The sequence below is a fragment of the Trachurus trachurus genome, assembly GCF_905171665.1.
Source record: "Trachurus trachurus genome assembly, chromosome: 24".
NCBI lineage: Eukaryota > Metazoa > Chordata > Actinopteri > Carangiformes > Carangidae > Trachurus > Trachurus trachurus.
The window spans coordinates 20,456,479-20,507,607 of NC_139910.1; the positions used below are offsets into that span (position 1 = coordinate 20,456,479).

The 51,129-nt window shown below is 41.5% G+C and overlaps 1 protein-coding gene across 2 annotated transcripts; it reads right to left on the reverse strand.

The window, feature by feature from the left end:
- Positions 1–19,375: 19,375 nt before the first annotated feature.
- On the reverse strand, positions 19,376–37,592 carry meis2b (Meis homeobox 2b; the record flags this gene model as incomplete). Of its 2 annotated transcripts, none has more annotated exons than XM_084001262.1 (11): positions 37,366–37,592; positions 36,430–36,571; positions 36,290–36,340; positions 36,091–36,141; positions 35,858–36,004; positions 32,692–32,806; positions 24,600–24,739; positions 21,485–21,561; positions 20,506–20,564; positions 20,320–20,409; positions 19,376–19,434 (listed from the first exon to the last, which is right to left on the reverse strand). In XM_084001262.1, exons 1-11 carry the CDS (start codon positions 37,566–37,568, stop codon positions 19,376–19,378), a joined length of 1,134 nt encoding a protein of 377 aa, XP_083857388.1. In that variant the 5' UTR covers positions 37,569–37,592. The 2 variants fall into 2 exon arrangements, with proteins under 2 accessions (XP_083857388.1, XP_083857387.1); XM_084001261.1 differs by having other exon boundaries at positions 20,320–20,448.
- Between the last annotated feature and the right edge of the window lie 13,537 nt (positions 37,593–51,129).

Sequence of the window (51,129 nt, forward strand, 5' to 3'; positions counted from 1 at the left end):
ACAGGTGGTAGGCTACTGCTCAGAGGGAATGGTTCTGGAAAACTATCCCTGCAGGATTTCATTACATTTATTTTCACTACATGTCTAATTTGATTCTGACGTTTGTCATCACCACTTGTGGTGCTTATTTCTGTGATATGTGTGTATGTGTCCAGTATAGAGTCCAGTGTACAGTAAAGTATCATGTTGTCAAACCTGTGTGTGGTTCGGGTTATGTCCTGAGCATCAATCTGTCATTTTATGTTCTGTCTACTGTTGTGTTGTCCGGTCTGTGTGTGTTTTCTCTGTTTGTGTCTAGTCTGGTGTGTGAGCAGAGTGAAGGTGGCAGGTCATGTGGGTCAGATAAAGTGAGTAATTTTCTCAATGACCAATCTGAGTGAAGCCGGTCTTTGTATTTGTTGATTGTTGTATGTGTTTGACCATTTAACAGTGAATGTTGTATTTGTCCCCTGAAGTTTGGACCAGAGGGGATTCATTCATTCTAACCAAACATCACCTGCATGTTTTGTTTGTTGATTTAGCTGCAGTTATCATATATGATGTAAATGTCTCTGATGTATTGACCTACTTACAATGTTCCTACTCATCTTGTTGAACCAATTAAATAAGATTGGACCAGTGTTTTGAGCAGTGAATTTGTGACAGTATTACACTCCTCCATGATATCAGCTCTGTTCAGCTTTTGACCACCAGATGGCACCCAGGCAGCAAAAACACATAGCAGCAGCTCCATATCAAGTGTAGCTGATGACAGATTTACTGATGGGAAACCAAGGTCTGTCAGATCCATCGTTTATCACAAGGCACAAGAATGAGTAGAAAAAGTAATTCCTTCTTGTGTAGACAAAGTTGTATGCTAGATTTCAGAGAGCACAACCAAATGTATGCATGGAAAATGCATACAACTTCAAATAATGCATGTAATTATAACTAGAAAAAGTATTTCCAAGAATGAAAATGGTGTGAATGCTGAAAGCAGCTGAATGCCATTGCCGAAGCAATGCTGAATGAGCTGAAAAAAATATTGAAACAATGATGAATTAGCTGAAGAAACTGCTGAAGAAATCTTGAAAAGGGCTGACGCTAAAGCTGAAACATATAACTTAAAAGGCTGAGAGATGAATGCCTTTCTAAGGGTGAAAAGCAGTAGAAAAGTTAAAAAGGTAGAAGAAAAGGCAGAAATCCTGCATGTTTAAATTTAACAGTTGAAGAGTTGATATCTGCAGCAAACCTGACAGGAAGGAAAACTGATAAACCAGCACTAACATGGCTGAAGCAATGGTTGAGAATAGATTAAAAGCATGTAAGAAAAGGGCTGATTTTGTATGAAATGGCTGGAAATTACTTGAATTATTGAAGATTAGTTATGAAGAAATGTAAAAGTTGTAAACTACTCAAATCTCTTGAAAACTGAGAGCTGAAAAACATTATTGAACCATTACTAATATATGTAGATGAAGCAATATCTGAAGGGTAAAAGTAGAACATGCAAGCAGGAGGCTGAATGACATGACATGGTGGGAAAATTCCTGAATTGTTTTGGATAAGTGTAAAAAATGTAAATGTGTTAAAAGTCTGAAAGCAGTAGACATATTGGAAATGCAGAGGAATTGAAGATTTAATTGTGAGCTAGAAACATGGGACAAAAAATCAGCTCCTACTTTTGATTGGTAGTCAATGAAGCCGGGCATACACTGTACGATTTTAGCCCGATTTTGAAAACATTTTTTTAGCCATTATTAGATAGTATGTGAGTGGGCTATAACAAAATTTCTCATAAATAATTATGACTCTTGATAAACAAGGATACATCCTGAGACTACTGAGTGGAGGAGCTGGGATTACCCAAGTGATATTTTCATGTTGGGGACAGAAAGGTGATACTTTCCATGAGACAGTATTCTAGCCATGGAAATATAATATACAATGCACAGTCCTCTGCCTGGCACTGACATGTACATTTTGAGTAGAATTGACAAGCTCATCCTATGATGAATGGGAGTAATGAAAGCAGTAAAGATTCTAGCTGTAAGTGAATGGAGACCCTGGCCAGAAGAGAGCGCTGAGCAGTCTGACAGAAGTCTGAGAACAGACTACTTCTGGATGATTTAATCAGGCAGCTCAGCCCCTTAGCTAAGTGCAAAGACGTGCCCATCCCTGTGTGTTACACCAATTTTCTGCACACACATGATGAGGGATGAAGGAATTTGTCATCATTTGCATCGTTCCATAAAGATGGAGCTGCAGCCAGTTATGGCTCTGGGGCTTGTCATTTCCCAGGGGCATTTTGTAGAGGGAGATTGCGTGAATTTATTTTTTTATTATTGTAAACAAAATCTCAAGTCAAGTCAGTTTTATTTACATAGTGCCAATTCACTACATGAGTTCACTAGAAATGGCACTATAAATTCACTCAGTTCATAGACCCAACAGATCCGACAAAGAGCAAGTGCACATGGCAACAGTGGTGAGGAAAAACTTCTTTTAAGAGGCAGAAACCTTGAGCAGAACCAGACTCATGTTGGGTGATTATCTGCCTTGACTGGTTGAGTTGGAGAGGAAGAGAGAGACTATAATCTGTTGGATGTCTGGATGTGAGGTACATTCTACTGGGGAAGAACTGGCAGCTATATTAGCAGCCTGCTACCCGCCTCATAAGATAATCAGCCAGTCACTGTACACCTTCAAAATATGATAAATATTTTTGGAGGACAAATTTTGGTCTTTAAATATAATATTTGTAGATGTTTCAGAAGATGAATACATAATTTGTTGAAACGTTAAACCACAACACTGCTTTTGCGAACGCATTAAAAAAAAAAAAAAAGTAAATTAAAAGACAGCATGCTTCTTGTCACTTTCAACAGATTTTTTTATTATTTATCAAATTTTTCTTTCTGTCTATGCTGATATTAAAAAGTACACTGTTGTCCTTGTCATTCTGAATGAATCTATGAATGAATGAATGAATGAATGAATGAATGAATGAATGAATGCATTTTTTATTTTCGTGTCATGCCACCACTGTGGCCCATCCCATGGGATTACAAGACACATTTAATGACAAATACACAAAAAAAGACTAGACAGTCCTTCCTGTTGGTGTTACCTGCCACACAGGTGTGACATAGCCTAAATAAACAATTTAAGATCACTTTCAGTATTCAACTATATATCGCCCTTCGTCTCATAGCCCAAGCCTTTTCAAGAAATAAAGAAAATGCAAATATATTCAACTGAAAAAAAGATGTTTTAGCTTCTCAGCATCGTCTAACCACACAAATTCGTTATTTGAATACCTACATTTTTTGTCTTAAGGAGTCATAGGAAGGACAGTAGAACACAAAATGAACTTCATTCTCCACCTCTTGGATGTCACATACATTACAAATTCTATCGTCTTCTGCTGTGTATATTACCATCTTGTAGTATGTTAGGCCATATGGCCACAGCAACCATTTTGAATCAGTCAACACACACCCATGTAGTACACACAGACACACACACCTGTCGCAGTAACAGGCTCATCTCCCTGACCTGCAGAGCAGAAAGATCCAGGAAATCCTTCATTCCTGCTGCCATCAAGATGCACAATGCCATTTGTTAGGCTATACACCTTTACTTTGTATTTATATCATTATTGCTCTGTGTGTGTTTTATCTTTTTTGTCATGTGTTATTGTAAGGCAAGGCAATGTTATTTGTATAGCCCGTAACAGTTTGTCTCAAAGGGCTTTACATGGCATCATAACAACATCCTCTGCCCTTAGACACTCACATCCACTGAGGAAAAACTCCAGGGAAACCCCTTTTAACAGGGAAAAATTGTAAGCTGTTGGACGACTTGAATTTCCCTCCAGGGGGGTGAATAAAGTATTTTTCTATTCTATTCTATTCTATTATATACCTAAATATGCGTGAATTAGTCACTGCGTGTTTTACTCTTATTTTACATTGTGAATAAATGTATTTTGTTAGCTACTTCATGTTGAGCACACTGCTCCTTCAACAGTTACTCACTGTTGGTGTTGTGATTTTGGTTGCATTTACTAAGTTAATTGAAAATGAGAGTTCCATTATTAGTAATAATTTGAGGATTGAACCAACATTTTCAATCCTCTCCTGCTTAAGGAGGGACTTAATAAATGCAAGTCAATATCAATACTTGTAATATAAATATTTCCTGCATTTATGATAGTCATTGGAGCTATCACTTGTTGCCAGTGTAGATGGACACACAGCCTTATCACTCTTGTTTGTCAAGACAATCTATACCACAAGAGGGCAGTGGTGTGTCACTGGGTGCAGCCTGAAATAAACCCATCCTCACACACAAAGATGAGCCACCATTTAGAAGACAAGCAATAGCCTAATTAGGCTACTTAACAACTCTTTATAGTAACAATATTAACACTTAAGCTATTATAGTATTTAAGAGATTTCCTCTGTTTCCAACACCAGCTATGAGAAACAATAAAAAGGTATTTTTGAGAGGATCTTCCTTCCTTCTCCTTGTCTAAGTTGCTGCTGTGCTGAGGATTTGCTTACACCCAATCACCTCACTCTTGTCCTTCCAATTAATTCTTACCCATGACCAGTCTCATCTCCTCTGACATGGCAAGACAGGGCCGGCCATGATGGATGTGACATTAATGGGAAATGAAGCCGGGGAGATGCGATGCCCCAGTCCAATAGTGGCATTTGTCACTGCCCCGGTCATGCAGATTGGGCCAGCCTTGCCCGCTGACTAAGATTAATGATGACGGTGGCCCTGTCTTTGTCTCACAGTATGTGGCTTCTCCGGCACAGCACAGTTTCCAAACATGACCTATCTCATATTAACCCTGCACAGATCAACACACAGCAGGCAGCCTGCCATGTAAATATGGGCTCCCATTGCATTGCTTCCTGTCATACCCAGTGTGTGTGAATAGTGATGGGGGTGTCTTGGTTTTAATGAATTCATTGACAAATATCTGATTCAATGCCGTGATTATATATTCTGAGAGTTAAAGCAATGACAGCTTGATTAAAGGTGTGTTATGAAGCAGCTGGTCAATGTTTGGACTGGTGTACAGTTTACTAGGAGGACCATTTCCGGCTTTGTGATAAAGAAATTGAATAACCTTAAGCATCATGCACTGCTGCACAGAAAATGGCTTTTCCCTGACAGATGAGGAAGCTGGGGCAGGCTCAGATGGAAGGGGGATTGGGCTGGTTGTATAAGACTTCGGGGATGCAGCACATTGCCCTGGTCATCCATCATCCACTGACACATCCACTTATATGTGCACCACACATACATACAGAGGCAATCTTCTGTTTGATCAGCTGCCTGGCGATTCCTAGACACGTCTATGCCTGCTCCGTCTCCGTCTCTGTGTCTGTCCCAGTCCAAGTCTCTGTCTGTGTTCTGTCTCTGTCCTTCTCTCTTTCTCTGTCCCTATTCTCTGTCATAGCCTCTCTTTCTCTCTCCTTGCTTCTGTCTGTGCTCTATGTGTGTGTGTCCCTATAGGTTTCTGCTCTGTCTCTGTCTGTGTGATCTGTGAACTTCACAGTCAACAATTGCGTATCCAGGAGTTGTACAGTGATTTTGAACCATTATTTGAAAACAAAATGTATTTGTAGGATTATGTGTAGCAATTTGTAAGTGTGCTCCTCATGTTCTATTGGTGCATACCATTTCCCCAGTTGTCGACCACTGTCATATATTTCTATCTATCTACGGAAGCCGAGAACGACCACGTCCATTTCTTTTTTTATTACCGTTTTACCCACTTATTTTTCATTATCTCAACATAACAAAGTCTGTTTTCTCGTGATAACTAGTTATTATTTTGTTATCTCAACATAACAATGTCCGTTTTTGTCGTGATAACTAGTTATTATTTCTTATCTCGACATAACAAAGTCCGTTTTCTCATCCACTTATTATTTTGTTATCTCGACAAGGACCGTTTTCCCGTGATAAGTCAGTTTTCTCGTGCCAACTGCTTATTATTTCGTTATTTTTGACCACAAACACTGACATTTTCTTCTACCTTAATGCATAGGCATACCTTTGTATGTTAGTTGGGGCCTTAGGTCAGGCTTGTCATAATCATGTATTATTCTCCAGTAGTCTAGGGTCCAGTATCCTGGAGATTTGGTTTTCACAGAACCTCGCTCTAACTGATCTACACTAGAGCAGGTGACAGTCTCTTGACTTAATTAAGGAGGTCAGGTGGTGTAATTTGGGAAATATGTTTGAAATTACGACGCTTTACCAAGTCTGTTGGACTGTCGAGGATGGGGGCTGGGCAACTCGATCAGGGAAAGAGCTAAGGGGACTGTGTTGGGTTGTTATTTAGTATTCTTGACCCCTTTGTGGCAGGTAGATTGTTCCCAAAACAACATTCCTGTGGTTGATTTGGTACATGTCCAATAAGAAGCCCAGGAAAAAGGGGGACAACACTGTCTCCAGTGGAGTTTGGAAGAAGATAAACAATGACGTCTGCCAAGATGGTCTCGGTGAACACGCCTAATGTGGCCGGGGTGGTGGAGCAGGGAGATCCTGAAGTGTCCCAGGGGGATAAGAATGTTGATTAAACATGTGTTCAGCCTTGGATATGGGGCAATTGGATGTGGAGCAAATGTCAAGCGTTTGTATAGTCGGATCAGTGGAGGGAGCCAAGGTGGCGCAGATGAGGCACTGGGCACACATACGCCCACTGTGAGGCCAACTTCTTTGTCTGTGGTGGTTAAAACAGGAGTATGGAGCAGTGAGCAAGAAGTGCGTGGTATATGCCTCCATGCTCCAGTGAAAAAGACTAGACACCCCGTTGAGGTTTCCAAAATTGACACACTCCGTTGCATCCTGTCCATTAGATCACAAACTTGATCTGGGACCCAGGAAAACCTTGGAGTCCAACCCTCACCAGGAATGTGTTTGACCTTGTGCTGAGATTGTAGACACAGCTCTCACTTTGGTTGCACAGGGACCGAATGGCTCATATAAGTGAGCCTGGTATATTCCTGAAGTACCCCTACACCCCAGGGACACAGGCATAAACTGCACTCAGGTCCACAAAACATAACCACATATAGGGTGGCTGGTTAAACTCCAACCCTCTTAGAACTTCTGCGAGGGTAAAGGGCTGATCCACTGTTCCTCATCCAAGACAGAATCTGGATTGTTCCTCCTGAATCTGAGGTTTGATAGTTGGTTGGTTTGACTCTGTCTGAGGTTTGACAGCGTGTGCCCCTGTGGAGCACACACTTGATTGATTTCCATCTGTCATCTTTGAGAGTCACATAATTTTCTTGCATATTGTCCTCAAATTAAGGAGAAAGTCGCTTTATTTCCTCCGGCAACTGTCCAAATTTGATGACACACATTGAACACGTCTGCATTCTCACATGAAGTCTATTTCAGTGCAACCTATTGTATGACTCTGCCTCTACCTGGTGGTCACTACTGACAATACATATGAGAATTTTATACATTTTGTATGCAATGCAGCTGTTTTGACTGGACTCAGTCAGGACTGTTGTTGATAGACAGAGAACCCTCTCCATAATATTCTGGTAGGTCAGAGAAGCAACTACAGCACCAACTATCTGTCCATCGAAAGAGGTTCTATTGTAAAGAAAAAATAATAATAAAATAGAAAACTGGATCTTGGAAGCTGGATCACCAAACTAAAACATATTAGTTCCAATGTGCTCACAGGAACCCAGTCTTTGGTCCAGACTGAGATATTACATGGATGCATTTTCATACACAGATCCATGATTGTCTGTCTATGAATATTCTCATTCATCCAGGTCATTGTTCTCTCTCTTTCTCAAATTGAATCGTAGGCAACTGGACTTGTAGTAGGAAGACGTTTCACTTCTTATCCAAGGGGCTTCATCAGTTATAAGAAAAAGACTAAGCCTAAGTTGACAGTACACATTTGCATTGCATTGCAGTATTTAATATTTATCTCATTGCACTACGACCTCATTGTTTATTTGCACGACCCTAACTGACCATCGTTAATCCACCAGCCAATTTACTTATTTATATTGTACTTGTATGCGTGCTCCGTTATATAAATATGTGTGTACAAACAAGTGACGATAAAGAAATTCCTTGTATGTCTACATACCTACTTGGCAAATAAATGCAATTCTGATTCTTCTGATAATGGAATAGTGATGTTATAATGAACCAAACAAACTGCTAATTTTCAAACAAATTAAACAGAAGCAGACCCCACAGTCTGTTGCTTTTTGTGTCCCCGGAAACACTTAATTTCCTTTTCTTTTCTTTTTTTGCAGTAAGTTCATGTACAGGTATTCGCATGTGTTTTCTTAACTGTACATGTTGTATCTGTATGTGATGTCACCACTGTTCAGACTGTACAGATTCTACTGAAATATTTTTGAACCACACCTAAGAGGTTCAGGTCTCGTGCAGCAGCGCGCATGGAGCCCTCCCTCTCTTTGCTTGAGGTCCACAGGACAGGAGAAGCTCTGCTCCTTTGGCTTTATGTTGCTCACATTTTCATCCTTTGTATTGTATGCCCTAGATGTAAACCATGTGCGTTTTTTAATTTCTCCCAGTCCAATCTAATGAGCATCATCTCTGTCTGGGGATGCTGGCTGCGGCTCTCCAGTCTCCTTTGTGTGGCTGGACAGGTGTCTAACTGAATGATGAATGACCCTGTTTTTCCCCACATAATTGGCTCCTTGCTGTTTGGCCTCAGACTGGCTACATGTCCGCTGGGCAGTCACCTCCATCTGTCAATCACCAACCTGCTGCTGCTTGGCTGGACCTCTGATAGCTATGCTAATGCACACTCCTCATACACCATTGGCTGAACCTGCACTGGTCCAAGCTAATCCATTAAAGCTGTGACAGTAATAATCTCCCCCCAAACACGGGGTTCCCAGTGTGCTAAACGTTATTTGACCGTTCCTGTCACGTTGGTGCTGCCAGGCGAACCAGCATGGTGATGGATGAGCCTGGCCCCAGCTTGCTCATTCATCACCTGCTGACTTGTGTTTGTGTGCTGTTTCAATAATTTAAAGGTTCCTGTGATTTTTGATTGGTTTCAATTAAGTTGTGCCTCCTTTGTGTTAATCCTGAGTTGTGAAGTTCTTCCCTCCTGTATCTGTATATGGAGCAGAAGTAATGTGATGAAATATCAATGTTAGGTAAATATCAATGTACTAGAACCTCAGTTCAAACCCTTTATCATATTCTCTTTGACACTGTCAATTTTCAGTGATATTATATGAGGATTTATTTTATCTCTAGAAAGCTCTATCTCCAAAGTCCAACTCTGAATTGGCTCTATAGGGTGCTGCTTCAATCAGTCAATTAGCACTTTGAATCCACACAAGAGGACCAATTATTGATTATTGAGAGCTAGACAAATTCTGTGTTAGATCTTACTAAGGGGGTTAAGATTAAAGGTTGCTGATCAGAAGAACCAGGACCCACAACAGCGGAACCAGAGACCACATCAGAGGAACCAGGGACCACACCAGAGGAACAACTTTGTTTGCCTAATCTTATAAAACTGAATTGGTGTCCTTATCATCCTTTTCCCACAGAATGAGAACAACATACTTTTACTTAATCAAAGTCAGCATTTCTGGTATAAAATAAATCCACTTGCCAAGTGGTCATTGACCTCTTGGCGAAATGGTTAGCAAAAGGGCAGGCCAGAACAACATCGGTCACATTGGTGCCGTGACCCGAATGCCCTGGGTGGAGTGAGTTTAGGGGGGTGAGTGTAACCGAGGTCCGCGGGTAAAGTCACAGTCATGAGGTACCAGTCAGGAGAAGTGACGGCGTGTGACGGTTAGTGGTACTGAAGTTAAATTCACTCACCCATAAAAATCCACTTGCCAAGTGGTCATTGACATTTTAGGGGTTGGACAATCCACAAACTGATGAAACTCAGCCATGACATGATTAAAGTCTTCCGATATAACAAAAAGAGCTTTGGTGTGCTGATGTGTGTACAATCTCACATGCTGCTCCAGCTAGAAGTTCCAAATCACGGCAGCACAGAGTGCCCTTAACAGTTAGATGAGAAGGAGTTTTGTGTTTTGTTACTTGACACTGTGACAACCCCAAGTGGGTGTGGTTGTTTGTGTGTGTTGCCCCTCTGGCTCTCTCCCTTCCCGTCCCAGAGAGGGCGGGGCCACATCGTTAAAGCCATGTGGAGAACAGTTCTGTCTCTCTCTTCCCATTCCCGGCCTGGCACCCTGCAGCTCACCTGTTGCTCTCCTTATTGTTTTTAGTTTGCATCCAACACTCATATACAGCCATGATGCACCCGCACACACCGTTGACCTCCCTCACTACAGATATAGGTTGTATCTTGTAATTGTTAGTTTGTTAAATAAATATTATTTCCGGCATCTTCCCTCTTGCGTTTTGTTTGTCAGAGATCTGAGCCAGTTCTGACAACACCATGAATCCTCCACAAGATGACATTCTCAAATGTCTTGTTTTGTCCACAAACCAAACAGATACTCAGATTTATATCATAAAGTAATGGCAAATTGTAAATGGTCTGTATTTATATAGCGCTTTACTATACCTGCAACGATACCCAAAGCGCTTTTACATCGTGCATCGCATTCACCCATTCACACACACATTCACACACTGATGGCGGTAGCTGCCATGCAAGGCGATAACCACGACCCATCAGGAGCAAGGTGGGTAAAGGTGTCTTGTCCAAGGACACTACGGTAGCAACCAGTATCAGTATCAAAGAAGCCAGAAATGTTCACATTTAAGAAGCTGGAATCAGAGAAATTTACTTTTTTTTCTCTCTCAAAATAAAAACTACCCAAAACGATTATTTGACTATTAAAATAGTTGACGATTAATTTAATAAAATAATTATATTTCAATTAATCGATCAATTGTTGTGACTCTACTCCCATGCAGTCAAATTATGAAGACATTTTTAGAATTATCACTTCTAAAGCACTACATGGTCAAGCACAGGGCTACACACCTACTTCACCACCAGGCCTCTGAGGTACTCAGGTACCTACCCCCATTTGAACTAGGATGTGCAAACTCTGTTAATACACAATTCCTCCTTTTCAGTATGTTCTCCATCTATGTTTTATGAATCAATTGTTTGCTGCTGGTGCATTTGCCAGCCTTCTCTACAGAGCTAATATGGATAATGGAATTAAAATCTTTGCTTCTACCCCGTAAACAAAACAATTGCCGTTGAATTTCTCCACAGGGCGAGGAGGCCGCGAGGATCTAAATCGTGGGTGAGGGCAGCAGGATCAGGGGTTGAAGATTTGTCCTAACTATAGTGTGAGGAGCCGTGCCAGAGACTGGACAACAGTGACAACACAAATGTCAGGTGAAGAACCTGGGACGACATGTGTCACTTTGATTCCAGAGCAGAGGCCAGCGCTGCTAGTTCAGTGTCCAGCATGCCTGTCCGAATTCTCCTCTGTATCCCCCTAATCTGAAGGAAAACATTTCTATCCAGAGCCAGATGGACAGGACTGTGGGGGAAGAAGGGTCTGGCTGACAGAAACCACTGATTTCTTTGTAAACCTAAGGGAACTGGACATGATCCGGGTTTGAAAGAAATATCTTCTAGGGGGGGACACCACTGCTGAATGAAGCCACACTACTAATGAACATACTACTGTATATCCTGACTGCTCTTACTTAATTGTATTTGTGCTTGAGCCTCTTGAGTCAATAATCATGTTTAAATAAATATCAAGGATGAATAGAATTTGATTTTTTTTAAATCAATGACTAAATTATCATAAATTATTAATCACATTGTAATTCTCAGATCAGAATCACAGTTCTCAAAACATAAAATTTTCCAACATACATAAGAGTTTCTTATTGTATTTGTACAAACTGTTGATGCATCAGACATCTGACAACTCAATTAGATTTATTAGATTATGACCAGTCCAGACGGTTTCTGCACATACGGCAAAATGTATGGAGCCCCAGACACAAGGAAAAAATAAATAGATTATGGCCACAGTATAGATATAACGTGCGCACAAAGTACAAATTTGTTCCAGTGAAATAATTTGTGGCCACAAAATATATATAGCGTGCGCACTAGTAGTTACTTATTGTGGCCATGACATACTGTAGGTATAACGTGCACACGAAATACTAAAACATAATATAGCTATTACGGAATTCCTGGACAGCTGGGTAAGCAAATCGAGCGTCCCTAGAAACTGCAGTAGCCTATGTGATGTCCAAGGTGGTCTTTTCTTTTTCTGTTCTTGTCAAAATCAACAGTTATTAAATTACGCTGAACACTTTATTACAGCTGACATATCACCCAAACTTTGTATCCTTGTTACTATACACGTTGTTTTGTTGTGCCAATGTGTGGTCGTAGACGCATGTCTGTATAGGAGCTGCAGCCCTGCACACACAGGACACTTTTCAAGTAGAGCTGAGGGGTGTAGCTACTACTGAACGAGGTCTTATTCATGTGTCAGAAGCTCAGCTGAGGGCATAGACGTCTGAACTATAGGGTGCCGATCCCCGCACTCCATCAGCCTCCCTACCCACAGCATTACGCTTAAAAAATAAAATAAAATCTGTATTTAAACTCAATTTGTCTGACTTACATTTATTTCATATAATGCATGATGGACTTGCAGCCTTGAGGAGCTCCAGTATTGAGAACAACTGTGAATGAGTAGTTAGTTTTAACTTGTCTGTCCGAGGTCTGCCTGTCAGAAAGTCATAAATCCACCTGCACACGGTATTACAGAGGCCCAGGTCAGCTTTAACACTAGTTTCGATGGCACAATAATGTTAAAGGCAAGAGCTATAATCCATAAAAAACATTCTGACAATCATTTTTGCACTCAAATGTTTAAGCACAGTATGAATAGACAGTAATACAAGCATCCTCAACAGATCTGTCAGATCCAATTAGGCATACACAAATTTATCAACAAGGGTAAGACAAGCTAATAACATTGCTGGAGCTGGAGGAGGTTTCCAGGGAGAGGGAAGTCTGAGCATCCCTGCTTAGGACTGCTGCTAAGCAGAAGAACATGGATGGATGGATGCATTCCTGGAAACACAGGACCAAAACGATGTCATTGCTAACCTACATGCATCCATTCTTAAAGGGATAGTTCAACATTTTGGCAAACTGACCCATTCGTTACCTTTAATTGTTGGTGCAAGCTGTTTTTAGAACGGTGGAGCTGCTCAGAGCTACACTACATTAGAGGCTAATGGGATTTCTTGGTTTCCCTCATCAAACTCATCAAATACACAATCCAACAACTCCAAAACGCTCTCATGGACAAGTTGTGACCTGCACATTCACCACGCTACGAGATAATAACAGAACGTTTGAGATGGAGTTGTTTTCGAGGTAAATTCATGCAAAACTGCTGATGCGCGTTGCCTTCGGGAGCAGTTTTTTGGCAGACTTTGCATTTCCCTAGAAAACAACTGCGTCTCTTAAAAGTGTTCAGAAATGGCCGTTTGTCGCGCCTCCTTCTACGAGTTTCCACGAGTTACAGCATGTTTTATCAATTCAATTCAATTAAAGGTAGGGTTGGAGATTCTGGAAAAAGTTATAGCAGGCCACATTTTGAAATTCAAAAGTCAAAAGTCCCAGACCCTTTCCTCAGACTGCTCTCTGAAGCCACGCCTTCACTTTTTCATAGGTGAAGACACCCAACGTGCACTGCAATGATTATTTTGACCATTTTCAGATGTACACTCTGTACATCTGAAAATGGTCAAAATAATCATGGCCATGGTTGTGGTACATATTACCAAACTCTCACCTGAGCACACACACATACACTCTATATTCCCCACCCACACACAAGACTTTAAAAATTGAAAGCAAACATTAGACACAACACTTACATCAAGTGAGGGACTGCTATGGAAATATATAGCTAGCTAGCTTGGAATGGGGAAATCACTCTTTTTTTTCACCATTTTCATCATTTTTCTTAACATTTTCTAGCACACTGTCGTTTGTGCAAAAATAATTGTCAGCCTCTTGTAGGGCCTGTCCCATCTTCAACCCAACCCATAGGACCCCTGAGCATGTACCCAGCAAATGGGCATATTTTAGTTAAAAGGTTCACAATTTTGTAAAAAGAAACGAAGCGGCATTTCTTTCTTACTTTTTTATGGTTCTCTGGTTTGTTTTCAGGTGATGTCTTGTTTCATATACAAGAAACCTTAATTGCAAATACATGAAACAGTATTTTTTTCCCCCTCCTAAACTTTGTGGGCATTTGTCCATAGAATTACTGATTAGGCCTACTGAGATCTTCCTGGGAAGTAAACCAGAGGACTCTGATTAGTATGATCAACTTGACATGAACAGCAGAAACACAGCTAACACATCAACTAGCACAGACTGTACTGTATATTTATTGAGCAGTGCTCCCATATCTGCATCTTTGTGAGCATTATTGGCAAAAAAAAAAAAAAAAAAAGTGTTCAGTCGAGAAGGAATGATGAAATACATTAAACAGATGAAAAAGGTCCTTCTACTTTTGTTTTTAGTAATAATAATACTAGCTGTTTTGTATCCACTGACTTATCTAGTCTGCTTCAGAAATCTTGTTTAATTACTTTGAAATGCTGGTGTTATAGAATCATGTGTTTAAGTCAGTCTGTTAGTGGACACAAAAGAGTACAAAAATAATGGTAATATGGTGCGAAAAATGCTCTGAATGGTATAGGCTGGAAGTTAGTAAAGTAAAAATGTATTTACAGGTCTAAAATATGAGAATATATGGACAGAACTGGAATATGTGGCCGGGAGAACAAACAGCGACGGTAACAGGTCACGTCCCCATTCCCCAAATTTCGACATGCTTTGTATACCATAAGTCCAACAAATACAGACACATCAATCATTATTATTATTTACTAAATAGGCTGTGGCTAAATTCACCTTAAAAAGAGTCCTAATATCTGGAAAAACAATGTTGCAGCTCTCCAAACTGTTACCCCAAACCCTTTACACTCCCATGGAATTATCAGAATTGCACAGTGCCGTCTTTCGTGATATTTTCACACCAGGCTACTGTAAAAGCTACAGATAAATGAATCAAGGTAAATTTTTACATCAAACCCACATCCATGCCATGTAAAACACCCGTTATTTTATTCGCAGTCCAGCCAGGTGCCTAATCAGATGGGACAGAATTCCTCCCATAGTCTGGCTGTTTGTGAAGCAACATCAAAGAACATCACTTCAAAATAAAAGAGCTGCGAAATGTAATGGGTCATAGTAAAATGACGACTTGTCAAAAATAAAATAAAAAGTAGTGATTTTCGATTTTTCTACAACATTTTTCAAGAAAATCACGAGATGGAATTTAATAATGAGAACTCATCCCAGCACTGGTACAGGGTGTTTCTAATCTGTGCTTTATATTTCACATTTTTAAACTGACAGTGAGATTTTCATTCAATGTTTCCTGTGGTTTGTGAGTCCCCGCAATATTTCTGAAATATTCAATAATTTATAATTAGCTACATTATTGTGGTGTAATGTGTTTAAACGGGTTGTACATAAACACAGAGCTTGTTCTATACCCCAGTATCTAAAGCGACTCGAACATAATCGTGCTCATGCTGCTGTTGCCGGGTGTGTTCATCGTGTGATGCAGCTCTCCGCTGAAGCTCTGACCCATATTTCATGTCGACAGGATCGTGCTTTTTCCGGCAGCCTTCACAATGGATTTATGTAAAGTCGACAGGGCTGAATGAATCAGGCCTGAGACGAGCATTCTCAGGCATTAGCTCGATCGCCGTTTATTCTGAGGCCTGTGAGATGATGAAGGTGATTTTCGTTAGTGGCATTTAAAAAACACGTTTTATCCGTTGTTACCACGAAACAAAAACTCTTAGAAAATCGAATGATCAAGTGAACACATGGGAATCTAACCAATTATCCCGCAAGAGATTTTTCTGGAGAGAGGAAACTCGATTCACTGACCGCGATCATGGTTTTATTCGATTGCATTCAGGCGGGTCTGTGAAAACAGAACATTATTTTACATGAACGCTATTAGTTGCAGTCACGGTGGAGAGAGGCCCAGTGGGTCGGACTAACAGGCCTGCTGCATGGGGCTGTCTGACTCGAGTGATGACGAGAAAGGAAAAGGAATAACAGACAGACAGAGAGAGAGAAGAGTGTGACGGCAGCTGAGGCAAATCGGACTAATACTCATCCGTTGTAAATAAAAATAATTATCATAACAAATTATATATTATATTTCTAATAATAAAAGGTATGGTTTTATAAATTGGAATTAATTTATCAGAGCATAACAATGATGACAATGATTATAATATGCCTCATAATCATAACAGCAAGAAGACAACATTATTATTGTTATTATTTATTTATTTAGAAATGGTAAATGGTATAAAGTCAAATCCTGCCGGTATTACTCACAGAGCGCGCGATCAGATACGTTGCTTGACAATTCAAATGAACAATCAATAATCATAAACGCTGAAATGAGAGGTCATTATCTGCTGACAGTAATTTGTGAGTTGTTTCATTTGTTCATGTTCCTAATAAGTTTGGAGACAGAGAACGACAAGTCTGTATTCAGCATTTTAATTACTCTAAATGGGGCGCGCGGACACCGGCGCGAGCACATACACACCAACTGGGAGTAAAAGCTGCCACCTAAGCTGATTTGACGTGATCATCCATCATCCATGTCACCATCCATCCATGCAAAGCAGACAAATACAGTGGAGCCAGAGCTTAGTGACCTGCTCCTTGAACTGCACTGCAGCTTCAACCACTCTGTCTGTCCCTGCTCTGACCTTTGTCCCTGTGATAATAATATATCAGGACACTGCGCTGTGTTTGTCTTCCTCAGGTAAGTCTTTATTTGATCTTAGTGCAGACCAGACTTCTTCTGTGTTGTGGTGCTATACCAGACTATTTAAAACATTGTCCAAAAAAGGGAGGTGAGTTCGCATCTGGTCCTATTCCCCGAGTCTGTTCAGCCCAGGTTTCAGAACAAGTGCATTTGAACAGAAGACAGAGAGGTGCAGTGAAGAACAGAAACAGTCACATCGGGTTTTCTTTTTTACAAAATCTTTTAAAAACGTAACAGGAGCTCATCTAAAGACTAATAACCACAAACATGAAGAGAAAAGGCCAGATGAAGGGCACAAATCTACACACAATAATTACACATCTCACATGTCCCACAGTGTTTTCTATCCTGTGAAGGGGAAGGATGTGGTGGGGCAGAACTTTTAAAAGGAGAGGAACGGGGAGCTTCTTCTTCGTAGAAAAATAAATAAATAATTTAATGGAAATGGAGGAGATAGTATGTCACACTGCTTCCTTTCTCTGGTGTGGTTCCCAACAGCCTGAAGACTCCACCACGCCTCTCTCACACAGTCTGTCTTCACTGTAAAAGTTCAAGTCCATGGGGGCAGTCTCTCGCACAGAAGTTAGGCATTTCCATGGTGATCTTGTACACACATGTGCACCATGCAGGCTCAGGCAAGGTGAGGTTGGAGTGGTCAGGTGGGTGTGATGTGCAGCTGCAGCAACAACTTCATTCTGAGCTCCACTGCTGGATGGAAGAAAATCCCTGAGCCAACCATGGAGGCCTGGTGGTGGTACAGAAGGTCAGAAGATTAGAGGACAAAGGGTCAGAGTGAAGGAGGTCAGAGGACAGAGTACGGAGAGTCGGAGGGGAGAAAAGATCAGAACATACAGAGTCACGGGGCGAGGATAGAAAATCAGATGACAAAGATCATAATGTCAAAGAACAGAGGGTAAGAGGTCATACAGTAAGGCCAGAGGAAAGACAGTCAGGGGAAAGAGGGTCAGAGGACTGAAGGTCAGAATGTCCCCACCACACACCAACACGATTAAATGGCATATTAACTGGATTGAGTGTTTTCTTCAGAATCACAGCACAAACATCATTGTTCTAGATAATCTCCTTTGGAGTCAGAAGAAGAGAAAGCATTGTGCTCCATCTTTGTTGCCTTTGTTGATGTGTTAAAATGAAGACATTTGAACTCCAACAGGTTTGTGCTGAAGCTTTCAACCACATACGGTCACTGTGGAAATCAGCTTCTTTGTCAAACGAACCTATGGTGAGTCAGCTGCACTAAGCAGAGGTGCAGGGCCGTTGTATAGGGGAGAAAGGTGATGATAATTCTAGGGGCCCAGTGCCCAGTGGGGCCCACAAAAAAACCCCAGTGTCTAATCTTTGAATGACTGAATTATTCTGCATAAGACCCTGACTAATACTCATAGTAATGCTGCATTAGCATCAAAACAAAGTAGGCTAAATAAAAAATGATAATACATACGTATAGTCTAAGAAAAAAAAGTGGAAAAGTCAGGGGGCAGGGGCCCACTTTAGTATTCTTTAAGGGGCCTCAGAATTCCTAGCAACGGCCCTGCAGAGGTGAGATTGTGTTTTCCATAATAGATGAATGTCTTAGTTTGGGCTTTATCATACATGAACATATGACTCCAAATGTAATGCCCATCATCTCTCTGTGCTAAAAAATGTACTGTCAGTCGGCAGACACTCTCAACACATACAAAAACACATACAAAGCATTAATTCTGGCTGGTAGCTGGTAGCTCCGTGCAAATCCAAATGTATTTATTTATTATTTTGGAGATGAAGTGTCAGTGTTTTCTCAGCTTTATTAGCAGAACCGGGGGAATTACCAGACCCAGGGAGAGAAGGGGGCGATGTTGCTGAAAATTGGCTCCTTGAAAAAACTGAAGCAAATGCAGCCCGTATTTACATATAAAGAGCTCTATTAATCAAGGTAAGTGTCATTACAGCGAGGCTCATTGAGCAGTGGAGAGTGGGTGTTAAATAAAATTCTCCGTGCTCCGGTGCCTCTGGCAGCCAATGTGTCTTGATTTGAGAACTGTCAGCGGTGGTGGGGACCTGATATAGGCTGAAGGGGGAGGAGGGGGGAGTATTAGTCCCATGCGTAATCAGATCGCATGTGGGAGATCGATGTAAAGGCAAATGGAGGAAGAAGAGGTTAGAGGGATGAGAGCAAAAGAGGAAGTTATGTGGAAAGAGAAATGTCTCCCAACATGTGAGTGATTATAGGTGCAAAGGGGCAGTTTTAAAAGATGTAACATCAACAGGACTAAACTAAACCCTGGTGAAGAAATAATCAATCATATCATAATCATATAAGGCTTTGAGGTTTAAGGCTAACATTACTTTACTCAGACGGTGACACTGTGATGAGACAGGATGAAGAAAAGAGGGAGGGACAGAGATAGATGGAGATGGACTGAGACTTACTTCACCCTGTTGTTCAGGCTCGCCTCACTGGAGAGGTTTTACATGTAGTGCCACTGCCCATCCATGCCCATGTTCATGCCCATGCCACCCATGGGTCCTAGAACAAAGAAGTAAATGTACTGTAGCGTTAAACAGCGACAGCGTGACACACAGAGGACAAACCATGGAACTAATGGAGACATTCTTCCACGTGACGTTTATAATAAGAGGTTACAATTCAAATCTTTAAATCATTATTCAATTAATTACATTGTTATGATGCTGTGTAAAGCCCTTTGTGACAAACTGTTTGTAAAAATGGGCTATACAAATATAACTGCCCCCCCTTTTCTTTGTGTAATCATGTCACTGCTAGAGGAAGCTGTAATATGAATGATGATGAGTACAGAAATTGTGTCACTCACATAGAACATGTCTTACTGTGTCAGTATATGATCTTTGTCTTTAGTCCTACTACAGCTGAGAGTTTAATAAGTGTACAGTCTTCACCTGCTGGTTTTAGATTTAGACTAAAACTGTTTGTACTAATCTAAGGTCTCGCAGTTCCTCTTCTGTAAAGTTTTACAGACACTGATGCTCATGTTGGTTGATTTTGCAAAATCAGAGAATTAATATTAACGTTGGTTAATCAAATGGACTTGAGAAACTGCAGATGCACCGGGCACAGGGAAAACATGCATAGCTTAAAACTGTCTCGCTGCAAGGCAACCGTGTTAACCACTGTGCTGCTGAGAGCAGGAAACATGAAGGAAACAAATACTTCCAATGAAAACTCAGTGTGGTTCTCTTAGACTCCAGAGAAGTACTGGTATTAATGACTGACATTGTAACAACAGGTGAACTTGTTGGTACAACCCTTACACCTCAACCGCCACCTCCACCCTCTGAAGCTGCTGCTGCTGTACAACAACGGTTGTCTTGGAGACACAGTGATACAGAGAGATTAGGGTCTACAGTCTGTAGAGCAGAGAAGACTGCTCACCTCCATGTCGAAGACCCATGTGCTGCTGCCCATCAAGAACAAAACCTCCCATTGGCTGGCCGTCTGGACTGTAAGCTGAACCCTGATTCACTGTTGGAGGAAACATTGGAGTGTCAGACAAACACCACTCTATAGCCACACTGTCGTACTGTCATCAAGTTCACTGAACATTGAATGAGGTTTTACCCGCTCTGTTAGACTGGTCAATCATAGGCTGGACTATTCTCCTCCTTGCGTTAATAAACCTGGAAACAAAGAACACAACACATTTGACCCATGAAATCAACATGAAAACTCAAGAATCACTTTCTAGCATCTCTATGAGTCATGGTCTTTTTCAGGTTAAATCCTACATTAGGGGATTAGTGCAACATGTAATTTGTTGTTTTTTGTAGAATTCTGACTTGAATCCAAATATTTCACATCATCTCCCATGTAATTCCAGAGCAAATAACACAAAAAAAAAGGCCACAAGAAACAGCCAAAAGCCTCGGAAAAAGACAATGAAATAGCAGTGAGTTTTTATTAATTAAACAGGAATCACAGTTTATTTTCCTTTCACTGGTTATTTCTGAAGATATACATGCATCTTCTAAAACATCACATTTGATTTGGTAGCTTCTGAAGCAGTCGTATCTCACTGTGTCTCCAGGGATCCGACTAATAACCAAGTTTATTCCATTATGACTAAGTCTCACGTCTACAAATGTATTGATTTAGATTTAGCCTTGTAGCCTCGGGCTGTGGTGAGGTTAACCTCTTTGCCAATGTCTCACTGTTTATTCTGACTGCTAAGCCTTTGATATGTGATGGTCTGTGCTCATGGATCAGGGGTGGGTCTATATAAGCAGGTCTGGTGGAAACCTGATACATTAAACATTAAAGGAGCTATATGTAAGAAATGTATTGCAAGTAATCATGATATCAATCAATATGTCAGCAGAGACTAAGGAATCGTGTTAATTTGAAATACTGATCAAACTGACAACAATAGTACAGCCAGAATATTCACAATTTTTATTTGCAGCCTGCAAATCATGTCTTCCTTCACAGACTGAGATATGAACTTTATTGAAACGTGTTTGATGGTACATAGGCCCAGACTGATTTAGGGTGTGAGAACATTCAGATCAAAAGTATGTGATAAACTGCTTTTAAGTCTTACCAGTTGTTAACTTGAAGGATGGTGAGGCCTGTGTCCTGCGCTAACTGTTTCTTCTGCTCCTCTGAGGGGTATGGGTGCTGTGAGGGACAAAAAGATAAGTCGTTTAGTAAGTCAAACTTCATGAATATCAAGATGTGATTATTTTCCCTGAAGTGCAGGAGAAGTCAGAAGATGGAGAGACAGAGGATGACCGACAGGCCTGGGAAAGGGGGGCAACACCCCACCAAATGCTTTGTCTGCTCCACCAGATCATCTTGAGTATTTTATTTTCTCCCTGTTGATTAGATCATAAACATGCCACATTCAAATTGAACTTTATTCATATCAGATTGGTTGGTCTAGCCACATAAAAACTGGATGGGGAGAGCAGACTAAGAAACAGCCTCTATCCCAGAGCTGTGGCTGCCATTGCCCCTCGATAAGTTAATGCACTATAAAGCTGCTGCTATTATCATTATCATTTACTTTATTGTTTGTTGTTATTTTTTGTGTGCTTCTACTTTATCTTTCACCAAGAAAATCCAAACAGAGTTTCATTGTACATCTTTTAGAATGACAATAAAGATTCATTCATTCATTCATTCAGTTATTTCTGTCTATACTTATATTTATCATTTTGATTTGCACAAACTGACATTGTCAATTCTATTATAGTGCCCCATATAAATGGGTAATAATAATGATAAAATTGTCTCCCTAAATAAGGGTAGGGTGGAGGGTACTTCTTGTATTCTTGTGTTTCCAGACATCACTTTTCCTGGTCTCAGCTTCTGTAGTGCACACAACACCATGTGAGTTGATACACTGTACTTTTGGCAGGTGTATGAGTAGCGAAACACTACATGAATAATGATGTCAACAAGTAGTCAAGTACTCTTCGTACCTGTCCCGACTCCCTAGCGACCAGTCAACACGTCTCGATGCCTCCTAATCAAAGCCATGTAGTACCAGGCCTGCCGACCACAGTGTGGCCCCAAACACTTGAGGCTGAAAGCACGTGGCATTATTTGACATAGGTTGACAAATGACCGGGTGGGATACAAAGAGGCACAATGGCCCCCTCCCCCCCGTCCTGAACCCCTTGCTAAAACCCTTGCCCTCCAGCCCCAGTCCATTTGCTGACTCCGTGTGAGACAGTTGGAGGGGGGCAGCAGATGGCAGACAGAGGTGACCTGTGCTCTGAGAGCAGGGTTGCGAGCCAGTCCCCATTCTACTGCTGTCAGACCAGCAGCCGCCTCCTGTGGTCGTCAGTGAAGGATGATCTTCAACCACTTCATCACAGCAGACACACACACGCACACACAAACGCACATCAGTACACTTATATATGCAGACATAAAAGAGCATTCATGCACACAGTCATGAATACACAGATGCAATGAATATGCAACAGTGACTCCACCAACGCTGATCCTCCAGATCAGCTCCACTGCTCCAAGTTTGTTCTAGCAGGATCAACACTATATATATATTCCCTTGTGGTATTCAATGACGGTGGAGGAGAGCACTCTTGACATGTTGCTCCAACACCTGTTCACCTGGACTGAGATAAGGTGACTTTGATTTTACAGCATCATCATCAGGCAATGAGTGAGCTGCAGACACGCCTCTCATCAGGATCAAACTTATTATGGATCTGCACTTCCATCTCACACAGAGGATGGTTTAGATGTGCACTCACTATGAACACTAATCTTGGTTCAGGTAATCATCTGAATGATAGATGTAATTTAAGATCTGCCCAAAAAAAACTGATTAAAAAAAACCTAGAGCAGTCTCCCGCTTAGCAATATTCAACAATCAATAATCTGATCAAACAAAGTACAAAACTAAAACCAAATCACAGTCACACTCCATTCTAATCAAGTTGGACTCACTCCTTTGAACTCCTCTTCATCTGATATTTAGACCATGTAAAAACCTTTTCGTTTTCATTATTCTTTTTTTTTATATTCTATTTTGCCATTCAACCTCAGCCCCATTAAAGATCTTGCTGCTAACAAGGAGTTGAACAATTTGTTCTTTTCCAATTTGACATCACATGTGAACTAAATAAATTCAGTCTTTTATTTCCATTGCCTCTGATACAACACTGTTGCCTCCTGTGGAGTCCAGGTTTGCTCCTCAAATTCAAACTGTGACACAGATCTCTTTGATTAAATGCAGGAAACCAACAGTTACGATGGACTAATGGCCCTATAACAAATAATATAATTAAACCAAACCTTTCACAGCTGCTTTCTCCACAGTCTCCTCAAAAGGGGATGTTTAAGGGTCTTCACAACACAGAATAGATGACAAAAGCAGGAGGCTACGGCTGGTGGTGGACAGAGCCCCTGCCCCCGGCAGCCTTCTTACAACGGCCTCACACTGAAACATCTGACAAAACATAATCCTGCTCCTTTCACACACTCGGCCATTGATGAATGCTTGATCGCTTTGGTATTGCAATAGCCCTTTTCAGAGGCCAAAGTCTCCTTGCACACCCTTCATGGGCACATCCTGCCAGGGCAAACACTTGTGCTTAACAAATTAGGCCTGAAAGAGGACGGGGAACAGAGAGGGGATAATTCAATTATACCCCTTTTTTATCTGGAAAATCTAAAGGTGGGCTGCAGAAAAGAAGGGATTACTCCAAGTACAGGACCTGTGTGGGCCTCTTACAAACTTAACAAGTGAAGGGTTACACCACATCTAAGAGCAGGAGAGGCAGAAAGGATGAGGAGGAAGCAGTGGTGGTATCTTGGTTGGGACTTTCTTCATCTCCCCACCCGAACATCACCACCCACCCACCCCAGCGCTCTGCCGCTGCCTGTGAGCAGGAGGCTACTGATTTCTTTACAAACCCAAGACTGGTTTTCAAAAGGAGCTTCACACATTCACTCTTTTACGACAGAACAAAGATGAACTTGGTATTGAGATGCTTTTAGGAAATCTTGCCTGAGCTCATTCCTCGGCAAAAATAGAGGGGGCTAGGGTTAGACAACAGTCATCTCTAGCTTTAGTGAAAGGGTGCCGTTACAGAGAGGACAAAAATGTGTTTGAGAAAAGCTGCAGCTGGATCTGGCTCATATAAGGAAGCGGCTTCACAGGGTGCAGGGTAGATTCTTCTTACCGTGAGGTGCTGGAACAGCCACGCTCTCATTATGTTTGTGGCCACTTTGGGGAAGATGCCTCGTTTCTTCTGCCTCTTCTTGTCCTGATCGTCCTCATCTCCCGTGCCCGGTGATGCCAGGCTGTTGTCAAGGCCATCTCCTGCAATCAAACAGAAGAGAAAAGAAATGAGAAAACATTCATTCTCATTTCTTCTTCATCCTCCTTTCGCTGAGATGTGCTGTGAAGGGGCAGTTGTGGGGAATTTTCCTCTGTGGCACGACAGCATATAAGAATCTTCCTCTCACCTCTGCTTGACTCCCCAGCCGCTGGATAATGAAGAGGAGTTTTCGGGGTGGGAGCTCCATAAAACTGTGAGCTATTAATTCAATCTGAGCCACGCGTTTGACATGAAGTAATGAGTGTGGGAGCTGTGCGCCTGACATGAAATAATGAACGTGCAGACTGCAGTCAGAATCAGTGCCATGTACTACTTATTTATATGTGACCTCTACTTGAAATAAGACTAATGATTTCCTTTATAAAGTGAGGCCAACATCAAACCCTGTGCTTTTTTGAAGTTGGAGTCAGACATTTACCCAAGCAACTGAGGCAGAATGAGAGAGTGTGTGGGTGGAAGGGTCAGTAGGACATGAAGCCGTCACCTTTGTGCTCTCATGTGTTCAGTGACCAACACCCCCGACCCCACCCCCCACACAACAACGTCTGTGTCAGATTGTCTGCAGTGCGGCAGCATCCCGGGCTCGGGATCCATGCCATTAGCAGCATCCCTGTTTGATTTCAGCAGGAAACTACTGTGGATGGAAACAGGAGGCTTCCTCTAAGCTGAGATTTCCGCCCCTGCAAGATAACTCTCTCTTTCTCACTACACAAGGGGCACTCCCATTCCTTCCCTCTGTGCCATTAATTGTGCATCAGCTGAGATGATTTACTTTTAACAGTGGTGGTTATTTTTCTTGCCCTCGGGGCAGAGAAGCCTTGAAAGCCTGCCTGGAGGGCATGTGAATTATGCATCTGAGAGACTCCTCCCCCGAGGCGGGACAGAAACCCTACTTTTCTTAAGATTTGCCCTAGCATGTCTTTTTGTTTTTAGAGATGCATCAATCAAACGCCCCTATATGAGCCATATTCATGCATAAATATTTCACCCAATGAATATTGACATTAAAAAGGATGTGTTCAAGGGTTTAGGGCTCTGGGGGTTGTGGGAGTTTTGACTGATGGTGTCCAGCCCTGACTCACACTGGATCAGAGTTCATACTGCCTGTCCTCCGCTCTGTGGTTTGTCCTCCACCACTCCAGCAGCTTGTTGGTTAAGTTACGCCATTCTGGGGTAGGTTCCCTTTGGTGAAAGTGGTGGTGCTGGTGGTGTGGTTTTGGTAAAATCATAGTAGTCCTAGTATCATTGTATTCCTGTCTCATAGTATTGTACTGTGTTAATTCTAAGCTCTCCATAAATCAGATCAGAATCAGAACAAAGTTATGTGAATGGAGATAATCAGTGACAGAGACTCTCAAGTTTCACTGTTGATAAGGTGAAGACAACCTGGCTCTAGAATAATCAATGTGTTGAGGTTAAGACAGAGGAATAGAAACTCTGACACACACAACCTGCCTCAAAGCGCACACAATGTCCAGCTATTCTGTTGAACAGTGACTCATCCTCTGTCAAGAGGGAGGCTGATGAAGACGAACACGTCTCATCAATTACATATCTATAGCTATATAATATCTATTCAATTCTGATAAACTCGTACACATTGTAGCATTTTTATATATGTTATTATCGTATATGTTCTTTCTAAATACTTACATAATAAAAAATATGTGCCTAGTGTTCTTTTATATTCTTGTTATTTTGGATTCTAAATATTTCAGGCAAGTAAATGTTTTTTTTTCAACCTGCTTGATGCAAGTGATGAGACAAAATCAAATAATCAAAGAGTAGCCAAAGTAATAAACAGTGATTTGAATGTATGTGTGGGTGTAGTGTACTGTAACTATATGATTCACCTTCAGATCATAGATCTAAAGAAAGAAAGAAAGAAAGAAAGAAAGAAAGAAAGAAAGAAAGAAAGAAAGAAAGAAAAAACAGGACTGGCTCTGCTTAATTATATCTAAGGAACACCCCCCCCCCGCCCGCCTCCCCTTGCGCTCCAGAGAGGGGAAGCCGCGGGGCAGATCCTGCGCTACACTAATCTCTTTTGACTGTTCCATGGCAGCTCGGGTGATCTAACCAGTGTGTGACGATGCAGTCCCAAAGTTGTACACCCGTGCTAGTCTGTTCTGCCCCCTTCACCTCACCCCCTCCCTGCCTGCCAGTGTCTGCATGCGGGACACGGGAGGGACGGTGTGTGTATGTGTATGTGTATGTATGCGTGTGTGTGTATGTGTTTGTGGGGTGGGGGGTGGGGGGGGGGGGTGGCTGGAATATTGCCCCCAGGCTATGGGAGAAAAAAGCAGCAAAAAGCAGCACCTTGAGATATGAAGAGAGGTCTTCCTGTCCTCTAGCCGAGCTGCTGTCACACACTTCAGTCCTCTTTATGAACAGTAGAAGGAGGACTACTGCTCCAACCAAAAGCTTTGTACACTTTCAGAAGAGAGATGCCATCAGCACTGCATAAACTTGACTTACTGACAAATGAGACTGCACCCTTTTTATTCTGCAGCTTGTACTGTACACCGGAACAACAATAATCAGAAAAACTTACACTGAGGCTTTGACACAGGACTAATCAAGCTGTGAATTTGACACACAAAGTCTCTTTGTTTCTCTTTCTTAGTTTATTCTGAAAGCCTTATAAAATTATTATGATTATTGCAATTTCTTTATTTCATTTGGCATCAGATTCCATTCTATTTTTTTCCTGCTCCACACTGCAGCTGTTATTTTATATTAGATGTCATGGGGTAAACAAAATAAACAAAATTCATGGTTCCTGTCATAATATCCATTTGAAAAATCTTACACAGTCCTGAGATATAATGATCACTGAAAATAAAATAAAATAAAATTTAGGGGGAACAAACATGCTGACTTATTCTCCTGATAGTCTTGTTTCAGATTTGATTTCAGTTTGTTGTCACTACTTAACTGTTTTATCATCCCACACAGTTCAGCTTTTTTGTGATTTTGGATCAGATGTTCTTGACTTGAAAGTGTATGTTTTGAAATGTAGTTTGTTTTTTTCCGGTCTGTACCTTGGCTGATAGACTGGCTGACATGTCCAGAAGACAAAGTGTGGAGTGTCTAGCAGAGCTGATTGCTACACTTCCAGCTGCATCAGTGATGCAAAGCCAGCCCAGCCCACCTAATGAGCTCAGTGGGGCTCTGATCCATCATCAGTGACACCTCGCAGTTCCTCCCCTTATTAGACATGATACAGGCCTCTAAATGGAGCAGTCTGGAAGGCTTCCAACACATGGGGAAGCCTCCCTGTGAGGGGGTGAACAGGATTAGAAGCTGCTGATTGGAGACGCAACTGAGGAGCAGTTCACATGTAACAACAGCAACAAACAACAATGAGAGGTGCCATTTTTACAAAGTGTTACTGCACAAATGAAGAAATACATGAAATCCAGCTAAACAGACAGTTTCCCGGCCAGGCCATTCATCAGACTCTAGGTGAAGAGTTTGCACCTGACAGAATTTATCGCTAAAAACCGGAAGACGGTTTGTGTCCCTTTAACAAACCCTTACTCTGTTCTGTAGGTTAAGTTCATGTACTTCCTCATTTAGATCTGCAGTTAAGCAGATATTTTTTGTTCAAGAAAATTTGCAGCAAAATGTCTTTCCAACATATCGAGATCTGTGTGATTGTTTTCACACCCACTCTCCTATAGTCACTGATGGTAACATACAGTACATGTTTGCAACTTTGCACTACAGACAAATCTCCAAACACTTGACTAGAACAGCTCCATTGTATTAGCCCTGACCATTCTGTGGCATTTAACATTTTCAGGAATAGAGGCTGCAAAGTATAGATCACCAAACATGAGTTAAATAAGCAAACATCTTATATCTCTTTTTGAAGTATTTTTCAAATGTCTGCAGTCTCGGGGATGCTTCAATATCACTCATAAGTCAACACCTGCACCTCACCTCTTCATGCTCTGGATTTTACAAAAAAATGCAACCCATGCTGTTCCTCTCATTCCTCTTCTCTACACCAGTGTGCAGGGTCTTTTGTTTTATTAGGCTCTTTGTAATGGACATTTCATGCCCCCTCCTCCTCCTCCTCCTCCTCCTCCAGTTCCCTTCCCAAACATTCCTTGGAGAGCTCAGCCCCTGTAGCTGTGGTCACCAGAAGTCCCCCTGGGGGTTGAGCTATCAAAAATCAGCTCTCTCTGCATATCACACAGCTTACAAAACAACAACCAGAGCCTGGGAGCTCACAGAGGGGCCAAACCACCAGGAACATACATCCTCTACCTGTGGTTAGCTAGTGATGAAAGCCACAGTGCCACCACCTACAGTGCTCCCACATGACAGTGGCTCGGAAAAGACAATCGGCAGAATCCTGGGAGTAATTGTGATGTCAAAGCAAACACAACATACTCAACAACTAAATGGATCTCTGTCCAGATGTCTATTTTAGCTTTGTATGAGAAACCAATGCAAAACCATCCCAACACCCGCACCTGTAAACATGCACATGAGCAATCCCGTACACTGGGCATGTGTGCCAGTGTAAACAGGAAGCAGATTGTCTTCTCTGTAGCTGATGCCAAAAATACTAACTAAGGAACAGCAAAGAAAGCTCCTTTGTGCCAGCAGCCATCAGACTGCACAACATCACAGCACTGAAAAGCCTAAGCCTCAACTGCACCACCACTTACTCTGAACTGCACAAACTGCACATAATTATTATTTATTCTCTATTTAATTCCATTTGTTTGGATTCTATTTCTATTTGTCTTATTATTCCTCCGTATTCCTCAGTGTCAAAATGCCAAAGTAGTGCGATGGCAGGGGAAACACTGCAAAATATGTGTAGTAGTTTGGATGTAGTCTGTGGGATCTGGAGGGAGGGAGACCAACCACAACCACTTTATTATAGGATGAAATCACAGAGATGGTGTTGTTGCCTTATCATGTCTGTATGAATGCATTATTGCAGCTGCATGGAGGCCGACTCCTCCAAACCAGATTAGCATCCTATCCTAGCTTCCTATCCTTTCAGGTTGTGTGTTTGACTGAGAATAGACCCCAGACCCGGGGAGAAGCAGCAGGTAGCATGCAGGAGATCCTGCTGCAGCAACCACATCTCTGATCATTCTGCCCTCTTCTTCCCCTTTGTTCCTCAAACATAAAGTACTCTGTCCTTACATCCCTACAGGGAGCACTCTGCACCCCCATCCTCTATACATTCTCCTTCAGGTCAAAAGGGCAACCCACCTCCCGCCCCAACCCCCCTCACTCTCCCACCACCACCACCATCATCATCATAAAAAAGCATTAAGAAAAAACATTAGTCACACTTTCTCAGCTCACCTAAAGACAAAATATTGGATATAGGTGAATCAAAAAATGACCAAGCATACATGTCACACTTCTATGTTAGCTGAAGTTTTAAAAGCAGACCCAGAACACTCTGTCTGTTTCTGATTGTCTCCTAATCTCTTGTCTTGCAAAGCATCCTCCTATTGTTCTTGTCAATGCTTGACTCACTGATGCCTGATGGGCAAAGGGTAGAAAGTTGCTTTAAAGTCCATTCTATTTTTACTGTGGCCAAAGGGGAGAAAAACAAAAACAAGCCATAAAACCCTTTTAGCTTCCAATTAGCACATCAGAAACCACATAAAGAGAAGGAGGACAGCTTCAGAGGCAGCACAGATCCAGAGTCAACATGATCTTAGCATTAACTGACCTGGAACTGAGAACCCACACAGGCTGTCGGTCAGGGAGCCACAGGTCTACATGAACCTTCCCCCTCTGCTGTTGTCCACAGCCACTGAGGATCTGAACAATTATATTTTCTATAGCTTCAAGAATTTAATTCTAGCACTGAACCCTTCATCTGCCGGTTCTTCTAACTAAGGATTGACCCATGTGTTTCTTTCAGGCCCAATGCTTAAATTTAATGGATGCTACAAGACGACTTCAAGGGCCTAAGATCCCAAATAAAGAGAACACATTTTTGTGTTTGTTTGTTTGAGGAGTAATTGGGTAATCGGAGCAAACAGCAGTATTTAAATGGGAGATTTGTGTGTTGTAGCTAATCGTTTCTGTCATGTAGAGTAAGAAGGATGGCCACTGGTGCAATATACAATTTGATCCAATTGAGCTGGTGTTAGTGTTAGTGGAAGGCAACCCTAAACCCTAAAGCAAAGAGGAAACACACCATGGAAAGGTTTCTGTTAGAAAATAAATGCAGCTGGTGAAACAAGAAAAACAGCTGATGAAGTTAAGCGAATAGGGCAAGTTATTGAATGAAAGAAAAATTTATCAAATTTAGGCCAGTGTTGTGCAATAGGTGCAGCTCATTTTCTGCGATGAGTACAACCCTCTACATTGATGAGGAGTTGCTAAAGGAACAAAAAAAAATCCATCTGCAGTACTTGAGGGTGGACTGTCATATATTGCGCAGAATGTGCAAGTCGTCTATGGCGTGAGCGCTCAGGCAGGACATTGGGCCACACTCAGCAGCTGTTCAATGCTGTATCTGGTCTGATGGCCCCAAATACCCCGGTGAGAGGGATCGGAGATGGGGTGAAGGCAGTGGTGAGGTCTCTCAGTCCCAGTGGTCCCCAAGCTGAGCAGCCGGGGACTGGAGAGGGAGGAGAGGAAGGCACCAGAGGAAACTGGTTTGGGAGACCCCAGCAGAAACAGCAACAGTAGCTGGACTGAGCCACACACAAAGAAATGCAGAGATACAAGAACTTCGTATGACAGCTCCGAAATGACTCGGCAGGAGAAACGAAATACTGTATGTCTGAATTATTTTTTTCCCCATTTCAAAAATGGAGAAAAATGTGAGAAAAACTCCTTCCCTATAGGTACTTTCTCATGTCTATGTCTCATCCTGCAGTGGCAGCAGCAATTGTGTGGAAGCCTGGGCTGAACAGCACATTCCTTTCAAACATAGTAAATACAGACATAGCCGCAATCATAGCAATTACTTCCAGGTTAAGTGAATCACAATGTGTGTCTTAAATCAAGCTATTTGCATTTTATCCTCACAGCATTTTGCTCAACTGGGCAGAAACACCTCAAGTTACATATTCATTAGGACCAAGGTGCTAAATGGACAGCGCATGTTGTTTTGCTCATTTGAAAGCGCACTGTTAGATCAGCTTAAACTTTTTTTTTTTGCGAGAGATATCAAGTTTTCCCACGTTTTTTTATACATGCAAACTGCCACAAGTGTGTCTATTATTTAAATCATTAATCATCTAACCCTCATAAAAAACTGAAACTCCTCTATAAAATGCAATGCAACTCTAAACACTACATCCTCTCAGTGTTGTTCTATCCCTACTGTCAGTGCTATACTTAGGAAACTGGAAACTAATACACAGGGCATAAAGATGATTTTTACATTAATAATTCTATTTAATATTATGATGAGCAACATATTAAATGTTTTGATTCCCTCATCTCACCCAATCCCCTTCCCCCTCCAGTCTAGGGGGAAGTAGTTTTGAATTAATTTGCTATTGGTAAAAACAAATCAGTCTATCCCCACTTACTAGTGATTAAAAATAAAATAAAATAAAATAAAATAAAAAACTTACTAATACTTCTAATCCTCCTCCATGAAGGTCTACTTCTAAATGTAGAATGTACCTCGTCAGTTTTCTGTCATTTGTTAAATCATTCTCCAGTTGATAAAAGCCAGCCTCAGTGTTTGATAATGGCTTGTTAGAAAGATAATAAACACTCTGTTCTAAATGTCAATCATACAGGTGCGAAAACATTATTGCAGACTGATTGACAGTTACAGTTTGTTTCCCGCTACAGTAATGATCAGTGTAATGAAGAAAGTGATTTAAGTGACCGCATAATGACTGTCCTGTCAGCAGGCCTGGGGGAGAGGTCACAGAGAAGTCAAAGCTTCATATGGGGGAGAAATGCAGAGAGATCCTACCGAGTTCACTGGTGTTGTCTCCACTCTGGGAGACATGTCCCCCGCTGGATGGTCCTGGGGTGCCCACGGACGGCGTGGAGTGTGCATCATCCATGTCTCTCCAGGACGCTGGGTTCTGAGGGGTCAGGGGACAGGAGATAAGGAAAGAGAGGGGGGAAGAAACAGATGAGAATGGTCCAATAGTATGAGGTCCCTTATACAGTTTACAGACACAGCTTTCTGAAAAACATGTAAGGACAATATTACCATTTTGTTGAGTTCAGATAGGGAGGTTTAAATGTAGAGTAAAGAGTTCAGCAACCCTGCAGCATGTGAATCCTTCTGTGTCCTGGTCTGTCTGAGACCAGGGCTGAGGAGAAACCTGTATTTATGGGGCAAAGCTACTCAGCTACTCAGACGGCTCAAAGCCCAAAACAAACAACAGATCTCCTCTTCAGCCTCTCTGCGTCAGCTGTTTGCCGGATGGCGTTCAGATGAAGAGCTTGGCAGATGACAACATGAAGCACAGACAAAGGCGCAGTGTGAACGAGGCCCCTCAGTGATGGGCCCTCTTTTCTTATCCGGCCACACAATGATTACAACTCCTGAGAACACGCAGCTCCTCAATGAGGCGCCATGTGTGTACACGTTTATCAACCTAATGAAGATCTTGTGTCCTCACAGCCCATCTGTTCAAAGCCAGGTAACCGGACTGGAGGGTCCGTGCGTCGCATCCACACACAGGTAAGGAGGAACCGTGAACACGTTCCTCCACCACATTTTAGCCGCCCGCAACCAATACAAGCTGTTCCCTCCAAGTTCAGCACTGTCAGATCAAACAGGGTCTGACATTATTCTGTTATTGCTATTTTAACAAAGACTGTAGGATCCTACAGTTTGGACTGTGTGCTGTAGCTATATATCAGGAACAATACATTCAATCAGTGGAGAGAGAAAGATTCAGGGAATCCAGAGGATTCAGGACAGTCGACTGTGGATAAAGCAAACCGCTACCTCGGAATATACGTTCCTCTCCTCTTTGCACATCTTTGGGTTAGCCAGGCATTCAGCTGAGTGCTGGCAAGATGGAAACAGCACAGCAGGCCACTGTGAGCTTCAAACCAGAGTGATGTCATGGAGGCGTCAGACCTCTTCATCTAGATGCTTCACCCACCACAATCTTTAAACTTCAGCACTGTGATATTATTATTACTGTGCAATTCTAAGTCTAACCTGATGCTGAGAGTGAAGATTTGAAAAAGATTTTACTGCCGCTGCCTCAATAAAACCTGTCCAAATTTAATTTCATCAGCTTCATTCACCTGGCTTTCCACAAATCGAATTTGTCATACAACAGGACACAGTAAAACATGAGCAACTGGACTCAAATGCAGTTTTCATTGTTCAAAATTTCCATTAGTGTTTTCACTGGGCCTTGATTGTATATGTGTGTACTTTGGACTTTAATCATTATGACTAACTGGGAAAAACTGCCAAATGTTTGATTGACACCAACTCAGTCAATCCACGGGTCTGAATCCAATGTGTTTGTGTGTGTTGGACTTTGACAGAGTAGTTAATACACACCCAAAAAATCCTACATGTTCCTAAAAATTAGTTTAACACAGGTGTGTGCCCCCATGCAGAGGTTGCCATGATTATTATATATATATGTGGGCAATTTTTTTTTTCACTGAGTGAGACAAAGATTAGGGCTCAAAGTTAAATATCCTAACTGTCATAGGAATATATGGGACAAAGGGAATAAGAAACAAAAGATGTTCGCAAACATCCTTTGTTGTTGTTAGAAAAAAAGATTTTTCTTTTCATTTCTGCTTTTCTCTGCAAATCAGCTCATGATTTTGTCCATCAGCTTAGATTTTCTGAACTAAAACAAACATGTCTAACATTGTGGGGGGGGGGGGGGGGGGGGGGGGGAGCACAAGCACAAATTAAAGAGTAAAATCTGTGCAAGCTTAATAGCTGAAAGTCTTGTGAGCAGTTTAAGGTTGAAAAGTATTTAGATTAAAGTATGAATGAGGTAGTTCGAGTTCACAGAGCAGAACGACTTCAAGGGTTTTCACACCATTCACCATTTCATTTCTAAGGGCAAAAATATTGCAGACGAAGCTTAATCTTTTGAAAAATATATATAGATTGTTCACATTCAAGAATCTCCAGAAAAGGCTGAACATTTTGAAAATTGAACAGTTTTTGTAGCACCAAGTATGACAGGCTAGTTAGAGACAGAAAAAAGAAAGAAAAATAAGAATCATTTGAAGACTTTAGGCCGATTTGAACCGTAGCCTTCTATTTAAAGAAAATCAAACGTCAGAGCTCGTGTCACAGTTTAACAAACATCGCTTAGTCTATGATGCACACACACTCACACACATCTATGAGTGTGGAACCTGCAGCAGCAGCAGTGTCGTTGGTCCATGCAGACTCCGCTGACAAGTGGATGAATTTGAGTATAGACCTACAGTCTGTAACTGAGTCGCCATCTGAGTTTTCTTCTTTCTAAATGGACACAGGTTGAAACGTAGGAAGGGGCTGTGTCAGGGCGCGCAGCAGGGGGGCAGCCCCACAAAGACCCCCTCCACTTCAGCTGTAATAATCCAATTGGCTGAGAAAACACTTGTCTGAGAGGGACTACTAAAGCACGAGAGCAAACACAGCACTGGCAGCTGCAGTGTGAAGATCATCACCATCACCGTCATCGTCATCATCATCATTATTGTACTTTTCAAATAAAGTGAGAAAACACGGCTCAAGCAACAAATCAGAAGAAATCTGAATATTGTCTATCAACCAGCAGCCTCATTCATTAATTTAATAAGTATTGATGTCCATTAGATGTTAAGAAGTGATGAGATTTTGAGGTTCTTCCTTTTTTATCATTTCCAGTGACCACTTGCTGAACTGTTGCAACTCCTACAGGTCAAAACAATCCTTCTATAGCCACTTTTCCTCAACCTTGATGAATGGAAACTGAGAGAAGCTGACCGAGCCATTTGTGTCCAGGACTTACAGAAAGTCCATTCATGTATTTGAGCTGCAGTCGATCAGACACAGATTTCTATAAATTCTGGATCGTGTCACAGACATGAAAGGCCTCCTCAGCAACACACACATTTCTCACAATCACGTCACACATGTTTGAAATCAGAGCGGCAGGTGGACTCACGTGATCTGCCAGGTTGGTGGAGGATCCTGATAGGTCGTCGAAGTCCGACTTGCAGACATCTCGGTCCTCTATGACCAGGTCAATGGGCATTTTGCCTTTGAGGCAGCTGATGTACCGGTGGCAGAAGTTGTCACAAAGCTCGTGGACCTGCGGAGTGAGGTTGTCAGTCCATTAGAGCCTGTAGTTTTATCTGTGACCAGGAATAACACGTGAGCAAGGGCAGAGAACTTCACCTTCTCTAACTCCAGGAGGTGAAACCGAAGCACCTGGATCGCTTGAATCATCTGAAACAGGTGAATTAAAAATGAGCCGCCTTGTTAAAATGATCATACCTGTCATTTTCGCAATAATAATAATAATAATAATAATAATAATAATAATAATAATAATAATAATAATAATGTTTTTTGAGGTATTGGAGGAGGCGCTCACCAGGTTATCCAGCTCCGGATTGGAGGAAAATAAAGGTTTCTCTACGCGGATCTGAAGCGGGAAAGAAAGGAGAGCCCATCACACTCACTCCAAGGGAAATGTGGGCCTATACTTCCCGTATTTTCAGCACGTGTACTCACCTGTTTGGCAAACACGGCTATGTCTTCATTGAAAGAGTCGGACGAGCAGACGTCTCCCCCCGCCACCCCGGGCTCTCTGGGCGTGCAGGTCGCCAACTCGCACTTCTCGAACACCAGCGCTAACAGAGGGAAGAGAGGGTGGCTGCAACACAGAGGACGGGCCGGTTACACTCCCTCTGAGGCCTGGACCTCCACTGACACCACACCAAACACCAACCTACAAGAGCTGCAGCTCATGGCTACTTGGTCCTTCTCCGTGCATCGGAACTATAAGGTCTGATCACTTCACACTGAGCTGAGAACAGCCGTTCATGTCAAGTCAGACTTCACTTGCACCGAAAATGACTGCAGCTTTTCTAACACATTTCAGTTTCACAGCTGAAATAAAACCAGTTTATTATGAAACAATAACAAGAAAACCAAAGTAAGTATTATTGTACCTCAATATTTAAATAATATAACTATAACAAGAATCACAACCACAGAAAACGATTACTAATAATAACAACGGTTTTATTAGGCTGTTATTTTTATGTATTAATCCTTATCATCTATTATTAGACTTTTATAGACATATAGCAGCAATTATTCTAATTATAAAATGATAACACTACTACTAATAATAATGACAATAATTATAATATCATGTCATTATTATTGTTATGTTAAATAATGTTGCTGTTAACACTATTAAAAACAATAACCACTTTATTACTTTATCATAGGCTATTAACAACAAAAATATTAACATTAACAATACCGACAATTATAACAATCATAAGCACAACAACAACAACAACAACAACAACAACAACAATAATAATAATAATAATAATAATAATAATAATAATAATAATAATAATAATAATAATGTAGAGTTGTTATTATTGTGAACCTTGTAATAATAATAGGCTAATATTTGTATCATATGCACACCCGTATATCTGGTCCTTGTCTCTCTTCAGTGCGTCGTTCACGGCGCTGCCCATGCTGCTGGGCATGATGTTGTGCGGCGCGTGGGCTCCGTAATGCTGGGTCGGGTGCGGGGGCGGCCCATGGTTCAGGTGGTGGACCTGGGTCAGGGGCCGGGGGGCATGCGGGTCACCGTACATGGAGGTGGGCACTCCGACTCCGTCCATCGCGCCTCCATAATGAGCAAGCTCGTCGTACTGAGGTGACAGTTGCAGAGGACATCGAGACATCAACCGGTGACAAAAACAACCTTTCTCTGTCTAAATGATAGGGAATAAAAACTGGGACACATTTGGTTGAAGTGACACCTGATATTCCAATTAATTTACTGGAGGCTGTGTCAGACCTGGAACTCGTTTAACAAATGAGCGCAGTACAACATTTCATTCATACATCAGCATAAAGTCAACGAGTCTGTCAGATGAGAGAAAATGTTGCCTGGATGAAATGAAATAAAAATGAGACGCACCCTTTGCGCCATCTCCGCGCGCACTTTCCAGCCGTGTGAAGAGAAGTCTGATGAAGAGGAAACCGTAAATCCAAGAAGAGATTATAATCCGGCTCTGTCCCGAGAAGTCACTGTAGACTGAAGTCAGCGCGCAGACATGTGAAGCGGACAGGAAACAGCATCGGTCGGCCCGTTACCGAGGAGACAGAGCACCGGAGCACATACACCGACAACCGGCTGGAGGGTCAGTGATCATGTGTTAGATGCTGTGTGTGTGCACTGCCGCCACTGACTGACTGTCCGGCTCAGTACACTGTGCTCAGCGCTCTCGTGCCCATGCCTCGCGCGCCGTCAAGCTCAGTGTGTACAGGTTTGCCGCGGAGCGTCTATAGGCTGATGACGAAGGCGGGGGGTGGGGTGGGGTGTGGATGGGGGGGCTGACAGGCTACTGTGTTTTTAAACTTTGTCTTCCGGTCATTACTTTCAAAATAAACACATGAGCCACGACCTACTGGACACATAAAAGTGTTTAGCCTGTTCTGCCCTACAAAGGCAAAGTGCAGTATCTGCATTTTTTCAATTATTTTTTTTGACCAGTCAAAAGTGTGGCATATTCTCTTCAATCTGATAGAATTTGATATTGGTACTCCTAAAATTTCCAGAGTTATTGGGCTGTGAAACCAAGGCAAAGTGCAGTATCTGCAAAGAATACTGTACTCTCTACATTCTATACTTTACTCTTTAATTCCATTGGAGTAAAACCAAGGCAAAGTGCCGTTATCTGTAGCTAATAACAAGCCAAAATGCAGTATCTGCACCAAAACCAAGGCAAAAGTGCAGTATCTGCCATAAAACTGTCAAAATTGGTCAGAAAGACAAACTACAAAATACATTTAATTCAGTCCACCTTTATCTAATCAATTATAGACTTGGTAGTTATTCATAATGCTTAAACCTGACAATGAAAAACACAAAAAGCTGTTTTTCTCAGTTTGGCATCTTTACAGATACAATACTGCACTTTGCCTTTGTAGGGAAGTATTATTGACAGATTTCTCTCCAACGTTACACTCTAATGCAGTCCTTCAAACTTTAAACAACCAAAATCTTGTCACATGTGTCAGAAGATGCGAAGTCAGTCCAGTACATACTGTCACCAGCGCTGTTGGGCACGTTTGCTATTTTAAAACATGTAGAATAACATACACTTTACACGTAAATAACGTAGTACACTTTAACGGGTGCATTATTTTGTGACAGGACTTCTTGAGTCGAGAAATGGCGCATTTTATTGTAAAGGGGGAAACAGTAACTTTTTTGATCAGTCTACTGAAAAAAGTAGCACCATAACACCATTATTTTATAATGCCGTTATTCCCATCACTGTGGTCACCAGTGCTTCAAGCCGAGTGGAACTCGGGCTGTAAAATAGCCTACTGCTGCCCATACAGAAATGTAGGCCTATACTGTATATTATGAATTGTTATATTACATAGCTTATATGATGTCATAATATTATGTCTTATAGGCTACATACACCAATATAGGCCAATTATTGTATGTATTGAAAGATATAGATAATTACTTTATACATGTTGTTTACTTCTTTGACCACATTTGATTTATACGCACGTTTTACAAATTAAAAAAGACATCCAGAATGAATGAAGAACAAAAGGACACCAGCTTGTTTGTTAGTTGCTTGTTTGAGGCTGAAGAGCATTTACCAACCTTGATATGAAGTGGGTGAATCCTACATGAATATAACATGAAATAAATACACAGGGTTGATGCATTAGGACCCTCATCCAGTGTCGTGTCAGGACTGGATAAGTAAACATGTGAGGTGAAGTGTAAGACATGATCGCGGACATTCTGCTGCTAGAAGCAGATCAGGACCAGGATTTCAGGATTTCACCCTGACATGGTCAACTATACAGTCTATGGTAAATGGACTTGCACTTCTATAGCGCTTTTAGACACTCGGACCACTCACTGTTTTTGTCACACATGCACATTCATACAACTCATTTACAAAAGCAAATACGGTAACTAACTGATGCTTTATATTTGTTCACTGCTGACATCTGTAGCTGAATTTAATGTAACTTTAATTTAAAAATCATCTCATAATCATCACTATTATTCCACTGACCCACAAACTAAACAGAACCTCCATCATGGTGTAACAGGCAGTCGTCACAAAGACCAGGCTGGAGGCTTTTAGTTTAGATAACCTCATCCTAAACCTAGCAGTGTGTGTGTGTGTGTGTGTGTGTGTGTGTATAGCTTGGTTCAGTGGATAAAGTGGGAGCGGAGTGTATGGTGTTCACTGCCTGGTACTAATAAACCCAAAAGCAGGAGGTCAGAGGTCTGGGGTCTGGGGTTAGGGTCTCCTTTAAAGCAGAAGCAAGTGATATATTTGTGTTAATATAAGTCTTAAATAGTTATATCTTCCGACAGCAATCACTTACATAGAGTGTTTGGACTGAAACACGGGTCTCTCAGTCCCTCTGCTCTGCTCTGAGCCGAAGAGAAAACATTTATCGTATCCTACAGTTTTTATCCAATGAGGAGAGAGAACGGCATGCAGGGCTGTGTGTGCAGCCAAGGAACGCCGTGAATGTGGCGACGTAGGGACGAGGACTGTTATGGTGCGTTCAAGGAAACTCGTATTTTTCCGACCGTGAAGTGGTACCAGTTCGATCTGGTACGAGTTCACCGGTCGGAAGTTACGAGTGGCCGTTATAGTGACTTTCACCGGTAAAACAGGTCGGAAAAACACGAGTGGGTTGCCTGAAACGCTACAAAGTCGTAAGTTGTGACTTGAAGCTGTAATTTACAATTTCAAAAGCCTGCCTGGAACGCAGCATTAGCGAAAACGACCGGACCACTTACTTCTGCTTTAAGAGCTATCTACTGTATTGTGAAACTGCTGCTAAAAAATCTTTTTTTCTTTTCTTTCCTTTTCTCTATCCTTTTCTTTATCTCATTTTTCTTTAGCTGTTTTCCTGCTTTTATTTTTATTTTTACTATTTTCTTCACTTTCATCTTTGTTTGTTTTCTTTTCTTCTTCTTTGTGTCACTCTTACCTTTCATTTTCAATTCAGTTAAAAACACAGACTGATTCATATTAAGTCAAGTGATTGATTGAGTTATTAATCTTTTACTGACCACACAGTATGGTATGGTTGTAGCATAAGACCACTACATCATATTTTCTGTGCACCAACCATCCAAAATCACAGTCATGTACAGAAGTCTAATAAACATGATGTTTAAGGATGTCTCTCAGTCATCTGCTCATCTTCCCTGTGAATCTGTGAATGTTTGTCAGTCTCAGGTCTCCAGCTCTCTTCCAACAAGGTTTCACTGAATGCCTATGTTTTTTCTTTAAATTTTGCCCTGCACACTGATTTAATCAGTGATCTAATGAGTGATAACAAGCTCCTTGTACATGATAAAACGTTCATGTTCGATCACTGAATAGTCACTGAATCAGTTGAGAGAATTCACAGCAACACAGGAATGTTAGAGCAATATTACAGCAACTCCTTGAACTGTCTCCACACACTTGTTGAAAATAAATTAAAATGAAAAACATTAAATTGAATCAAGTGATATTATAATAAAAAATAACATAATGTAAATGATGACTTTCATATCTTGATCCCGCTTTGTTTCTTCTCTCTGATGAAGTATTTGTTGAAGAAGTGGAATAATTCCAAATTGTTGTTTTTTTTTTGTTTTTTTATCATCAGAAATATTGTAGCTATACACTTTCCTTTGATATGCCTCATGTGAATTATTTAAGGCATATATTTGAATTATAAATACACTAACTATAAAGACACAGGCCAAACATGCACCATGCCTCTGGCTACATCTCCCCTCATCGCATATCATTTCCATGTAGTCTTTCTCCTCTTCCTACGTTCTCCTCCTTTGTGTTTAACCCCCCCTCCCCACGCCCCCATACACACACACACACACACACACACACACACACACACACACACACACACACACACACACACACACACACACACACACACTCTCCCACCACCCCGGCCAGCCGATGTGATCTGAATGGAGGCTGATTCAGGATGTCAGGCCTTGTCTTAATTGTAATAAATTAGCATCCAGCCGGGGAATGGTGCATCACTTCTGACACATCACTAGACAAGGGGCCTGTGCACCACCACTCTTGACCTCTCCCTCTACCATTACGCTTCTCGCACACACAAACACACACACACACACAGCCCTCCAATTCCCCATTTACACCCTCTGCCCCTCCATCATCAGCCAGCCCTGGCCTAGGTGGCTCTGTCACCCGTCATCCTGTGCCTCAGTGAGAGTCATTAGAATTGTCAGAACTCACTGGGAAAGGGAGGACAACAGAGATGTGTGTGTGTGTGTGTGTGTGTGTGTGTGTGTGTGTGTGTGTGTGTGTGTGTGTGTGTGTGTGTGTGTGTGTGTGTGTGTGTGTGTGTGTGTGTGTGTGTGTGTGTGTGTGTGTGTGTGTGTGTGTGTGTGTGTGTGTGTGTGCGCTGAACTGCTGTGAGCTGTGCTGTGTTGATGAAATGTGACGAAATGACTGTCACTCTGCTGGTGAAAGCCACGTGGCTCCCCTCCAAAGTGTTACCCACTGGTTTGTCAAGCCTTTAGCTCGGCCATCTTTAGTCTTTTGCAACCAAAAGACACTTTATTGAGACAAGAACTGGAGAGGAGTGAGGGGTGGATCTGATCCATGCTCCCAAGAACAAGGATATATGGTCAACACTGTCATGTCTAGTCCGCATCTTAAAGTGATACGCCAAAAATTTTTTGTGTGTCTTGCCTCACTCCCGAGTCCATGATAAGCAGATAGACACCATCCTTTCGACTGTGTGTGCAGTAACAAGGGAGATAGAGCCGTATCGCCCATAATTAGTTTAGCTCAAACGCTGGAAGTGCATAGGTAGTGTTAGCCTGCCTCCTACCCGAGCCGAAATCAGCAGTCAGAAGCTGATTTCATTTTAGCTCTAAACTCTGTAAATATAGCACTTTATCAACATTTCAAACATTTTTAGGCGAGAAAGTAGTCGTTTAGATCAGCAGTGTGTCGTTAATTTGTCTAAATACCAGCTGTTTACAATTTTGCTCGGATGAATTCGGCGCTATACTCAAGCTAGCCGTTATGACCAACGGTTACTTTCACGAAATAAAACACCCGTTTCCCTTTACAAACAGAAGTGCTTTTACTTTGAAATAGGAAGCCAACCTACCATCGATGTAGCTAGCTTGAACCAAAATAAACCAACTTTGCTTGAACCCTCCGTTTTGACCGATCTCGTCCCGTTACCGGCATTTGACCGCTCAAGTTGCCTTACTGGAGAGTTTTGTCAGCTCTGAGACGAAGATCGGTCCGTTTAGAGTTGCTGAAGAGTGTCTCTGATGACTTTAGGTGGAGGAAGGCTACCATTACCTATGCACTTCCAGCGTTTGAGCTAAGCTAATTACGGGCGATACGGGCTCTACCTCGTTACTGCACGCACAGTCGAAAGGATGGTGTCTATCTGCTTGTCATGGACTCGGGACTGCAGCAAGACACGAAAAAAAAAATGTTGGCGTATCCCTGTAAGTTATGATTTTGTGTTTTGCAAGTAATTTTTCTCATTTTCTGTTACTCTCCTCTCCTTTCAGATTCCACTGCCTATCGGTGCCCTCATGCACTCCTGATTGCCCGGGCCCTGATTTGTTTCACCTTTGTTCTATCATCCCCACCTCCCCTGTGTATATTCTGTGCTGCAGTCTCCTGTGCCAGTTCATCCTTCTACCCCTGTGTCAACCTTTTCCAGCCTTTCCCTCGGTTTTTTGATCCGTGCTCTGCCTTCTGGACCCTGTCCATGCCTTTTTCTTGTCGGATTTGGTTGCTGTATCCCTGACTGATTGCCAAATTATTGCCAGTAAAGACTTTTACATCACCACTGACTGAGTTGTTGTGGTCGAGTGCCCTCCACTGTGTACCAGCCTTATCAAACGTTAAGATTGCCACTTATGACGGCTGGAATAACAAAGGGCAATAACTTAATATTGTGATTAATCATACATAGCCTAGAGTGGCTTAGTGGTTTTGTAACTGTAAAGTTAAATATTTATTGTGATGTATTATTTCTTAATGAGTTAGGGTTTGATGTGAATTGTTGCATGTGTTTTTTTGTACTTAATCAACCTACGAGGGATTGCAGATGGAGATTGTGCAGTAGGCAATGGTGACAGGTTCTAGCAATGGTTGCAGAACGCAAGGAGAAGGAACTGGTCACCAGGACACTTTACACTACAATAGATGAGGAGGACATCGTCCAAAACTGCTCTTCCTCACAGGGACTGGTCACCTTAGGGTTGAAGGGGAACTCTTGCCTATAGTGGCCTCATTCGTCATTGCTGGATGAATAGGAATCATCAGAAAAATCCATAACATTAGTCATTTTTAATGCATAGACTCTGCAACACAACAAAAGTTGCTCTGTCTTTAATGTCCATGCGCTAAGCTCACCCTTCAGCTGTGAGCTCAGCTCCATTCAATCCTGCTTATTTAACAACATGGAGACTGCAATATTACACGTCTAGACGCAATACACAGCATGGTTTTGCAGTTAAATGCAATAAATCTGTTCACCTGTCTGTGAAAAGACAGAACAACAGGCGATACACTTTCTGTAGGCTGCAGTGAAATGATTAATAGCCACAGAGGATTGATTATCAGAAAGATTAATGGTGTGTGCAGGCTGCATTAGCTCACAGATTTAAGTAAGCTTTGATTCATGGTTTATGGAAATGATGAAAGCTCAATAATTACTGCCTTAAACCCAGTGAGATGAATGTACATGTAGCACTGATGAAGGTCCAGCTAAATTTGAGACTGGCAGGACAAGAACTGCTGCTCAGAGGGACCAGGGAGGACAGTCCAGGAGAGCAGTAGAGCCTGTTCCAACTCGTTTGATCCATCAACAGCACAAAATACAACAAAGGAGTTTAAGTGATCATAGTGACTGTGGACAGAGGCATCCAGAGTGTGGCTTATTTCATAAAGATGACACTATAAACATGCTTTCACAGGAAAAGAACCAAGTTTGTATTCAAGTCCCAGCAGGACATTACAGTAAGTCAACACAACAGAACAGCAGGGGGCAGAGGGCTCAGTTAATGAGGCAGTGAGTTTGTTAGGTCATAACTTTACATGGCGATGGCATGAATTGTAATATTCTACTTCTTCAGACCTTCCTTTCGTTAAGAACTCCCTCAAGAAAAAAAACAAAAAACAAAACCATAATATTGCCACAGCTTTTATTATTATTAATATTAATACTATGAATCTAAACTTTGAACTTGTGTCCTTTGTTTATTCACTTTCTCGTGTGATTTCACTAACTGGAATGGAAATATATATATATATATGGAAATATATATATATATAATTATTATATGCGCAAGGATACAACAAAATTGTTTAAACATGGTATGCAAGTGTGCATTAAATTATGAGCCATAAATCTATGGAGAGACCATGAGGCAGTCATGGGGGTTGAGGAGTCAAACCGTGTGCACAAGTTATTATTTTGTGTGATTACATTGTCCTGTGTGTGACCAATGAGACCAATCTGTGTGTGTGTTCTTCTTTAATAATTAGTCTTCCATGTGTTGAGGAATACACTAGCTCCAGAGACCTCTCAAGTCCTCATTGTGTGTGTATTTATGTGTGTGTGTCCTCGTCCCCCAGTCTGGGAGTCAGTATTAATGAACCCAAATTTCATTTCTGATGAGCAATTATTTGACTGTTCATTTGGCTAAGATTTATGATGAGGCCCTATATCTGTAGCCTGCAGCACTGCTCTAGTCTTTAATAATGGGAAATGAACACATTAATCACCCTGTAGCAGTCAGCCACAGAAAGCACAGAGGCACCATCCAATCTGCATCACCGGATGAGAAAGAATATGCACAAGCCTTATCTGGGCAAAATTACCTGTCCAGTTGAATTTGAGTTAACATCCCAAAACGTGGAGTTACACACACGGAAATGCATTCCCACATTTATGGTCCTGTACTCATTATAGAGGTTTGGACAGACCTTGCTTGGTCAGGTAATAAGTGGAGGTCACCACAACAAACCCACGGGATTTGCCCAGGGTGGAGCAGCCCAGTCATAGAGCTCCTATCAGCAGCCACACCTGATGCTGGGCCACAACTCTGAGGTGTGAACAAAAGATCACAGGCACTCTCACCTATCAGCAACTATAGAAACACACACAACCCATGGATAATAGTAACTTCAGATCACATTAAGTGGCAGCATAATGGATCCGACTCCATACACATGATTTTCTGCCTCCTCTGAAGTATAATCGACCACATTCTTTGATGACTCCCGCTATCCGAGCTCATATAACACAGACCTGGTTACTTGTGTATTTTAAAACAATGCAGCTACCAGGAACACCACCACTTCTATACAGCCCACCTCATTACATACATGAGACACTACTTCACTATCTGACACTGAAGTATCACGATAAAACAATAAAATTCTGCCACCACAACTGAACCTGATATGTTAAAAAAAAGACAGTTTTAAGATCAGCCATGTTGCATCTTTATAAGAGTTTTCTTATATTTAAAGTCAAAATCCTAGGATTAAAGACAAAATTGTAAAAAAGAAAAGATAAGAACATGTGGTCCTCACTGTCTTTTGTACATCTTAAAAGCAACCTGTTAAAGTCTGGCCCAGGTCTTAGATCAATCCTGTGCAGAACTGTAGTCACAAAAAATAAAGACTGTGAGTATTCCTCATGTCATACTGTTTGAATGAGGAAGACCTAAGGTCACCCTAACCCTGTGCATAACATCCAGTGCTGCCATTATAGTGTCCAGTGTGTCCTTGCGTGTGGATACCACCAGGAACAGTGCAAACTGCACAGTTACGGATCTTAATTTAGTGATTGTAACATGGTTGTAACATTTTTGACACTTCTGTCTGTATCTTCAAAGTTCTTCAAAGCTATTAGTGTGTTCAAAATGTGATACAAACTAGTTAAATGTGTCTGTCATTAAATGGTGTAGTTGTTATCTGTGTAACACCTGTGTATGTCTCAAGTACAGTATGTTAGTTACTGTCCTAACCATAACCATTTGTCTTCTCTTTCAAGTCCTAAACATACTGAAATTGAAAGAAAACATGCAATTGAAATTCTGGTTGGAGTAGGTTCACATTTTTCATTGTTGTAACAACTAACCCAGACTCTTGTAGCCATGTAGGCTACTTGTCATGATCTGTGTCTATGTGTCTTGTCTTGGTGTCTGTTTCTTTGTGTAGTTGAGTTGTTTCCTGTTTTATTTTGAAGTTCCTGTCTTGTCTTCCTGTGTTCTCCCGCCTGTTTGTTTACTCAATGTGTTTCACCTGTCCCGATTCCACCACCTGTGTCTTCCCATGTGTGTCTCCCTTGTCAGATGGTCTGTGTTTATCTCCTGCGTTGCCTCCCGTGTTCCATGTCTGCCCATCCTGCGTCTTTTTGTGTCTTCTTGTGAGTTTGGTATATTTCAAGTCACTTGGTTAGTACTTTGTTCTTTTTCTGTTGCACTTTGGATTCCTCGTTTTTTTCCCCTGTCCGAGACTTAGGCTCGTTGACTCTTTTGTTGCTACTTTGTTTCTGTTGATAAACTTTTATTTACATTTTTCCTAAATAAACAGACAACTTTGCCAATTGAGTCTGCATTTGGGTCCTGCTATTCCTTAACGTGACAGTACTAGCTTACCTTACAGCTAACAAATAAAACATTAGCACTTACAACTTGCATGAAATATTTCTACACAGATACACAATAAACATGATTTAAGTTTGACGAGTTCAACTAAAGCAGGCAGTGCTATCACAAAAATAAATGAAGTTAAAAAAAAAAACTTTCTTCCATCAAAATATTTTTTCCTTCTAAAATTGGCTGTGTCTACCATGGGGTGCTACTTCTTCATGTATGGAGAAATGACTAAACTGAGTAGAGAATGAATCAGGTTTCATAACTCTGGGATTCATAACTTGTTCCTGATGAAATTGTGGTAAAATTTGGTTGAATGCGATGAAATGTATAAAAGAGGATACAACACTGTTCCTAGCTTTCTCTCCATAATCTGATCCCATGGAAACATTATTTCATATATTATTTCTCTCACAGTTAAAATTATATTATATTGATAAAACTGATGCATCTGTGTGTACGTGAGTGTGACTTCTCATCACTGACCCCTTTAGTACATGGTTCCATCACATCTCTCCTGCAAAACATGGCTGTAGGACGAGGACGTTACTGTCTTCCATTTGTGCTGTTCCAGCTCTTCACAAAATCAAGACATTATAATTCACACTAATTCATTGGTGTTGTTGATGCATGCCCGGAAGAACTACACTTCACATTCATTGTATCATTTTCTTACTTCAATCCTTGATATTACTCATGTTTTCCCTTGAGTTTTTTGTTTGTGTGTGTACGTGTGTGTGTGTGTGCGTGTGTGCGTGCGCATGTGTGTGTTTTATTTCATTCATTCCCCTGGGCTTTGTGGACAGAAGCCAGCAAGCTCATTATGTCTCCTTTGGAGGATTGTAATTGTTAATTCTGAACAAAGATTTGGCTCAGTAACCACTTTGTGTACCACATCTCTCTCAGTGTGTGTGTGTGTGTGTGTGTGGGTGTGTGTGTGTGTGTGTGTGAGAGAGGAGAGTGTGTGTGAGAGTGTGTGTTCTGTATTCCATTCTTTATCTGTACTACTCCTCTTATTGCTGGAAGTGAAAGATAACCAGGTTTTAAATAAAGCTAAGATACTTCCATGACACTAAATCAAAGATGGTTGGTATACTTTAGTTATTATTTCTTGTTGTAAAATTATTCTTATATGGACACAGCAGCTCACTTTAGATATATTGATGACTGGAGATCACACTGCTACGTCAAGGCAGGAATGCTAAATGTCGTAATCTCCAAGAATTACTAGCTCATAGTCGCTTTGCAGCCTCTGGCTGACATACATTCAATGTTACAACAGCATAATCAATACACAGTATCAATGCAGCAGAATCATGACTTGATCTGCACCCTGCTGGTCTGACTCCTAACTAACATTTTCTGGCTCATCTAAGCTCAACATCTCCATCTGCTGGACATGCAGCAATAATACAGGTCGTGGCATTCAGTTTACTCAGCAAGAGTATCTATCTACATACACAATATACAATATGTATGTACCGCCCTCTTTTCTACACATCTTAAAGCAGAAGTAAGCGGAATATTTGTGTTAATAAAAGTCTTAAATAGTTATATCTTCCGACAGCAATCACTTACATAGAGTGTTTGGTCCAAAACACGCGTCTGTCTGGGTCTCCAGATGCACTTGGAGGAATAAAAAACTACTCCGAAGTATTCATCAGCATGAGGGCGAGTCAATAATGACTGAATTTCATTTTTTGGCAAACTATTCCTTTAAACAATAAAACAATCAGTTATCATAATTCTATTTATGATCTTCTTCTTTTTTAAACTGAACATGAACTGAACTAAACTGACATTTTAGAAGTCTGAGAAGAAAATCAATTTAATTTTTTTAACCTAACTGTTTTAAAATTTCACTGTCAAATCTTCAGGACACACAAGGCTAAGAAATACCCATAAACTACTAGTACCAGCAATGCACCTCTGTTTCAGGAGTCAGATCTAACTCCCGGTAATTCACCTTATCTCTGAAATGAGCTGACAATGGAAATACTCTTCTCATGGAAATGTATTTTCTCACAGACTGCTATCAGACTTTGAGAGTCATCCAAATGTATTTTTTGGTATCTTAGCCTACCAGTGGAAAAGGTTGTCGCTGCACCAAGTATATGGTTTAAAAGGGTTGGGAGTGTTTGGGGCAAAACACCCACTTAACTACTCATAATGCTACTTCCAATTCCCTATCATTTATCTCTTTACTCTCAATGCTGGTATCTGGAGCTACCCTGATGAAAAGTCCCATGGGAACAATCCAGATGTGTAACTGGTGCCAGTAGGCCTACTGAGCAGTGGGCCGGGCCCACAGACACATGCCGCTGCCTCACTGCTCATGGTACGGACACATGGCCTAATTAGATTAATCACGATGTCACTGTCCTGTCATGTTTCACTGAATCAACAAGCGGAAATGATCTACATGTTAACATACAGAGGTGGAGTCAAATGACCTGTCTCTACTCTTGGTTTTGTAAACAATATTAAATTATTAGTAAAAAAAAAAAAAAGCCGACATAATGTAGCGGGATCTCTGTTTAAACGTGTGTGCAGCACACTGATCACACAAGGGACAGAGAAGTTGAAAAGGAGTTTTATGTAGCCTAGCTAACTTCATGAACGCAGCTCAAACCGACCCGGTGCCTCAGCGCGGTGACCAAGCTTTGATAAATACACCGAATCCGCGTGTCCTCCGGTATTTTAGCAGGGAGCTACCGAGGCTAACTTTAAAAAAGAAAGAATGACTCGTTGCAGTGGAGCTGAGACCAGTGGAGTTTCCTCTACTACAGCTGAACTGACATGTGGTCAAGACATAGACCTGTCACATTCTCACTGTGCATTTCATTATTATAGGACTTCAACCTCAAAGCTCTCTGTCCTCAGACTGCCTTGACCTACCCCTGAACATCACACAGGGACAACATGGACCTGCTTGTGTGATTGGTTGCTTGTGTTGTGGTATAGCAGGAAAATTATTGTTTGTTCCTCACAGAGTAACAGTTCCAGTTACAGGTAGTTTACATGCAGTTCACAGTTTTTGAGGCTGTAGTACCAGTAGGGGGCGTATGTGGATTAGCAGAGGTCAAGGTTGGTGTTGAAGGTAGAAGAAGTGTAACCGGAAGTGGGGTCCATGTTGTCATCCTGCCATACTGTTCCTTACTGGTCCAATAAAAAAACCTGCTAAACTATATTCCTGCTGTGTGGACATTCGTTCTTTTATTATTAAGATGCAACATCTGTTTGGCGACGAGGATGGGATTTTGGGGTTTTGATGATGATGTACCTACTGAATGACACACTGGTTGACACCACACAAATCAAACGCTGGACAGCTAAGGATGTCATCTTGTCTCAAGTCCATGAATACACCTTAAAAGGCTGGCCTGCACAGACAGAGGTTCGCTTCAAGCCATATCAACAAAGGAAAATGGAACTAAGTGTGAGGGATGGGTGTGTGCTCTGGGGAGCCAGAGTAATTATCCCCA